Raw genomic sequence first — 72,089 nt, 5'->3', positions numbered from 1 at the left:
AAGCCACCATTACCAATTTCTTAGGCCTCTACCTAAAGGATGTCGCTACACCCTAAATTTGCAAGCCACCACTTGCTTGGAAGGACACTACTCACCACACTAAAGGCCCCAACCTTCAAGTTCCTTTGTGGACCACTTTCCACAATATTTCATACTAGATCCATGATCTATGAAATTAAATAATTGTCAGACTCATTTCATCCATTTTCATACCAAACTCACAACATCCTCTATATTCATCAACTAAATGCAATCTACGACATAAAAACTAATTTTCATACAAAATTGTGTAACATAATCTTAGAAACAAACAATCTCTGTAAAACAATGTCAACTAATACATCATCCCAACATCATCTACAGATGATAATAATAACATACAATATCTCCATGATAGCATACAAAAATCTCTGCAACACTAATCACAAGCAACAATATGATCTCTTACCTATAATCTCTACAACAATAGCTACAACAAAACTCAATCTCCATATCAACACCAACTGGAAACCAAAAAATCAGGAGCACAAGTATGTTAGACATATAGATATACTATAGCTCCATAATCTTATAACATGTGCTCCAAGTTTGAGCTCTGATATGCACTCTAGCTTTCCAAAAATATAGATCACACTCTCATACACTCTCACTCCATCTATCTATTTTTACTTCGCACTCTAGCATTTTATCATTGATGGAATATGAAATCAATACACAACACTAAAACTCTTCCTCTTGACTTTATCACCTTATATAATGTTGATTAACTCAAGTTGACTCTATCCACCAAAAACCATGTGCAAATACCTTGGATACTGCCTCTGGAATTCACTAGAATGCACATAGAATATGGAAAAATCACTATAGAAGGGATAACATAGGTTGTCCCTTTAGGAAGTGCATTATAACACACCTAATACACTATGTACTTGTGTTATAACACTTTTTTTGCACTGTAGACTTTCTTTACGCTAATTTCAACCCAAAAACTCGATCAACTTGCTCCAACTCTTACTAAAATTGATCATCTACTTCTCTAAGCATATGCCAAGTCTATATATCCTCTGCAAGCTCATGTTAATCCTCTAAAAATATCGTCAAAGCCTCCAAAATTATTCAAATGGTCATCATGTGAAAGCCTCCAACCTTGTTGAAATCAATTATAATTCCCTCCCCACATTTACCCAAGCTAATAGGTCCACTAGGTAAACATGTGACGAATAGTTACTATTATGTGATTCAACTCCCCATGTATAGTTAAGGAAGTAGAATCAACCAAAAAAAACCTTAGTGACCTTCCTCGGGTGCTCTAGGATCCCCAAGGTCTAAGCCACCCTTCCACGTGTCCAAACCCTGAGTTAACTTATATTTTCACTGATTTGGACTCCCATTCACATGTAAAAGCCTGCATCCATGCAACTGTGGGCCTTTGATTGTATGCATAAACATTGCAAGGGTGCGATTGTAACATTTTTCATCTAGTTTTGTGCTTGAGACCACAAAATCTATGCCAAATTTGTAGGGCTATACTTCAAGTCACTGCCCTGAACTTGATGAGACTTTCCAAGACAAAAATGACAACAAGAAAAGGCCTATAACACAAAACTTGATTAAGGGCTTGACTTGAGAAGGCCTAGCCATGATAGACATTCTGTCAAACACTTCATGAACATGCAATCTACATGTCATATAAACACATCTGAACATAGGGACTTCATACTTATCTAATATTCTTCAAGAAGGTATGATGCCCTCTCACAATAGCTGCATTATCATCTATTAGGTCATACATTGATTATTCATTCACTTTCCAATCATAACATGATGAGAGCTATGACTAAGATTTGTCATAAAACCATGCTTATAACCAACATAATAATAATGATAGAACAACCATTAAAACCACATATTAACATACACATTTACACATAATACACAAGAGGAAAAGATCTCTTATTAACATATGCAAAAGCCAACCAAGCAAGGGACTTCCACGTACCACTTAACCATAGATTGGGCTGAACCAATTCTTTCTTTCAACCAGTCATCTCTGTGCCATATTTCGAGCATGAATGTGGGACTTACTACAAAAACAACTAGGGCTTCCTCAGGCTTTACCATATATCCCACCAATGGATTCCTAGACCTAAGCCCTCATCTATAAAGTCAAGCTTTATTGCAATCCCTCCAAGGGATTCCTAGGTCCAAATAAGAAACATACACTTCTAGGCTTTACTGTAATCCCACCATATACCAGTCCTGGGATCACTAGGACTATACAAGCATGCATACCTTTGGCTCTCTCCACCTAAATTGTGAGGAGTTCATCCATCTCCACCTCTAGGATTTACTGTATATCCTGCCATTCTCTAGTTGAGGATTCCTAGGACCAACGAGGCTCCACCCTCTAAGATTTACCGTATATCCTACCATTCACTGGTCGAGGATTCCTAGGCCTAAAGAGGGAATACGTAATCAGGATTTACCGCAATCCCACCTTCACTGGTCCAAGGATTTCTAAGCCTTGTGTTTCTCCCTTAAGACCACCCCACAATTTTGAAACCATATGGAAATCCAGCTCAACCAAATAAGAGAAACCCCAATACACCATGGCTATCTGGAAATGGAAATGCAAGGCTGAAAAACACTATTGCACCTGGAAAAACCCATGCTAATGACAACAAGAGAACCAAATACACGCATGCATATACCATGCATGTTAAAACTAGAAAGGAAATCATGCATGCAACTTGATACCTACAAGTAATCATGTTGTAGCTGCTAGATCCAACTCTTCCTTGCTTGATCTTTCCTTTCCCTTGCCTTATTTTTCCTTCCTTTTCTTTCCTTGCTCCAATTCTAGAGTGATCCAAAAAAACTCCATGTGTCCAAGAGTATGAGAGAGAGAATAAATAGAGAGCTCCAAAACTGAAATGACAAAAGCCATGAATTGATCCTTAGAAGCCTTTTTATCATTGAGGTCTCTATTTTCTTCATTTTTCATTATTTTTATTCAATTTCCTTGTCACATGCAACCTATGACCTTATTATTTTCATAGATAAGTGCCAATTATTGCCTCTTTCCTTTTCAAATTATTTTCCATTGCATTTGCTAATTTCCCTTAGCCATAATAAACAAAATGAACACCCGTTAGGATATTTTTCCCAAAATTCATCTTGGAATATGTGTCCCATGACCTTGGTCTTATTTTTCCTTTATTAACTTTATTACATGGATTTTTAACCAGGGCTGTTACAAAACCCTCCCTCTTGGGGGAACGCCATCCTCGATGTTTAACGACACCTACAACAAGCAAAAATTCTAAAAAACAAAACAAACTACCCATAGAGCTTTATAACACAACTCGTTGCAGCATTTACAATGACATCTTCCTAAAAACATGAAAATCATACCATTTACTAGAGCTTTATAAAACAACTCATTATGGTATTTATAATAAAAACCACATATAATTATGCACATTTTATTCAACCAATAAATAACCATACCTTTTAGGGAGCTTTATAAATCCATCTTGATACAATATTTACAATAATATACACATATACACATATGCACATTTAATAAACAAACAAATAAAAGGATACGGTGCCTACATCCACAACAAGGGAATCTAGTGGCTCACACCTCCACCCTCAAATGTAGTATCAAGATTCACCTCGTTCCAGGAAGTCCAGAATCCTCTACCAAATTCCAACTTACATCTAATTCCCAGTGCTACAATCATGTGCCACTTGCCCTCTCAGTGAACATTTATTGGTTCATTGTTCCAAGGAACACTCTCAATGTGCATTTGATTTCATCTGGCAATGCTAATGACCAAAACAAATCCATCCCCAACCTTCCCTTCTTTACTACACAGTCCCTTGGGAAATTAGGTCACACCCTTCTGTGGAGTCACTCACCTTCCAAGTTCCCCAACAACCCCTTTCCTGGGCAATCCATCCCTTGGCAAGGTTTCTTCGCATCGGAAGATACAAAAACCAAGGAATATTCTTGCCTCAAAACCATCATACCAGTCATAGCATGCTCATGACAATTAATGGACACTATTGGGTACCAGTGTCCCACAATGGCCCTGCTCCTCAAGGGTTTTACCAACATACTACTGGATGTTCCAATTCCTTTCATTATTTCTACTAACATTCTCTAGCAACCAATTCCAACGACCCAAATTGGGGATTTTCCATGCTTTCCTATACCAAGCACATAATTTCCATTAGATTCAAAATAAATTGAAATAAATCCAAATCATACCACATTGGTGGCCTGTCAATAAGGTACACTTGCACTTATTTTATCTTCCTATTACAACAAGCCAAACCAACTCTTGATCAAATCATCATGTCTAAACATATCACATCTGGTTAGATCAAACTGCACCCATTATATACCAAAATAATATATCACATGTAACCACCATAAACCAGAATATAGATCACATGTAATCATCATAAACCAGAATCATTGATCACATGCATAATTAGAACTAAAATAAAATAATGACACTTATCCTTTAATTGATCCTTAGCTTCCACCTATCATTTATCCTTCCTGTACACACACTGGATCAGTTGCAACACTCCACAAACACCCAGTTCCTTCTCTTCAACCACGTACACATACACATAGTGTCCATCACACACATACAACACACATGACATACAACATGATGAGCCCCAGAAATGGGTAATTATATGGGCTCATTTTACCTCTTAATTCGACTTAATCCACCATTCTCATTAGTTTATTGCATGTTTTTTATCATATTTATGCTAATAGAGTGAATTGGGTTAGTCATTATGCCAAAAAGTCTAATGTGTGCTTTATGTAGATTTTTGGTCAATTTTGAGACAAAATCAAAGGTTTAATGAGCATTTGGCAGCCAAATTCATGGAAGAACAAGGGAGAGGATTTGTAGGAGGGTGTCCCCTTCATTTATGAGCCCTTACCTTGAATTCTCCATCAAAAACTTGGAGCACAAAGCCAAGGGGCAGCCAAGCAAGTCAAGTAGGACTGTTGTTATCTTCAGTTCCAGGAAGCCGAGTTCCTTGATTTTAGGAGGACTGTTGGAGGTCCCCATTTGTATAAATAAGAAGGCTTAGGGCCTCAGTTTTTTTATTCAGATTTTAGTTAGATTTTAGCCATTTGATAGTCTATTTTTGCACTTTAGTGCAGCCTTGTAATCAGCTCATTTTCGAGCTTCTTCTTGCAAACAGTTTTGTGATGTAACTATTATTTTTTTTATCAATGAAGATGAATCCAGCTTTGAACCAGTTTTGATCTTTCCTAGGGGGCTGTAGCTCTTGGGGTTGGGCCCAACCCAAGTGCCCAATACCTCTTTGTGTACTTTTATGTGTTTTTACTGCATTCATAGAATACTTTATGTTATTTAGGTTAAATCTTGCTTTGTAACTTAGCTTGTTTTTTGCTGATTAAGATAGTTGTTCTTGCTTCAAGTTGATTTGATAGTTTGGTAATAGAAAAGATCCACAAAAAGGCTACCAAGCAGTCCTTGATCTCTTTTCTCCCTCCTTGGGACCATGAATTGAGAACAAGGCACACTTGCTACCACAAAAACATTGTTTTTGCCTTCCAATGCAATTGCTAGTGTTAGAGTTTGAGTTGGAAAAGTTGATATCAGTTTTGTTTTCATGCTTAGATCTGTTCTTGCTTAGTTTCCATAGCTTTCTTGCATAACCTCCTATTTATAAAGTTCTATCCATCATGTTTCTGGTTTTTAGGTCAGATTAGGTCAAAAATAGATAAATCTTTGTTTTCTTAGTCTTTGCTTGGGTCAATTTTGGAAAGTGGTGCGCTAAACACCTGTAAGACACTCTAACCTATCCTTCCTCCATCATACAACCTGCTCCAGCCTCTCTCTCAAGATTTACTTCACCCATTCGCCATACTCTTCCAACTTGCCCTAATTTCTACATTTTTGTGCAACATTGCTTTCTTCATCTTTGAACAAATCCAACCATCTTCATCACTCCTGAGCTTCATTTACCAGGTCCTAGACCCTTGACATCTCTATCCATCCTTCAGTTCCACTTTCCCACCATTTTTCCACCTTCAACCCTCTAAAAACCACTTTTGGCCTATTCCTATAGAACTTGTTGTAGAATTTCCTGTAGATCCCCTATAGCCTCCTATAGGAGTTCATGCAAGCGATTTTTCGAAGTCTAATCATGGTGGAAATCTCCAGAAGGGTGCTAGGGACTCCTTAGTTCCTCTCCACACCTTCCCAACCTCCTGCAAACACCCACTCCATTTCCTTTCACCAATAAACCTCTGCACAATCACAAATAGCTAAAACACATGCATAATAATTCTGCATAAAATTGCTAAAAAATACAAAAAGATTATTTTTCCATATTTTCCTTTAGAAGTAGCTTAAACACATGCATTTTACCTTTTCAAGAGTCAATGGCACCCAGTTCATTATTTTACATCTCTTTTCTTGCACAAATAGGGTTAGGCGGTAAAACTAGGGTTCGCTAGGGTTTGCATTTCCTTTCAACTTTCATCTTCTTTCTGCAAGTAGACTAGCCTCTTTTGAGTTAGCTTCCTTCCATCACAGTTAAAAGCTTCTTCTAAGAACTCACAGAAGTTGGCTTGAGCTCCTAGCGAACTTGTGCTAGCTGATCAAGTGACAGCCTACAGTAAGAGCTAGTACTTGTGCATATAGCACCGTCACTTCCAAGTTTGTTACGGACTACCAAGTTGATAAAAGTAAAGTAGGGAGTCCCAGGAGTTGTAGCATCATTGCTGCAATACTAGAGCTCACCATCTTTTTGGCGCCGTTTCCGGGGAAGCGTCAGAGTATTTTGTGATTACTGCTTTTCTTTTATTTTCTACTGCAACCTTCTGCTAAGTAGTTTATTTTAGCAAGAGTAGAGTAGTTGTTTCATTTCAAATCTGTAATTTCAATTCTACATTTCAATTCTGCAAAAGTAGATTAGACCATTTCCTGCTTTCATTTCAATTCCACAATTTCATTTCAGCAAACGTAGATTAGCATTTCCTGCTTTCATTTCAATTCCACAATTTCATTTTAGCAAGCGTAGATTAGCATTTCCTACTTTCATTTCAATTCTGCAATTTCATTGCAACAAAATAGATTAGTTCTTTCCTGCTTTCATTTCAATTTTGTAATTTCATTTCAACAAAATAGATTAGTCCTTTCCTGCTTTCATTTCAATTCTGCATTTTCATTTCAACAAGATAGATTTTAGTTAGTTGCAGTTTGTTGTTCAATCTATTTTAGTTTTTGCAGGTACAAGCAGAAAAAAGAAACAAAAATCACCCAACCAAAAATATTTCCTTTCATGCCTCATAGGAGTAGAGATAATTCTGAAATTTTTTTCCCAACACCCCCATTGCTTCACATAGCCAACCTTTTCTCTTTTTCGACAGTTGTGATCAAGAAGAACCCTTAGGTGGATAGCAAGACATATTTGAAGAACCTATAGGGGAGAAGAAGAAGAAAACATTCCTCTGGAGCCCATGGCTAAAAACAGAAATGTTGGGAGTTGTACCTTTTCTTCCAACTCATCCATTGAAGGTGAAATTGGAAACATGTGGGAAGATTTCAAGAGCAAGATGAGGCAGATGCTTGCCATGCATATCAAAGATATTGAGTGGAAGCAGAGAGGGCTTTGGCCATCTTTTTTCCTAGGTGAACTAGAAAGCATCCTAGGAACGAATGTCCATTGCATTCTATAGAAGTGTTTTGTCTGTGAAGAAGACCATCCTACAAACCAGTGGCCTTCCTTACCTGGATTTAAAGCTATGTGGCAAGGGGCCAAAGGAGCCACTGAACCACTCTATTTCATGAACCAAATGAGGCCACATGGACCCAGATCTTACCAGTAGGTAATGCAAGGGACATCCCAGACTTATTACAACCCCTATCAAGCCACTTCCATGCCTTCTTGGGGTCCCCCTACTCATCCTTCCTGGTCCACACAGCCTCCTTGGTCATATCCATCTCAATATCATGCTCAACTAGCTACTCATCCACTTCACCCCTATGCTGAGCCACATCCTCAATGGAATGCACCTCATTAGGGGTGGAGGCCCCAGTGCAACTCTCCTCCCACTCCTTTGCCTCCACACCACCTGCTCAACTGCAACCATCGCCTCCTGCTCCACAAAGGCAGCCCCAAGTGCCTGCTCAACCGAACCCGAACCCAAATAATAGGAAATCTCAGCAAGTATATAGTGGGAACCACCATTTCCAAACCCACACATTGGAGTAGCTCAACCCAATTGCAAAGTTGAGGTACAACACTTCCAAACAACTCCTCTTGAGCTCAATGATATTCACCATAGCTCAGGAAGAGTATTGCAAAAAACAGATTATATTGATAGCATTGAAGGACCACATCCAGCAAAAGAAGACTCAAAAGAGGAGATCAAAGGACCATGGGCTACACTTGATGAAGAGAAGACATCAAAATCAGAGATCGAGAGAGCTCCCTCATGGTTACCATTAAATCCTCCATGTATTCAAGAGAAAAATCAATAAAAAGAGGAAGATGTGAAGGTCATGATATAAGAAGACATGAAGAATGATACAAATTAGCAAAAGGACCAAGATCATCACAGGTATATTGAGATATGGTTCCAGACAGTCACTAAGTTGCAGCAGTACTCTCTTCCTCAACTATGCTTGATCCCTTCAAAGTCAAATCATTTGGTCTCTAAAATCTGGATACCTGTCAAAGCATGCATTCCAAGCCTCCACATCATTTTTTCTCTCATCTCGATGTGCACATGGCTCCATTGGAAGTATTCTTATACTTGAAAATGATTTTATTCTTCAAGTAGGGTAGGGTAGAAAAAAGAAAAAAGAAAAAGGGAAAAAATGAAAAGTAAGAGAAAAAAAAAATCTAAGGTGAAAACCTCCTTGGAGGCGCCTCAGATTGGCTCATTGATTGAAAGCCTCCATGAGGTGGTCAATGGGTTGAAAATAAGAGAAAAGAAAAATAGAATAAGATCCTTGGGTGAAAACCTCCCTTGGAGGCGCCCAGGGCAGGCAATTAGGGTGAAAACCTCCTTGAGGCACTCTAGTTGTTTTCAAAAAAAAAGAGAAAAAAATAAAAAAAAATGAATTTCCAGTTGTATTGCAGGTTTTCAAGAGAACTTCAGGAAGCAGCAGCAGGTGCCAAGAAAGATTTGAAACCAATAACAACACCTATCCTACCTTCCCTCACCCTTCTCCATCATTCTTGACATTCCTTCGACCTCACTGTGCTTCTTTTTTGAAAACTGTGTTTTCTACAGGAGGCTCCTGTAGAAAATACATAGAGCTAGAAATGGACTTCAAAAGCAGTTTAGGGAACAAGAAAGTTTCATAAAGGGTTTATAAATCCCCCTGCAATCTTCAAACCTCTCTCCCATCAATTCCAAGTCTACATTACAGCCCAAGATCATTTTTTCTTACTGTGCAAAAACTATAAAATGCTTTGATACAAAAATACATAGAGCAGAAATTTGTTTTTTCCCTAACTCAAAAACTGTGCATCCATTTAAAAAACCGTTTCATGGGGAGTTCTATAGGGATGATGGAAACATGCCCAAGCAATTTCGGACAATTCCAATGCATGGTTTCCAAGAAATTAGCCTCCATCACCTTCAGCCATTTTTGTATTTTCTTCATATCCGTGCATCCATTTAAAAACCTGTTTCATGGGAAGATGCATATGGGTGATAGTAACCTACCCAAGAAATTTCAGCTAATTCCAGTGCATGGTCTCCAAGAAATTGACCTTTGTCACCTTCATCCATTTTCAGTTTTTCTCGAAATCTGTGCATCCATTGATCACAATTTTGCTCTGGGAGGTGCATAATGATGATAGAAACATGCTAAAAAAGTTTCAGGTCAATACAATCTACCGTTTGGGAGCTATGGACAAAACAAATCATTGTCCTGCAAAAGTCTAGCTTCAGCAGCATAAGGGTGCAAATCTGAAGGTTGACGCAGACTCCTATAGCTTAGATCCATCCAGAGGATACCTACACAAGAAAGGCAGGGTATCTGCATGTAACCTTGTATAATCCTGACCACTGGATATTGATGTAAACCTGTTGATCCTCTAAGTCTTCCTTGAATTCCTCTCAAAAGTATACTTGATTTCCTGCCATGTCAACTTCATGCCCTTCTCAATGAACAACTGAGTGTCTACATAAACTGGCAACTTAACTGACACCTACACAACTTCTTCCCGGGTACTACTCTCGACAGTATCCTTTGATGTAGCTCCCTTGGAGGCCATGTTAACTATAATTTCTAAAGATATTCTCAACAACTTTTGTACCTGGAGATAGAGAGGACACTCGTGGCATGAAAATGTTAGCTTAAAACCAAAAGCAACTTCAAAACCAGACTAAGAAACAAATCGGGTTAATGCTCAGAAGGATTGCATAAACCTAGTTCACAGAGGTGACTGGCTACCTACTAGAACTACTCATTTCACAGTCCCAGTAGTCAATGAGGAGGCTTGCTGGTTGGAACTACGCAATGCATAGTTTAGTATGGGGACATGCCGAGAGAGACTGCACATTATGCAGTCTCAATGGCCAAGGCTTAGAGGTTGGCTCCTAGAAATGTGCAGTGCACAGTTGGAGCTAGGCCAATGCAGCCTCTGCACAATTCCAGAAGCCAAGGAAGAGGCCTTGAGCTCCCAGGATGCACAGTGCTTGCAAGGGAAAGCGAGATCCGGGAAAGGGAAGCCTAGATCTTCCCAAGGGGAGTGTCAAATCGAGAAGATCTGAAGGATGGTGTGATTTTGAGTGAAAATATCACTGATTGGTGATGCATGCAAGTGAAACAAGTGCAAGAATCAATTAAAATTAAGGAAAGTGAAGTATGTGGAGAGAGTGGCCGCAACGGTGATCATTAGTACAAAAACGCGATAATGCATGCGACACTTGGGAAAGGCAATGCAAAACTTAAAACATCATTTCTACAAGATAAAACAAGTTAAAACACCAGAATTCATTCAAAGAAACAATTCAAACAACACTCTCACAAGCAAAAGAAATAGAAAAAGTGGTAAAGGCTAGAAAATTAAAACTTACCCAGAAAAGTAACAGAAAAAGCGGTAAAAGGATAGAAAAGTAAAACTTATCCAGAAAAGTGATGATGATTACACTGAAGGTTCCTTGATCTCCTCAAGGGTGCTAGAGCTCCAAGATCGAATCTGTAGATGATATTTGGAAGCGACTATTAAATAGATTTGGTCGATTTAGGGTTTATGACGCAAAGGCCAAAAATCAAGGAAAAAGCAACACTTGGCAGTAGTTTCCAAAATAAATCAAGTGCCTCCTTCGGACTACTAAAAATATATTCCTATATTCTAGGGATTATTTTTCGCTTTTTTCTTTTTTTTTGTTTTTCAGGAAAAGTTTCCATGCATTGCCCGGAGAGTGTGCAATTATGGGCAGGATTGGAAACTCACTAACTCATGCATTGAGCAGCTTATGAGCAAGAAGCTTCTGTGCAATTTTTGGGTTGAGTGGCTCTAGGCTGCCTCTCATGCTCTGCACAATTTCCCAGCTGAAGGTTGGTTGTCAATTAGCTTTGTGCAGTTTTGGAGGTGAAGGCTCACTGTCAGCTTAGACTGAGCAATTCACGAGAGCAAGGTTGGTTGACCTCAAGGATTGCACAATTCACTAAGGCAAGCCTTGAACAGGATGAAACCCAAGTCAAGAGATCATCTTGTGGGTTAGACAATAAATCAAGTAAGAAAAACACGTCATAATGTAAAGAATGAATCTCAATCAAGGCACCAATACCTGGGGCAGTACGAGATGAGCTATTGTGATTTAGGAGGGAGGCTCTAAAACGAAGTGTAGGCAAAATCTCGGAGGGTGGTTGTAATCGCTACAACATGATGTCAACCTTGAAGGTTGTGGAAGGCTAGCAGTAACAACACTTCCATATTTATAGTTTTGAGTAGTAGACTTCCTTGTTTCCATAATTTTACTTTCGACTTTTCATGCCACCCTGAATGCCTTCTCCAATGAATCAAGTTCAAAAAGGAGAACCTCATATTGGATGTTATCCTTTAAATTCCCTATGAATACATCAATCCTATGCTCCACTAGAATATCAGTTACACTGATATTCCATTTTTGGAAGTCCTCAATGTGCTCCACCATTGATCCCTTTTGTTTGAGATTTATCAATAGGCTAAAGAAGGTGTTGCACTTTGTATCGTCATAATGTGCTAACATTTCCTCCATAAAAATTGACCAAGTGACAATTGGTTTATGATAAAAAAGCCATTGATACCATACAAACTGATTGGTTTCTAAATATAAAGATGTAATGTGTACCTTTTGTGTGTGTTGCACATCACGGGGATCAAAATATTGCTCCATCTATAGTATCCATGTTACTGGGTCCTTGCCATCAAACTTCCTCATATCGATGTTTGGAATGTGTTGGTTCTTAAACCCAACATTGGAGTCTCTAAAATCATAATTCATATCCCTTTTTTCCTCATCATGATTTTCATGGATTATCTTTTCACCATTAGGAAGCCTTTCTTCTAGCAACTTTGTCAAACCTTCCTCCAACCCTTCTATCTTAACATTCATCATTGCTTCTGTGTCTTCTTTTAAGCCATCATTCAAAAATCCCATGTCCATTTTTATACCATCTATCTTAACATTCATCATGGATTCTAATTCATTTTTTGTTACTTTTTGTGAGAGTGAAATTTGTTGAAAGTGGTCTCGTAATTTGATGTATCATGTTGCATTTCTTCCTCTTCTTCATGCGTCATAAAAGAGCTTTCTATTTTCTTACTAGGTGTGTCGAATTTTTTTGTTTCAAGGAATTTCAGAATCAAACAATGATATATATGCTTCACTAAGCCCTTTGAATCACTTCAAACTAAATTTTCAAACAAAAGTTATGCAAAATTTTAAAAAAATACACACCTTTTCTTGCTTTTTAGGAGCTTTAAATTGAAACTATTGTATCTCTGTAATTTCAGATCTCCAAGGTCTGAAATTTCATTTTGTAGTAACCCTCTAGGTCTTATTTCCAACCCCAAAATTCAGAACAAGATTTTATTCTTAAAGTATGCCAAATATCCCACCGGTTCGTGAAATTTCAATCACTTTTTATGTGATTCAAATATGATGCTCAGAGAGAAAGCTATGCATTTGAGATTGAATTTTGGAGCCTAAAAAACCCCTAACTTATTCAGACCATATCTCAGAAAATATAGCAAACCAATATCTGGAATTTTTACAAAAATTTCACCAAGATTTCAGCTCTACGTGGTCGAAATTTCAGCTTCTAAAGCCTCATAGAAAAAAGGTTATAGCAAAAAATACAAGATGGCCTTCTTGAAGAAGTGAAACCCGAGAATCTAAATCTCTGAAACCAAATGTTATGAAACTAGCTCGGAAAAAAAAAAAGAATATATATATCAATGACTTAAAAATTTTCCTCTTCAAGGGGGAAACCTCCTTTACATTACATAAATGAACAATTCTTGGATGATACAAATGATACGACTTCCTTGGTAAATATAGGAGTCTAAGGGGTCACAATATAATCAGAGCCTACATAACAATAATAATGTAAGGGAACAACAATAACAATAGTGGGATTCTATGGGGCACAACAATAAAAATAAGGGGTTATACTAACAATAACAATAAGGGGGATACACTAGTATTATAGGGACTTAACAAACTTCAATACTTCAACTATATTAATACCTTAGAGTTCTAGTTATGAAAATATATACATATAACCCCAAGTCCTTGGATATGATTCATCCCACATATTATTTGAGACTCTATGTTTATACATATATCCTATGCTTATGTAATTCATTAAACAATGTGGGAGATGAATTAAATGGGTTCAGGTTGGGTCATACTTGGCATTATGGTTATGCACCACATTCAACCCTTCATGTTCTCTTCACATGACCTTTTGGGAATAACTACCCCATGGATGGATATGATTCATTTCCCTTGATCCAATGGTAGACCTTTATTAGGGTTTCATCCAAAACTCTTACCTCCCAATATCAAAACTCATTTTTCTCTTTAACCTTGGCCAAGCACTACTCAGCATGGTTGCAAGCTATCTTCTCTCTCTGTACTCTATAGGTGGTTTCCATCTGAAGAATGCCATTGACCATCTTATCAAGAGGGTTTTTGTGGGGTTTTGCCCATCACTTACAATGCAAAGGTATTATTTCCCATTATGGCATTATTTGAGTATTTTTTGTAATTTACCATACATCTCTTCTAAAAATGTGACTTCCATCTTCCTATGACTCATAATTATTGTGTTTGCATTTTTTTTATTTATTCAGATATAATTATGGAGCATCTAGAGAATTTGTTATACCTTTCGAAGTGGTGTCTTATGGATTTTTCCATCCCCCTGTCATTTTAGGGACAATTAATGACAAAGTTACCCTAATTTTTCCTTTAATTATTGATGACACTTTCATTTCTAAATAAAACCCTAACTCATTATCATTCTAGGTCACAGAGAAAATCTATGGTTTTTCTCCCTACCCCATGCACTATGCAGCTCAACGAAAAGGTAATTAAATTTTTAAGCTCCCTCTCGTATTATCTCAGAAAGAAAAACTTGGGCTTCTGTCACAATTTTAGTTCTCGGTTCAGTCCCTTCCCATATGAAGCTTGGGATAATTAATTTGATTTTCCAAAAGTTTTCTTCTAGTTTTTCTATGCGCAAGGTATAATAACCATAGAATTTTTATTTATCAATTGATGGTTTTCGAACATCGGGATAATTTGGGTTCTATTATTTGCTCCAATTCGTTATATCATCACAATATCGTCATGCCTCTATTTATTTTATTGTGGATCTATCGTTATTGTTACACAGTAATTTGTCACTCTCCTGTCACTCCCCATTCCTGATCCCGAAGAACCCTAGTAGTGACTATTGTGTTATACTTTCACCATGAAACCTATGATCTTGCATCCCTTGAAGTTTGAAGAAAGTAGTCCCCACTCCCTTAAGAACATTTCCAGAGAATCCTTCTTAAAACCCATGTTTTAAGATCAGTTCTCTTTCCCAGTTTCTCACCTATGATGATTTGCAGATTTTAACATTGTGACCCACACCGATCATTGCTACTATTAGCCCAATACCCACGTCGGTCTACTTTTGGAAAGTTTTTATAAAAGGAAGCGGAGTTTCATGTCTAGAAACTTCTAGTGGCGATGTGATGGATGTTCGTTTGGTTGGATAAGGGCCAAGAACTCCATATAAGGTTCTTTCCCCCTTAAAAGTGGACCTTCCCAAGGAGATAAGACCTTCTTCCCCCTTGAGTGGATCTCATTCTTATCCTCCTCTCCCTATATAAACCACTTCTTGTTACCCTTTTTGGTTACACTTAATACAACACATGGTGAAGCTGCAAAATTCTGAAATCTTTAGCTTTTGATAAAAGAATATTAGTCTTAGATGACAAAAAACTAGTCTTTGGTAGCTAAAGTATGAGGAAAGAGAGTTAGAGCTTGGAAGTCATTTCATGTCAAGCTAGGGGAGAAAAGAGTGTTGAAAAGGCATGTAGCAGGACTTGGATACCGCAAAGAATATCTCCAATGTCAAGGCTTCGGTTGTATTTCTCTTTGAAGTTTATTTTAATACAACTGATGGTTTATTTCCTATATCGAGTGTAATATTACATTTGATAGCTTAGAACTCCTTTTAAGTAGATTGGATTCGATTTTATGCTATCATGTTTGATGTTGTTTCTTGCATATTTGTTTCAGGTACTTGAACAAAAGGAAGATAGAGCAAGGAAGCAAGATCACCATCAAGTGGATTAGCGTTATAAGAGGTAGGCCCTCTTATTCGATTCTAATCTAAGGAAATTTACATTAGGTTGTCTTTTTTGTGGCTAGACCTACTCTCTTAGGCTAGAGGGATCATCTCTGTCTGTAGAGAGGATACTCCTAATCCAAAAATTGGTGACCATACTGGGGATCCATCCTTGTTTTTGGATTATTTTTAATTTCATGATTTGTGACAACTTTTCTTGTTTCACTCTTTATCTTTGGTAATATGTACTTCAATTCAATTCTTGCTTTGATTCTTGAATTTAGAGTGATAGTTCTAGTTCTGGCAAGTGAAAATTTTTATTTTTTCTAAGAATTCCTTGAGCGGCGTTGTTTATTTTCTGATAGTCACATCGACCTGCGCGAGTTCCCTTTGAACAGTCATGCCACGGCCCCTTCTAGCACTTGTTTCTAGTTAGGCAGTCACATCGATGCCTATAGGTTTAAATCAGGGTTTCCCCTAAATCATTTCCAGTGTGTCTTGTCCTCATAAATTCTGTTTCTTGGCTTGTTTTCTTGTATTCTCCCTAGCTAAAATTCTTTTTTAGCTTGATTTGTTTACTTGATTGGTTTGAGATTTCCTTACTTGATTTTTTGAGTTTTTGGATGGTTTGTATCCCTAGGGAATCTTGGTCATTGTCCATTCATTTGTTTGCCTCCTCATCAAGTTGAGTTGTTAGTTTTCTGCTGCATGCATTTTGTTTTTGGTCCTTGCATCTATCTTGATTTGGTTTCAATTGAACAAGTGAAAAGTTTTGTTTTCCCTTCTCTTGTTGAACGTCTCTTTTCCAAACATAGATCACATTTCTCGGTTTGTTTCAGTTGAATATTTTCATTTGATTTGAAAGAAGCTCTTCTTGTCGTGTTTTACATTTGATTGATGTTTTGGATGTTTGGAAATATTCATTGAAATGTGTATGTGAAAGATTCATTTTAGCACTCCATTGAAGAAAATACATCATTCTAGATTGATTAATTGATATGTTGCATTGATTGGCATCATCGAAAGCTAGAATTGCATCATCATGAGCATCTGAAAACTAATGAACTTCTTTTATCCTTAAAAGGACTAGTTGAAGTGAATTTGATAGGAAGAGTAGGAAGTGGAAAGAATTCTCATTATTTTGTTTTGAAAAGTGAAGTAGTGAAGAGTCATCTTATTTTCGATTGCTTGTTTGCTACATTGATTGTTTTCTCTTCTCTCAATTAGTGTAAGCATTCATCAAATTGAAAGGGTTTTGTCTCATATAGTTGCACTTAAGAGTTTTTCTTGTGACATCAATAGGGCCTAAAAACTGAGACTTAATTTCAAGATAAACTTCTAAAATATATTCAATTAAACTAAGGTGCATTTGAAACTAAACGATCACATTTAGAGTTCTAGGCTAGAGACGTGTTCCGGTGTCTTTAAACCTAGTATTTGTCATTCGCTTCGGTATTAGACAGCGCTAGTACGGACTTGTGCTCCCTATATTGTCGTGTATATAAAGGGATACCCCACTAGGCTTGTAATCCTTTATCCATAGGAATTCGAGTCTGTCGCCTTGTAAACGTGATACACAACACATCATTCAGGGAGATTGCGTACTCGTACTTTTCGGTTCGTCGGGAGGTATTTTGCAATTCACTGTTACCTGGTAATCCTTTTTGCCTAGATTATCCTGAGCAGTCATTTTGGTCTTTTTGACTCTTTAAATTTAAAATATCATCGAACACTTGTCCTTTTGAGCTTTTCAAACTGAAAGTGACTAGAGTCACCTTTCGTCCTTTTATCGACTCTTAAAATATGAAAAGGCAAAGTTTTGTTTCGGTGTCTTAAAATTGATTGCCCGCGAAATATTCTTAGTTAATGTTACCTTCCTTAGTGATTCTTTAGGGTTGATTCCAATGGAAACATTTCCAGATTCTACCAATCAAGGATTCCCCTCATATGGGAATTCTTGTCCTTTTCCTTCTTTTGGAAACGTTGGTGCTCCTTATAGAGCAATGTTGTCCCTCCCTGGGTTAACCATTGGTTTACCTATCTGGTTATTTTTGACCTCGGTGGTCCCGAGTGTCCTAACTCCTACCCAGCCATCTCCTTCATTTGGAACACATCACATTGATTCTAAGGTTAACATCTCACCTTCTTCCCATATTTCTTCACCTTCCTCTTCTACTTCGTCTGGTAAAAGTTTGAAATCCAATAACCAGGAGGCTAAGAAGAAGAAGAAGTTAGATAAGAGAGAGGCCAACCATGCAGTTGTTACTCCAAATGCACCTCCTGTAGAAAAACCTTACGATCCTCCACGAAAGGTCAGATTCCCTTGCAAGCTGCGTAAGGGTGACCATCTCCTTCGAGATTGTCCTGACATTCCCAAAGTCTTAGAGGTATGGTCTCAATACTTGAATTGACCGTCCCCATTGATCTCTGGAGATCATTTCGATGCTACACCTTCAGTTAATGATGGTAAGAAGAAGGGAAAGATTAGATTCCCTTGTAGGTTATGTGAAGGAGAACATCGTCTTCACCTTTTTCCTCTTATGGATAAAGTTTCCAAAGTTTTGGAAAAACTTACAGCTCCTCAACCCCAACTCCCTATTGGTTACCAAAGGCTTTCTTCTAACCCTCTCCTAGTTGGTAAAGAGATTGACTTGGATTCAACTCTTGCCCATCCTGCTCTTCCTGAGCATGACTTTGTTGTGTCTGTTCCCGACTAGCCATTGGTCAAAAAGAGTGTCAACTTGGATCTGCCTTCAGTTGTTCACTTTGTTCCCGAAGAGAGTAGTAATCATATTGCTCATGTTCTTCTCGTCTCCCCGGATTCTCATGAATCGAAGAGTGGCCCTCCCATCCTAGTTGTTCAGGAGAGTGCTTCTTCTATTCCTGTAAAGCATGGGGGAAATCCTATGATACCCCCACCAAGTAGTTATGTTGTTTCTTTTGATTGGATTTAATTGACTGCATTCCACCTTCCATCTTATGTGCCTTTCCAGCTCATAGTACAAGCCTCTAATATGGTAGTACATGGCACTGCATTAGATGAAGATGCGTCTATTAGCATCATGTCTTCTACTACTTGGCAAGCTTTGTGTTCCCCACAACTTGTGCCTGTCACTGGGAATATGTTGGCTTTCAACGAAGGAACCAGTCAACCCTTAGGGATTATTTTGAAGTTCCCTATTACTTTGGGGAAAAATACCATCTATATAGATGTAATGGTAGTCCAAGGTCCCTTAAATTTCAATCTTCTCCTTGGACTCGACTATGTTTATGTCATGGGAGCTCTTGTTTCTTCGCTTTCCATGTGGTTTGTTTTCCACGCGAAGGGAGAATAGTGACCATTGATCAATTGTCATTCATTGGTCACCAGGTGTCCCCTATGCAACCATCATTCCCTATTGGTTCTTGTTTTCAAGTAGTACCCTCACCACCACAGGTCAATTATGTGGCTACCCATTCCATCTCCACATCTGTCAATGATCACGCAGATGGCATGGTACATTATGTATTGGGGGCATTGGAACCTGATCTGTCATTTGTACCACTTGAAATGTGTTCCTCCCAAAGCGTAGTTATCTTGTCCAATGAGAACCTCTTGGGGGCCATGTTCTCGTATGGTCCATGATCATTTGTTACGAGGATAGTTCTTTTTCTGTGTCAACCTCGTTAAAAATGAAACATCGTTTGAGGATATTTTGTTCTTGTATCAACCTCGATAAAAAATGAAACATATTTTGAGGATAGTTCCTTGCCTTGTGTCAATCTCGTTAAAAAATGAAACAAGGGGTCAGAGCATGTGTTACAAGGAAAAGTGTCTATTTAGAACTGCTCTATCCCACTAAGGTGTGACAGCTACCTTAGAAACAAACAGAGAAAAATTACTTTTGTATTTCCTTTATGAATTATAGATAGAGAGGAATAGAAAGAACCAACCTGTGTCTTGCGCTAATCCTTTGATTTGATCCCTCTCTTCTTTGATAGTCTCCAGCTACCTGCTCACTAGCATGCCCAGCTTCACAAAGTACCTGTAAGATCACAGAAGCATAGCACTATACAAAGACATGGATCTATATTCATAAACAACTTAGGATCAGATTTAAGTTAACCATACAAATGTAACAAGCATCAATGATACAAAAGCATGGAGGAGAACTCAAATAGCTTTTATTGATAAACAAGAAAAGATCCAGGAGGAGTTACAACCAGTGGTTCCGATCCAGCATCAACCTCCCAGCAAAGAAGCCCCTCTTCACCTCAAACAAAGCATAGATCACCCAACAATCTGATGTTTGTCTCTAGAAACCAACAACAATTCCTTACAATATGCAAAATTCCAGCCTCCGGATCTCTGGGATGAGGGATCCATATATAGATATCTGTAAGGAGGATGAGTCAGCTTGTGATTTGATTAGTGTCTTCTCTCTGTCAGTTCTTGCTTCCACTTGGAGACTGAGGGCCTCTTACTCATCCTTGGTCGAATTCAGTGAGGCAAGTGTCACAGGAAAAGATTCTGGAAGCTTCCATTGCCTCTCCACCTCGCGGAATGACACTGCCATTTGTCATTTCTCGCCCATCGCACCCCACAGAAGGGAGTTTTGAAATGCAATGCACCCTCACAGTGCATTTGGGTGAGATGCAACACACCTAGCCAGTGGAGCAGCTGCAATGATCCTGTTTTGACCAATTTTGAGTAGTTTTTCATGGAGAACTTCTGGGAGAAGCTGTAATTTGTTGACCTTGTTCCTTTAGGGGTTAGAACAACACTTTTAGGGACTTAGGAGCCCTTGGTTTATGGACATTTCATGCTTGGAGTTGTAGGGCACAAAAATGTCTATAACAATTGCCCCCTAAAGTATGAGGCCGTTAACCTTTTGGTGTCGGGTGAAATGCTTTATTATGAGGATCTGAAGTTCTTTCAATGTTGGGAGGAGACTTGTAATAAGATACAATACAATACATTGTCTTCATAATATTTTCATGATCTAGCTGAGGCGGGCATTTCCATGCTCAGCTTTATAAATTCATTTTCATGTACATAGGACAGACAACCGTCTGAGTGTAGACTGATGATTCTGATAGAGCCATCATCCTTTTGGCAGGATGATTATCTGTGCTACAATGTTGTACATTTAATGTCTTTATTTCCCTAAATATATATCGCAGCCCGAATGGATGAAACTAGATCCGGGGTCTTCAATCTCGTCCAATCTTCACTCAAAGTACAAGTCGATCCATGTGAGAAATGTTCTGAAGTCGAACATGGAAAGACGTTGCTTGATTACCAGTCAATGATGTAAACTGTTAAAAGCGCGAGAGGAATCACCGATAATGATAATGACCCTCAAGGTACTGCAGTACAATTCACGTGGTGTGAATAAAGGACTTGGCGTCGAACACCAAGCAAAATCTTTCGGTCGAAGGCCATTGATGTAAACCTGTTGCCGAAAGTGAGAAACTTGCCATTGAGGCATGCAAGCTTCAAAGTACTGAATGGGGTGTTCCTAGATCAACTTCTTGGATAATGAGCTGATGTCGACAAGAAGTGATCCGTCACAGGAGGGCCTTAATGAATCCCACATCAATGACACGGAATGGAGCAAATGATTTTGATGGAGGTGAAAACAATCTGGTGATATAAGGTTCAGGGTGGCGGTCATGAAATAATGGAGTATATTGTATGGTAGTGGGTGAGACACAGGTGACTTCTCTGGATGACTTCTCTTGAACATATCGGCGACACTGATGTGATGGATTGGTAGCATTAACCCCAAATGTGGATGGTATGGCATGACCATAGTGATGTGACCGGTAAATGAAACAACCCAACCCGACTCGGACACGGAGTGGAAGTGTCATGTTCAAGAGCGACTTGCTACCAACAAAGTTTCTTTGAGTTTTCTTCCCAATTTTGCCCCAGTCATTGCTAACCAGTACCTCTTTATTTTTGTCAAGCTTGAGGAGGATAACATATGCTTGTTCTATAATTTGCCCTTCGGGCAAACCCATCGCTATGTTTTAACGAGCCTAGCGATAGTAAAACTCGTTCTCATCTAAAGACAAGTTTGTCGCTATTAATCTTTTTAACGAGTTTAACGACAAAGATAACTCGGTCCTTTTCAATTTTAGAGAGTCTGAAAAGGAACGTAAAGGTAACTCCAAAATTCCTTTTTCGTCATCTAATCCCTTAAGTCCGAAAAAGTATAAAACAATACAGAAGGGATGAATTTTCAATAGTTTTAACGAGCCGAACAAAACAAGCACTCGATCTTTTTGTGTAATAATCCCTCAGGTTCAAAAAGATTAAAATCTAGAGGAGGGATAGCACTTCCTGTCCCTTTAACGAGCTGGAAAGGCCAATGTCTCTGCAATCTTTTCATATTTTACGAGTCAGTTGAAAAGAGCTTAAAGGAGACTCGTCTTTTGAGGAACGAGTGATAAAACGGGTAGCAGCTGATTCCAGGTAAGGTTTGGAATTTTCCAATCACGGCAGTGTCACAAGGATGGCTAGTGAAACCACTCTTCGTAGTTGTTCCTCAAAATGGGTAAACAATCAAATGGAGGTGAATGATCAGCCAATGAAAAGTGGAGGTGACGGTGCAAACACGACCAAGGCTTTAATGGCTAAAGTACTACATTCACGATGGTTATTTACCGGGGAATAGTTCATTTTTTAATGAGCTTAAATGCGGGTGGAAACATTTTCTCATGTCTTATGTTTATTTTTTAACGAGCTTGAACTATGTGCTAAAACAGCTCGATTAATCCAGTCTTGTGATAAGAACGTCTCATATAAAAATGGAAACTTTTAGAAATTTGCCCCACATCCTTTCTTTATGCAAGTTAGGAAACGACCAATCCTATGAGTTTATAGGGTTAGAGGTCCTAAAAATTTAAAAAATAAATAGTCGCTCTTCGCCTGCATTCCAAAAGGTTTGCATGCCCCCAGGTATAAAACAGAGTTTCAAGGTTACCCCTTCTTTAGTCCGTTAAAACATTTGTTTTACCGAGAGAGGCCTACCTCTTACAGGTTACCCAAAGATTGCTCTATTCACGGCGTAAACAAAAAACTTCTCTAGCGATGTCTACCGAAATAAACAAAGGTGAACAGCGATTCCCGCCAACTCACATAACTTTGACAAGAGAATCTTGTTCTAGAATAAACCCTCTTCCAATCACGGACGAGGGTACAGACTAGTCATATTCTCCCGCGGAAACCTACCCTATACCCGAAGTTTTCCTGCCAAAGCAGACCAGGGTGCATGCCCCCTGGGTTTCAGTCATATCCCTCCGAATCACTCGCGCTCATCGGGAGGACAGACTGGAGATTGAGACATTTCTTGCGTGAAAAGACCATTCAGGGATGGTATATGACTATTTGCTCTGTATGATCTGGGAAATGAAAGCTGGTCCACGAGCTTGACCACTCTTCCTTCGTGTGGAAAACACATTTCTCTAAAGAGTGAGGAGACAATTGCTCCCATGCAATAAATATAGTCTCGTCCAAGGAGTAGATTGTAATCCAGGGGTCCTTGAACTACCATTACATTCATGTGAACGGTTTTCCCTCTCAATGTTATGGGCACATCGGGAAGGATCCCTAACGGTCGACTGGTTCCTTTATCAAAGCCTGTCAGATTTCTCATCTCAGGCAAAAGCGATGGCGAGCCAAGCGCTTTCCAAGAAGTTAAGGAAAGGATACTCACAGAAGCCCTCTCATCTATGATGGTACCAGCGATAACCATTCTATATATTTGAACAATAATTCGGAATGGTACACTAGCTGGTAAACGGGGTCTGCCTAGTTGATTCCAGTTGAAAGAGACAACTAGGTTGCTTGGAGGTGGGACCGAATAGACGGCCGGGTACGACTCTGACGAACTTCTTTCCTGCGGTAAAGGAATGGGTAAATTGTCCCCATGTTCGTTGGAGTCTGTGCTTATGAAAAGAATTTGGACGGTGTCATCCTTGTTCTCTTCAGTGATTGTATCATCTGAAGATGGAACCTCTGAAGGCAAGACCGGGTCAACTGCCGCCTCAACCTTTTTACTTTCATCTGGTATGGATTCAGATGGTTCATCTTCAATGACAGATGCTTCGGCCGACCACCTGAGCGGGTCAGCCGGATTTTCAACTAGTGACGGACTCGGCAAGAGTTTTTTATATCCAGGAGGAAGTCGTAACGGTGAAACCGGACGATCATCCAAAACTATTTTAGCTTCATCTAAGAAGGGACAACGGTGGACGGCATGATCGCCTTCGCACAGTTTACAAGGAAATCTATATTTTCCTTTTTGTCCTGGGGCTTCACTTTCACTAGTTGACGGTGTGTTTTCAACATGATCATCAGAGGTTGACGACACCGGGTTGTGCAAACGAGGAGACCAGTCCCTTAAGATCCGAGGGATGCAAGGACAATCTCTGTGAAATTGGTCTCCTTTGCAAATGACACATGGCGATTTAGGCCTGGTCGGTGCAGTGTGTGGATTTTCGTTAGACGACACTTGTTTGCCCCCATTCGCTTTCGGCTCCTTCTTCTTCTTTTCCTTCTTCTCCTTAGGAACTTGACTTTTGGCTTTACCAGCCCCATCAAGCGAAGAGGAAGGAGGAGAGGAAGAATTAGAGGAAGTAGAAGGTTGGTGGGTAACTCTGGACTCGTCTAATTGCTGATTCGATTGTTCAGGAATAGTGGTGTTCTGAACGACAGAGGTTGAGAAGAGCCATACAGGCAAACCAATTGTCAGTCCTGGAAGCGACAATGTGGCCATATGGGGTGCACCAACATCTCCCCAAGAGGAGAAGGGACTAGGATTTCCTCCAAGGGGAATTCCTTGGTTGGTGTACTCCATTTTCTCAACCCAAGATCAACGTAGGAAATGGGTAACGAATATTCCGTTTAAAATAAATTTTTAGACGCTTTGACACAACTTGTCTTTTCAATTTTTAAGAGTCAAGAAAAAACAAAAGATGACTCTAGTCTCCTTCGATTTTTAATGAGCCTGAAGTGACAAGTGCTCAGATGGACCTTTTCCGTTAAGGAGTCTAAAAAGGAATGAAAGGGACTACTCTGGAAGTCTAGGTAGAGGGAGTACCAAACCAATCGCAAAACTGCAGAATACTTTTTACGGTACGGCAGTCAATCTTCCCGAATGCTGTGTTCAGTGCATTGCGATCGATATGGAGGCAGACACGGATTCCTATGGATAAAGGATTTAAGCCTATAAGGGTCTCCCAAAATATACTCGACAGTACGTGGGAGCACAAGTCCGTACTGCCACTTATCGTCTCAAAGTGGAGGAATCACCCAACCATCAGTGAGGACAACAGTTACCAAGCTTTACGACGCCGGAATACGTCTCTAGCCTAGACCTCTAAATGTTGTGCGTTAAGTTCCAAAGCGTTGTTAGATTCATTGAATTTATTTTAAGTTGATCTTGTTTATGAAGTTTGTCTTTCGGGTTCACCGCGAGATGTAGATGTAATTCCTAAAATGCAATCTAAAGATGATAAACAAAATTTTTATCTCTTTTGTGCAATGAAAATCCTAGCTACTAGGGAAAAGAAAGACAGAATCTTTTCGCAAAGAGCAAAGAGCACACTGTAAATGCACTTTCCTAAATCAAGCCAAACAGACTGTCTGTATGCAAATGCACATGCATGTATTTGTTTTCGACTTTCTTAGTATTGATGCTAAAAATAAAGTTGATGTACAAATCTGAATTTCTTTTCAAGCGACAAATATAAACAAGCTCTTTTTCGAAATCAAAAATAGAGATGATTACGAAACCTTACGATTTTGAAATGAACACTCGTTCTTGACACTAGAAAATTACAAATTCAGACCAAAGGCAATAGTAACAGGATAATCGACCATCAACAGTAATCAAACTTTCTCCTATGATCGAAATCAACACTTGCGACATATTCAAATCAAAGGACGACAGTACGACTATGTTACTTTTGCAAAGGAAAACTATAAACGACTCAACAAACACACAAAAACCTACAGTTCTTTTGTACAAAGGAGGCGGAATAACAGCAAGGAAAAGGGGTTTCAAACAGACATATACTGATCATAGGCAGCAAAATTCAGGGATAGAACTGGAAAGAATGAAGCACAGGAACCACAGCTGCACAGAGCTAGTCTGATCAGCGCACCTGTAACACAGAGAATCTGAAATGCAGCGCAGGTTGTCCCTTCGGTAAGTGCGTTGAAATTCAGAATCTCTGAACAGTACCTGCGCTGGGCCAGAAACGAGACTCTGTCCGGGTTCCGGGTCACAGTTTGCAGTTCAGTCCTTGGTTTTTGGCCGAGTAAAAAGAAATCAATAATGCAACAACCAGGGGTAGATCTAAGGAGCATCTAAGAGCTATCACAAGGGAAATCAGATAGTTTGTGAATCAGCTGTTTAAATCATAAATAGATCCAGTGAATGGATTGAAGCAGCAATTATCTACTTTGCATTTGTTATGGCAAATGCAGTTCGAATGCTACTTATAAGTTTATGAAACAAACGACAAAGAATGATAAACAAACAAACTAATTATGTCCCCAGCGGAGTCGCCAATTTGTTACAGGGAAAAGTGTCTATTTAGAACTGCTCTATCCCACTAAGGTGTGACAACTACCTTAGAAAAAAACAGAGAAAAGCTACTTTTGTATTTCCTTTATGAATTATAGATAGAGAAGAATAGAAAGAACCAACCTGTGTCTTGCGCTAATCCTTTGATTCGATCCCTCTCTTCTTTGATAGTCTCCAGCTACCTGCTCACTAGCACGCCCAACTTCACAAAGTACCTGTAAGATCACAGAAGCATAGCACTATAAAAAGACATGGATCTATATTCATAAACAACTTAGGATCAGATTTAAGTTAACCATACAAATGTAACAAGCATCAATGATACAAAAGCATGGAGGAGAACTCAAATAGCTTTTATTGATAAACAAGAAAAGATCCAGGAGGAGTTACAACCAGTGGTTCCGACCCAGCATCAACCTCCCAGCAAAGAAGCCCCTCTTCACCTCAAACAAAGCATAGATCACCCAACAATCTGATGTTTGTCTCTAGAAACCAACAGAAATTCCTTACAATATGCAAAATTCCAGCCTCCGGATCTCTGGGATGAGGGATCCATATATAGATATCTGTAAGGAGGATGAGTCAACTTGTGATTTGATTAGTGTCTTCTCTCTGTCATTTCTTGCTTCCACTTGGAGACTGAGGGCCTCTTACTCATCCTTGGTCGAATTCAGTGAGGCAAGTGTCACAGGAGAAGATTATGGAAGCTTCCATTGCCTCTCCACCTCGCGGAATGACACTGCCATTTGTCATTTCTCGCCCATCGCACCCCATAGAAGGGAGTTTTGAAATGCAACGCACCCTCACAGTGCATTTGGGTGAGATGCAATGCACCTAGCCAGTGGAGCAGCTGCAATGATCCTGTTTTGACCAATTTTGAGTAGTTTTTCATGGAGAACTTCTGGGAGAAGTTGTAATCTGTTGACCTTGTTCCTTTAAGGGTTAGAACAACACTTTTAGGGACTTAGGATCCCTTGTTTTATGGACATTTCATGCTTGGAGTTGTAGGGTACAAAAATGTCTATAACAGCATGGTTCCTGGTCTTGTGTCAAGCTCCTTAAAAAATGAAATAAGGAGTGTTGAGGATAGTTCTTTTACTGTGTCAACCTCGTTAAAAAATGAAACAACTCCCTTTTCCAAATCGAGTATTCGATTAAGATCTCGTAAAATCACAGTCGAGTCTTTCCTAGATCTTGAAAGTGAACCTTCATTCCATCCACCTAGCTGAATGCAATGAAGCTTGGGGGGTATGTACCTCGAATTGAGTCATTATGTTGGGGGCATGCAAACTTAACTCAAGCATAGTTTGTCTTTGTTTCAAGCTTGTGTAAAAATGAAACCAAACTCAAGCATAGTTTTTCGTTTCAAGCTTGTGTAAACATGAAACCGAATTCAAGCATAGTTCCCCGTGGTTCAGGCTTGTATAAAAATCAACCCATCTCCATTTTAACCCTCTTGATTGCCATTTTTATTAGCCTCTCCTGTAAGATAAGCCTTGGTTGTTTCATTCTATCGCCACCATCTCTTTGGCCGATCATATGCTTTCACTTGGTTGTTTTTCCTTTCCTAAGGAACCGCAGGGATGAGTGGTTTTGTTAGCCAACCTATTGACCATTGCATGTTTTGAGCAGTTCCATCATTATCGGAAACAATTGCTACCCTTTATACCACTCGTTCCTCCAGGATGAGTCACCTTTAAGCTCTCTTCTGACTTGTAAAAAATGAAAATATTGTCGAGTATGTTTCCCTTTTAGACTTGTTAAAGCAAATAAAAGTAGGGAGCCTGCTTTAATCTCTTTTCCAAATCTCAAAACATGAAAAGATTGTTGATCTCTTATCGTTTTGACCTCGTAAACGGTTCCGAAACATCATTTACCCAGTATGCGTTTACCCCTTTTTCGGGTTGGGATAAAACTATTTACGAGAAAGGTACACCTTATTCGAACATGGCTAGGAGGTTCTCTCAAGTATTGTTTTCTAGCTTTTCGAGCTCGAGGGACAGCTTTACAAAAAGGGACCTTTTGGAGTTTTCTTTTCCGTGCCTTTTCAAACTCTCTATAAAATAAAAAAGATGTCAAGTTTCACCTTTGTCGGGCTCATTAAAAGATTAAACGACATAGGACTTGTCATTATGATGAGAACGAGCTTCTCCTTCGTAGGGCTTGTTAATATTACTAGGTTGGATCTATCCGAAGGATGGACTTACATTACAAGCATATGCTATCCCCTTCAAGCTTGTGATAAAAAATAATTGGGGTACCTGCCAGAAATGGTGGGGGAAAATGGGAAATTTTTACCAATTGTGTCAAAAGCTTGTCACTCTTGAACATGACACTTTTATGCTTCATGTCAAGTTCGGATATCCCTGCTTCATCATTGACCTTCCTAGGTTTGGGCTGCTATTTTTTGCCTTTCCATTTGATCTCTTCTGCATCATCATGACCTTCGATCTTATGGATCCAAAAGCTGCCAAACTTTGGAGTCGTGTCACCGATATCTTCAAGAGTTCATCCTTCTGCGGTTTACACTCATTCCTAATTCTTTGTACCATTCATAATCATTGCATCCCTTGTATCATGTCGATGATGTGGGATACATCATGGCCCTCCTTCGACAAGGTCACTTCCTATCGACTTCAGCTCATTATCCAAGAAGTTGGCCAAGAGACTCCCTTCTAGTACCTTAGAGATTGCATGCCCTAATGGCAAGTTCTTCGCACTCAACGACAAGTTCTCATCATTGGATTTCGATCGAGTGACTTCAAGGGTGTTTGACTTCAGTTCCTTGTTCACACTCCATGAATTGTGTTGTTGGTACCTTGAGAGCCATTGTCATTACTGGTGGTTTCTCACGCACTTGTTAACTGTTCACATCATTAACTGGTAATCAAGCAATTTTCTAGCATGTTCGACGTCAACACGCCTATTCACATGGTAGAATTTGTACTTTGATCAGGTTGTGTTGGAGCACAATACCCTGGTCTTAGATCACAAAAGTCCAGGTTACGAGGAGTGATGAGTCATTCATGATTATATACATGATTCTTTAGACAGATGGTTGTGACCATGTCGTGGGTATCCTTTTGATCCTGCTCAATTGAATGGCAACGACCATAGCGTGGGTCTTTTCATTTTAATCCTCTAAAGAATGATGGTTGTGCCCATGTCGTGGATCTATTTCATATGATCCTTTCAGTCGGATGGTTGCGTCCATGCCGAGGATCCATGCACATGATCCTTTTCTTGATGGATAGTTGTGCCTATACCATGGATTCATGTATTGTTATATGCCTCTCATGTTTATCAGGCATGACTATCAGATTTCATATATATACATGCATGTTTGAGTTGCAGGTCTTTTGATGCTAGTATTCCAAGTCCTTGATCTGTCTTAAAGAATTTCAGCCATTGCTCTCAGCTCTGACTTCATGCTTTAGGGGGCATCTGTTACATAGTAATTTGTCACTCTCCTGTCACTCCCCATTTCTAATCTCGGAGAACCCTAGTAGTGAATATTGTGTTATAATTTCACCATGAAACCTATGCTCTTGCATCCCTTGAAGTTTGAAGAAAGTAGTCCCCACTCCCTTCAAAACATTTCCAGAGAATCCTTCTTAAAACCCAGGTTTTAAGATCAGCGCTCTTTCCCAATGTCTCACCCGTGCCAATTTGCAAAGTTTAACACTGTGACCCGTGTCAATCGGCACTACTGTTAGCCCAATACCCACACCAGTCTACTTTTGGAAAGTTTTTATAAAAGGAAATGGAGTTTCACGTCTAGAAACTTCTAGTGGCAATGTGCTAGATGTTCATTTGGTTGGATAAGGGCCGAGAACTCCATATAAGGTTATTTCCCCCTTAAAAGTGGAGCTTACCAAGGATATAATACCTTCTTCTCCCTTGAGTGGATCTCATTCTTATCCTCCTCCCCCTATATAAACCACTTCCGTTTACCCTTTTTGGTTACACACAATACAACACATAGTGAAGCTGCAAAATTCTGAAATCTTTAGCTTTTGATAGAAGAAGATTAGTCTTAGATGACAAAAGACTAGTATTTGGTAGCTAAAGTATGAGGAAAGAGAGTTAGAGCTTGGAAGCCATTTCATGTCAAGCTAGGGGAGGAAAAGAGTGTTGAAAAGGCGTGTGGTAGGACTTGGATATTGCAAAGGAGATCTCCAATGTCAAGGTTTCGATTGTATTTCTCTTTGAAGTTTATTTTAATACAACTAATGGTTTATTTCCTCTATCGAGTGTAATATTACATTTGATAGCTTAGAACTCCTTAACCTTTTAAGTAGATTGGATTCAATTTTATGTTATCACATTTGTTGTTGTTTCTTGCATGTTTGTTTCAAGTACAGGAACGAAAGGAAGATGGAGCAAGGAAGCAAGATCACCATCAAGTGGATTAGCGTTATAAGAGGTAGGCCCTCTTATTCGATTATAATCTAAGGAAATTTACATTAGATTTTCTTGTTTGTGGCTAGACCCACTCTCTTAGGCTAGAGTGATCATCTCTATCCATAGAGAGGATATTCCTACACCACAGTTATATATTGTTAACCTTTAAAATTCCATTACTAATTTATATACTATTGTTGGAAATAGGCTACCCTGGAGAAGACCATCCTGCTCTTCTTAGGTATGTTTTGTTTGAGACAACACTTACCTTTGGTTTTAATAGTATTCATACATAATTCAACAGTTCTCATGCATTGTAGTAATTCAAAATTATTTAATAATGAAATAATTGATTTGTGGATGGTGCAGAGTTCAAGTAGTTGTGTGGCCTATGCCCTAATAGGTAAAAAAGAATTTATTACAATTCTCTTCTCTTTCTTTATACTTCATTGTTCGAAATATTTCCCAAGTTTTTAACCCTAACTTGTGTCGTATGTTTCTAGATAACACTCATGGTGTTTTGGTAGAGGAACAAAAGTTTTCCTTAGTTAAAGTTCTTAATATTTTCAACACTTTGATTTCGACATCAATTCCTATAGGTCAGACTTCTATTACACCTACCTATGTTAGATGGCTATGTTGAACCCATAATTCATGAAAGTCGACAAGGGTTATCAGAACATTCTTTTAAAGTTTCTTTAATTTATTCTTGAAATATGGAAACAAGAATATTCCAATTTAATTTGTCCTTGAATTAAATTGTGAATTAAAATCGAATTTAGTCTTAAAAACTACTTGGAAATAATTAATTAATTTATTTCAAGTTAATTAGTTGGAGAAATTCAAGTTAGAAGTCTTTCTGAATTCAGGCAAGAGTTATCCCTTAAATTAAGGAGATAAGATTGAGTTATATTTGAGTTGTAATTAGTTAACTCAGTTTACTGAGTTAAGTCCAGTTAAATTAGTTCCAAACTATTTGAGGAACTAATAGTGAGTTAACAGTTAGTTGATGCATGCATGTACTCAACTAGTGCTACTCCAGTTAACTGAAGATTCCCTCATCAGAAACTCATGCATGTTTATTCTGAGAAAGACCCAGTTGAGATTAAAGTCAAGGACAGTGTACTATTAGTTGCATGTGTTTTCTCATGGAGAAAACTCATGCATGTTGTCAAGGATTTAACCTTGAAGATTGCACAATTTTGAAGCATGATCATCCACTTGGTAGAGAGGTTTTCCACTTGGTTGAAGGCGAATCATCCACAAGGAATAGCGCAAGGAAATAGGAGCTTGGAGAGAAGAGAAGAAGGCTGGAGAGAAGCCAAGATTTCCTGTGAGCATCTGTGAGGATTGTACTCAGAGCTGGCTAGCTGTGAGAGCTAAGGCTTTGTATAATTCCTATGTTACTATTTCCACTATGTACGATAATACAATAGTGTGGGGTTTTTAGCTGAGGCTTTCCCCAAAGTATTTTCATGTGTATTATGCCATTGATTCTTCTTCTTCTGGTTATATTGTTCAGCTCTATCTTTAAGCTTCTGCAAATTGATAGTAGAAGTAGGTTATAGTATTCTACTTTGATTTATATTGCATTATTGGGTTAACCTACCATCAGATTTTCTACATGGTATCAGAGCTTGATTTGTAGAAAATTTCTACATGGTATCGAAGCTATAAACAGTATACTGAGAAGAGAAGAGAATTTTGAAGTTCGAGGTTGCAGGTGCAAATAAAAATCATATCATACTTCGAGGTTGGCCAATGGCATCCTATGGCTTGAGACTCGAGTATGCCTTGGAAGGTAGCTCAAATTACATAGCATGCAAAGATAGAATGGAGGTTGTATTAGAAGACAATGGCTTGAAGGAATTCATTGATCAAGAAATCCCAAAGCCAGCTTCAACTAATGCACAAGAGTTGGCTGAGTGGAAGAATTGTGTGGAAAAGGTGGGACGGATCATCCTTGAGGGAGTTTGAGACCATATTGTCTTGAGTCTCCATGGGAATGATACTCCATGTTCAATGTGGAAGACATTGAAGGACCTATACCAGAACAGTAGCGACCAGAGGAAATTGGCACTCAAGGATAAGATTCAAAAATCAAGATGGAGAAGGGTGATACTATTTCCAGATATCTGAACAAGCTCATGACAAGTAGAGATGAGATTGGGAGTGTGGGAATAACTATTGTCGGTGATGATATGGTGAACCTCTCTCTCCTTGGCCTTCCAAAGAGTTGGAATAGCTACCAGGACTCTGTGAATGGAAGGAAGAAACTGTCGGATTGGGAATGACTGTGGTCGGATCTTATGCAGGAGGAGATCAGGAGAAGCAAACGAGATGGCTCTTCATCCAAGAATGATGATGAAGAAAATATGGCCTTAGCAAGTAAAGCAAGGAAAGTGAAGGGGAAGGCTTCCCGTTTCAAATCGAATTCTTCTCATGGAGGGAAGAAGGGTGACATGTCTAAAGTAAGATGCTTTAATTTTCACAAGATGGACATTGTGCGACTAATTTCCCATCGAAGAAGTCCAAGAAGGGATCCTTGGAAGGATCGAAAGGTGAGGCATTAGCCTTTCAGTTTGAAATGGAATTTACCCTCATTGCATGCATGGTGTCATCGATGATGGGTTGTGTCAGTATCTTGATTGTGGAGCCTCATTCCACATGACCGGTGATAAAAATTTATTCAGTTCCTTGGAGGATAAAAACCTCAAGATGCACATAGAGATGGGTGATGATGAAAGGTATAGTGTTACAGGAGTGGGCATGGTTGCTTTTCAGAGGGAGCATGGAGCTCCTCTCACCTTAACAGATGTGATGTATGTGCTTGGACTGAAGAAGAACTTGGTATCGGTTGCGATGTTGGAGGATAAATTCTATGATGTTGTCTTCAGTAAAGGAAAGGCATTCCTAAGACACATACCCATGGGTCAAACCAAGAGGATAGGGATTCGAGTGAAAAATCTCTATAAACTAGAGGTAGATGATTGTGTAGCATTGAGTAGGAAAGAAGAATTGGTGCAAAGCCAAGACATTGGTGAGTTGTGGCACAGGAAGTTGGGCCATTTACATCATGGGGTTTTGAAGATAATGCAGCAGATATATACAGGACTTCCCAAAGGTAAACTTGAGCAAGTTGACACATGCAAAGGTTGTACCTTGGGAAAGTACACCAAGTCTTCCTTTCATGATCGAGACATTCGAGCAGAGGCTATCTTAGAGCGAGTTCATATTGATTTGTGTGGACCATTCTCAATGGAATCCACAGTGAAGCAAAGGTATTATTTGATTTTCATTGATGACTATTCTCATAAATGTTGGATTTATTTCATGCAGAAGAAGGACCAAAATTTCACAAATATTTATGAGTTCAAAGCTTTGGTTGAGAAAGAGTCAGGGAAGAAGATCAAGGCCTTAAGAAGTGACAATGGTGGAGAATATGTCTCTCAAGAGTTTAAGGACTTCTGTGCAAGGGAAGGAAATAAGCAAGAGTTGACGGCACCTCATAACCCACAACAGAATGGGGTGGCCAAGAGGAAGAACAGAACTATTGTAGGGGTAGCACAGCCAATGCTGCATGACCAAGGCCTACCACTTCACTTGTGGTCTGAGGCATGCAACACGGCGGTATATTTGTAGAATAGAAGCCCGCATCACATACTTGGGATGAAGACACCAGAGGAAGCTTTCTTCGGTAAGAGACCAAATGTGGGTCACTTCAGGATCTTTGGCTCATCGGTATATTGCCATGTGACAAAGGATGCATGGAAGAAGCTTGAGCCAATAGTAGAGTTAGGGATATTTGTGGGGTACAGTGATACACCTCACAACTATCGGGTGTACTTGCCTACCAGTCAGAGGACAGTGGTTCGCAGAGATCTCAAGTTTGCTGAGCAGAAGGCCATGCAAGTTTCCGTAGAGAGGGAGCTCCAACTATAGGCTATGGAGGAACTGTTGGTTCCTAAGGAGGAGGAGCCTTAGACTGATGTGAAGCAGCCATATGCAGAGGTTCCAGGAGTGGAGACATCCACTCAAGTAGAGTCCTCCAAATATGGATGGAAGCGCACAAGAGAAGCTAACAGATTGTTGGAGGATGCGAGAGAGAATGTGGGAGCACCATCTTCTCAGCGCAAACAGAGGAGGTCACCTGAGAGGTACACTGGATATATGGCCCTTGCTGGGGAATATGTTGAGATTGAGCCATCTTCCTTTGAGGAAGCAGTGCAGCAGCCGATTTGGGTTGATGCTATGGTGGAGGAGTATGACTCCATAGTTCGTAACAGTGTTTGGGACGTGGTTCCGAGACCAGAGAACAAGTCAGTTGTGAGTTCCTGTTGGCTTTACAAGGTAAAGCAAGCTGCTGATGGTAGTGTGGAGAAGCATAAGGCAATATTTGTTGCCTGTGGCTTTTCACAGGTCGAGGGGATTGACTATGATGAGAATTTTGCTCCTGTCGCAAGGTACTCATCTATCAAATCTATGTTGGCACTATCAGCACAGATGGGTTGGAAGATCCGTCAAATGGATGTGAATACTGCATTCCTCAATGGCCAGATTGAGGAAGAGGTGTACATAGAGCAGCCAGAAGGTTTTGAGACATTTAATCATGAGTCGCATGTGTGCCGACTCAAGAGAGCATTGTATGGGTTGAAGCAAGCACCTCATTCTTGATACACCAGGATAGACAACTACTTCATCGGGTTGGGCTTCATAAAGAGTGAAGCGAATGCGAACCTATACCACATCATGGTGAAAGGTAAGTTGTTGATCATCATACTTTATGTTGATGATCTCATATTGATTGGTGATGATCAGTTGATCGTGTCTTGCAAGGAGTACCTTGCAAGAGAATTCGAGATGAAAGACATGGGTCTCATGCATTACTTCCTTAGCATGGAAGTGTGGCAGAAGGATGGGAAGTTGTTTGTGTCTCAGGGCAAGTATACCAACGAGATACTCAAGAGATTCCACATGGAGAAGTGCAATCCCATGCAGACTACTCTAGCAGGTAACTAGGGGAAGGAGGTTGCTACTTCAAAGGCAACTTGTGGGTTCACTGATGTACTTAGTGAACACATGACCATATTTGTGCTATGTGGTGAACCAATTGAGTCAAGCGATGGTTCAGCCTACCAAGATGTTTTGGAAGGTGGAAAAGCATGTATTAAGATACCTCAGAGGCACATCTCAGTATGGATTATGGTATAGATGGATAGAGGGATTGAAGCTATAGGGCTTCACTGATGCAGATTGGGTAAGGAGTCCATCAGATTAGAAGAGCACATCAAGAGGGATTTTCAACCTTGGGTCAGTGGCAATTTCTTGGTACAGTATAAAACAGAGGTCGGTTGCACTCAGCTCGGCAGAGGCAGAATACACGGCTACAAGTCAGGCAGCATGTAAGGCCATCTAGATGCGGAAAATCCTAATTGGTTTGTTTGATCAGAGGATGGATCCAACTATGATCTATTGTGATAATCAGAGTTGTATCAAACTCTCTGAGAATCAAGTATTTCATGATAGGTCTAAGCAGATCGACATCCGGTATCATCATCTCAGAGACTGTGTAGCGAGGAGGATCATGTTGCTACAGTATATTTCGAAAGAGGAGCAAGATGCTGACATTTTGACAAAGGCATAGTCAAAGTGTAAATTTGAGTTCCATAGAGACATGATCGAGGTGGAAGATAATCCCTTTCTTGTTGAGAGGAAGTGTTGAAATATGGCAACAATAATATTCCAATTTAATTTGTCCTTGAATTAAAATCGAATTTAGTCTTAACAACTACTTGGAAATAATTAATTTATTTATTTCAAGTTAATTAGTTGGAGAAATTCAAGTTAGAAGTCTTTCTGAAGTCATGCAAGAGTTATCCCTTAAATTAAGGAGATAAGCTTGAGTTATATTTGAGTTGTAATTAGTTAACTCAGTTTACTAAGTTAAATCCAGTTAAATTAGTTCCAAACTATTTGAGGAACTAATAGTGAGTTAACAGTCAGTTGATGCATGCATGCACTCAACTAGTGCTACTCCAGTTAACTGAAGATTCCCTCATCAGAAACACATGCATGTCTATTCTGAGAAATACCCAGTTGAGATTAAAGTCAAGGATAGTGTACTATCAGTTGCATGTGTTTTCTCATGGAGAAAACTCATGCATGCAGTCAAGGATTTAACCTTGAAGATTGCGTAGTCTTGAAGCATGATCATCCACTTGGTAGAGAGGTTTTCCACTTGGTTGAAGGTGAATCATCCACAAGGAACAGTGCAAGGAAATAGGAGCTTGGAAGGCAGAGAGGAAGGCTAGAGATAAGCCAAGATTGCCTGTGAGCATCTGTGAGGATTGTACTCAGAGCTGGCTAGCAATGAGAGCTAAAGCTTTGTATAATTCCTATGTATTTCCACCATGTATGATAATACAATAGTGTGGGGTTTTTAGTTGAGGCTTTCCCCAAAGTATTTTCATGTGTATTATGCCATTGATTCTTCTTCTTCTGGTTATATTTTTCAACTCAATCTTTAAACTTCCGAAAATTAATAGTAGAAGCAGGTTATAGTATTCTGCTTTGATTTATATTGCATTATCGGGTTAACCTACCATCAGATTTTCTACATTTATCTCTTTTTCTTAAATTCGATCCCATCAGGGTTTGACTCAATGTTATCTTAGAACGATTGTGAATGAGCATCTTGTCCTAGGCCTTAGATGTTATTAATCTTTTTATTCAATTTAATTACATATGGCATTTGTCATATTTCTAGCAATGCTACTTTTTTAATAAATCGAAACGTATCTATGTGTTTTATATACAACTTCCTATATATGTTTCTCTTATTATGAAAACAACAAGGTCTATGTAATTATATGCATATTAGTCATTATACGATTGACATTTTATATAAGAACTAGTTTTGGTCTATGTCGACCTTTATTATAATATTCTTTGACTATGTCATTATTATGTATACATCTATTTATACATTCTTATGCACTTTGGATTCGTGTATGATCTAAATTGGTTCTTCTGCTCTGACATATAAATTTAATAGTTCATATATATATATATATGAATTAATGTATAGTTTTCTTTCTATAATCCCTTTCTTCTTAGCCAAAGTCAAGAGCTATCCATTCTTTGATGGTAGATTCAACTTACCATCCTTAATTTTTTATAATAATAGATTAAAGTCGTTGTTTTGACTTGAACTATTTCCTTTTATTTTAATCACTAGTTGTCAAAGATTCGAAACATCCTATACAATTGCTTTTAACAAGATTTTGTACAATGTAAGATTACTAGAATCTTTACTGTGTATACTCAATAAAAATTTAAAAGAATTATATTTGTATGTATAAGTACATGTAAATAAAAAATGTTGTCTTTTATTTACTTTTCATCTAGACTTAGAAAAATAAATGTATCATACATTAATAGATAAGAATTATTGTTTTAATCTCCAAATTTATTTTATAGAAGGGAAATAGTTCCACCCTATATACACATAATTCATTCCTTTATCTTGAGTATAAGTTTGACATATTTTAAGTCAATGATATAATTTCTCTCTTACTATATCTCTTTTCCTTTTCTGAACTATTCATATTTTCCAATAATCAATTCATCAAAATTTTCATGGGATAACAATTCAGTAGAACTTATAAAACCCATAAACCCCCCTTGGATAACTAGGAGATACTTTTCAACTTATATCATTAGGGTCACAACAAATTTCCTAAGGTACCTCTAGATAATTATGTTTAGTATTAAATAAATCCAATCTTGTCAAATCCAATCTATTTGTGCATCCTTAAATATTTAGGCTTGGATCAAGGCTTAGTTTTAGATTTCTCTTATCGCTAACAATTCCTTTCAATTTGTTTCTATTGCGTGCATGCATATAAAAATAGTAAACAGAGGAAAATAATATATAAAAGAATAAATAATACTACATGTAAACCTTATAATATGAGATATGAACACAAGTATGCATCATTTCTATTGTTTTTTCAACACATATCATTAAACTATTCAACTTTAAAATAGTATTAAACAAAGTTTCATCTAACTCTTACTTCTTGGGTAATATTCAAAAATAGAGCATGTTCCACTCAACCATATATTGCCTCCAATAGTTCCCACTAAGCTAAGATCTTCTTGTCTTCAGGAATCAAAAATCTCTTTGGTCCCTTGGCTGTTTATTTTATAGATTCTTCCCAACAAATTTTTAGAAGCATCTTACTTTAAGGCTTGTCTTCCTTTTGTCTAGGAATTTTTGTTTTATTTGTTTTCAGGAAAAAACAAAACAAAACAAAACAAAACAAAACAAAAAAAACAAACAAAAAAACAAAAACAAAAACCAAAAAACAAAAAACAAAAACAAAAACAAAACAAGAACAAAACAAAATAAAACAAAAAACAAAAACAAAAACAAAAACTTTTTCTTTTCTTTAAAGCATGTATTTCTTTCTTGTTGCACTTTATTTCACTTTTTACCCCACTTAGCATTTTTCTCCAACTAAGTGATTAAGATAATATTTCTCTCCCATTATGTTAATATTTTTAGTAGCTTTCTCCTAGGGATTTTTATGATACTTTTAGGGAAGGTTCAACATGTCGACTTTAACCACTAATCATCTTTTCATAAGCTAGCAAGAATTTTTATAATACTCTAGTGCTTTTTCTTGAATATTTCCAAACAATTTATTTATTAACTCAATAATAAAAATAAATTACATCATCACACATAGTTCACATTCAGGATAGTATAGCCATTAAATCCAAAAACAGTTTGAGAGTCTAAAAATAGCCAATGTCTAAAAAAGAAAAGTGTATGGGTGTTACATCTTCCCCCTCTAAAAAAATAAACACGATCCTCAGTGTTTTCTTTCAATCCCTTCCTCTTGGAAAGTTGTTGTAAACGCCTCACACATTTGTTCATCCATCTCCTCGGTAGCCTCCTTTGGGGTAAAGTGCTTCCATTACACTTTAACCTAGGTGATGGCTCGATTCCGAAGCATGGATTCTCTTTGATCTAATATTTGTAGTGGTTCTACCTAGAAATATCCTTTTCAATCCACCTATACCACATTCCAATCAATCATGTGAGAACTATCATGGACATATTTTTCAGTCAAGAGACATGAAAAAAGATTATGCACTTTTATATGACTAGGCAATGCTAGTTGCTAGGCCATTGGGCCAACTCTAGATAGTATCTCAAAAGGATCACAAAACCTTTGTACTATTTTAGCACAAGTTCCTAATATTAAAGTGCTCTTCCTTGGTTTTACTTTGATATACACTTGCTCTCCCATTTTGAATTCATTTTTCATTCTCTTTTGGCCTGCATAGATTTTTTGTCAATCTTGTGCAGTTTTCAAATTTTGTCTTATTTTCTTTACTACCTGTTCTATTTCTTGAAGAACATCCAGGCCTAAAATCAACCTGTCTTCTGGAGGAATCCAACTTTAAGGAGTGTGGCATTTCCTTCCATACATAGCCTCAAATGGGTTCATTTTTATGATTCATGCAACCGAAGAAGCCCTTGCCTCTATACCTGTTGCTCTCATGGATGGCGATGATTCAAGATAAACTACTACTGGGTCGGTTGAATCCATACCAGGAGGATCTGGTACTAGCGGATTTAAAATTCACTCACTATTCATATGGTGAGGGATTTATCGCTCGACCATAAGGTCCGGCAGGGGCTCGACTGGCAAAGATACATATAGTATAGTGTCTAGTCTCAACCTTCCTTCGTCCAGTTCCAGTCCGGGATTCCTTTTATTGAATGGACCCGGAGCCTGTTTACTCGGAACCACCAATAGCGAAGGCCATAAGGTCCGGAGGTGCTCGACCATAGGGAGAGGATGCAGAGGCAGGCTCGACTGTTAAGGAGAGGACCGGATTGTTGTTATTGTATGAAAATCCTACTAAGTGTGAGAAATTTTTCCACTAAGTGGGTATGTCCATAACATACATCCTTAGCATGTCTTCTAAAATATGGTTTTTCCTCTCTATTTTACCATCTATTTGGGGATGGTAGGCGGTACTAAAGTTGATTTGTGTACATGTTCTTCCCAACAGTGCCTTCTAAAAGTTAAAAGTGAATTTAGTGTCTCTATCTAATATTACCACTTTCAGTATGCCATGTAACCGAAATATTTCCTTCATGAATATGTCTACAATATATGTTGTTCAAAATTTTGAGTGTACAAGAATGAAATGCGATTCTTTAATTAATTCTTCTACAACGACCATAATAGAGTCATGTTTCCCTCGGATTTTTGGAAGACTTGTGATGAAATCTAAAGAAATAACTTCCCACTTCCATTCGAGAATGGGTAATTAGTAGTCCAGTTGGGTGTTGGTGCTCTACCTTCACCTGTTGGCACTCTAAACATTTGGCCAAATACTCATCCACTTTATTTTCATGTTTGGTGAATAAAAAAAATTTCTCAAGGTTGAAATCATTTTTTGACGTCTCAGGTGTCCTGCAAAAGGTATTTGATGATGTTCATCCAAAACAAGTTCTTTTGGCACCTTCATTAGGAACATAAACTCTATTTCGAAAAAGTTAGCCATTTTTCTTGGTTCTGCATAACCAGGTATAGTTATTTATTTTATTTTATGTTATAATTTTAGGTAAACATCATATTTCTAAGCTAAAATTCTGATTTGTTCTAAAAAAATTGTCTCGGAACTACTAACAGAAATTTCCATTAGCTGATTTACATTTCAACTTAAGGCATTTGCTGCTTTATTCTCTTTGACTTTAATATGCTTTATGTCAAATTCAAATTCACTTAAAAATGCATCCACCTATCATGTCTAGCATTTAAATCTGATTGAATAAAAAAGTACTTTAGGCTAATGTGGTCAGTAACAAGTATAAACATTTTACCTAATAAGTAGTTCCTTCACATCTTTAAAGCATGTATAAAAACCACTAACTCTAAGTCATAAACAACATAGTTCTTTTCATGCAATTTGAATTTTCTTGATTCATACACAACCACTTAGTTTTCCTACATTAGCACACCACCCAGCCCCTCAACACAAGCATCAATACATACCACAAGATCTTTTTTTGGATTTGCAATCTTCAAAATAGGTGCTACTATTAACAAATGGTTTAATTTGTCAAAACTCTCTTAACACTTGGTTGTCCACTCAAATTTCACTCCTTTCTTTTATAAATAAGTGATGGGATAAGCAAATTTGGAAAAACCTTCATTGAGTCATCTGTAATATGAAGTAATCCCCTTGAAGGATCTAATATTTAATGCATCCTTAGGTATTGGATAATTTATAATGGCCTTAGCCTTTTCAGGATCAACAGATATGCCCTCCTTTGAAATAAAATGACCCAAGTACTTAATTCTGTCGTTATAGAAATAATATTTAGCTGCAACACTATTTTTAAATGTTCTTCGTGTTCCTTTTGATTCTTTCAATACACCAAAATTTCATCTATGAAGACCAATACGAACTTATCTAGGTATTTACTAAACATGTTGTTCATTAAACACAGAAAGGTTTGTAGGTGCATTAATAAACCAAAAGGTAGTACTTCAAATTTGAAGTGTCCATACCTTGTTCTAAATGTTTTTTTTGTGTATGTCTTTGACTTTTATTCTTAATTAGTGATATCTTGATCTCAAATAAATCTTTGAAAATAATGTTACCCATATAACTTGATCAAATAGATCATCAATGTGGGGTGACGGGTATTTGAACTTGATGGTCAGCTTGTTCAATTATCGGTGATCTATGCACATCCTGAATGTGCCATCCTTATTTTTAACAAACATCATCGAGGCTCCCGAGGGGGAAGCGCTTGGTATGATATAACATTTATCTAGCAATTCCTGTAATAGTGCATTTTCAGTTTTATTTATTCAGGAATGCTCATTTTATAAGGTGCCTTTGATACTAGGGTGGCTCCTAGTACCAAATCAATTGAAAATTTTATATCCCTTTTTGGTGGTAATCTTGGAAGTTCTTCGGGGAATACATCTTTGAATTCTCTTATTACGACTAACTCATATATACTTGGAATTTCTATTTTCTGACTGGTTTCTTCATTTTGGACAACAAAGGGTTTACAACCTTTCTGAGCACTTCTTTTCAACTGTAAGACTAAAATTTTTTTGATAGAAATAGGCCTGGGTATGCCTTTTATCAACTTCTTAGCCCCCTCATCATTTACGCAAGTTATAGTTTTTTCTAAACAATATATCACATATATTTTTCTCTCTAACTAGTTTATGCCTATCAATAGGTCATATGAACCTAGAGGAAGTATGTTTAAATTTAATTTGGTTTTGCATCCATTTAAGTGTATTGGGCACTATTTTAGCCAACTAGTTACTTTCCTCTTTGTAGTTGTAGCTAGTTGTACTAACCATGCATTCTTAAAATTTTCAGCTTTTAACTTGCAATTTTTCACCACTTTCAGACTAATATGGCTAAGACTAGCTCCTGGATCTACTAGTATAGATACAAATTGGTTCAAAATTTTACCTTCAATTTCAATCATGGTTGACTCGTGTTCCACTTTCCTGTCTTCTAGTGCAGCATTGATATTTTGAATGTTTCTTGCAATATCATTTATTGTAGTTGCTTCATGGACAACTTGTACATTTTGAACATATTTGGTGTTGTGTGGGCAATTTCTCAGCAGGTGGGGTTCTCCACATCCCCAACATTTTAGAGGTTCTCTTTCTCTTTCACCAATTATCCCCTTATTATTCAACTCAATTTGTTAAGAACCAGTTTGTGATTATGTAGGTTGTGGCTAGTTATTCCTACTGAAAATTTGTCATCGATGATATCTCCCAAATTTCTTCATGATAGAGGATTATGGTTTCTTTACTCCACCTATAAATTTATTTGTCTTTATTTGACCCAAATTTTGAACATTCATTTTTGTTTTTAAACTATTGGTAACAAAGTCTTGATTTTCTTACTACTTCGTCTATGGTCTTAGGATTGTCAAATTCAATCTTCTCTTTATATGAGAGTGGAATATAGTTTAAAAATTGTTGTACCTTCACTTTTTCCTCCTTAATGTATGGCACATATCATAAAATGTTGGTAACATTTTCCACAAATTCGTCAATACTAGTTGTCCCAACTTTAACTCATGAAATTATTTTGCATGATCATCATAGTACCTTTCAGTTAAATACTTGCCTTTGAATTGTTTCTCAAATTCCTCCCACAAAATCGTTTTCTCATCAAGATTGTGCATTGTTTTCAATTGTTTCCACCATAATGAATTTTTTCCTTATAGCTTGTAAATTGCTAACATGACCTTAAGATTAATGTCATATTCATATACCTAGAAATATTTAGTAATGTTTAGCAACTAGGCTTTGGCATCTTTCCTCCTTCTAACCATCGAAGGTATGTGGTCTTATCTTTTTTAACTCTCCCTATAGTTCGATTTTCTTCTTCTTTCTAGATTTACTTTATTTTGGAGAATTTTTCTCATAATCATTTTCACTTTCTAATTTATCAGTTTCATGATCAACAACTTTCCTTTTCAAGGGATATTTCTTGTCCCCTTCTAGCTTTGCATCAAGAGATTTATGACTTGACTTTTCAATCAAATTAATATCAACTTCTCTTCTTCCTTTCTTGCTTTAAACAAGATTTCATGACCAGCTCTAATGTTGACCAATTCTTGTTGTAAATCTCTTACTATGTCCAAGAATTCATTTATTGGAAGTGTATCTTCTCCTCCAAAGACCACATAAATATCTTCTCCTTCAGCAAGGGGTTGATTTGAAGCTTACGCCATTTTTCACCTTTTAGTTTCATTTCGGATTACTTAAGTACCTTATTACATAAAACATCACATCATCTTCTGCAACATAAAATAATTTCTACATTTTTCTTTCTTGTTGTGGTTTTCCCTTAGGCCTGGTTTTTAAACCTATAGCTCTGATACCATATGTAACATACCTCAATACAAAACAAACAAACAAACAAAAAATCCTTACAAGATTGCTATATTTGTACTCGCACTTTATTATGATTTTACTTGTATCTAAACTATTATATTCCTTTCTGACCCTTCTATATTTAGAGTACAGTGTACTATCATCATAGTTCTATAATTACTTCTCTTCTATGAGATCATTATGATATGTAATGTTCCCTATAATTTTTTGTTCCATTTTGACTACAATAGTTACTACATATATATATATATATATATATATATATATATATATATACATATACATACATATACATACATGAGCTTTCTCCAAAAAAATTAATTTTATTAATTGTATGGGACACATCATATAATCGCTTTTGGAATCATGATATGTTATGATTAAAGTTATCAAGGGGTTTGTATGGTTTCAAGTTATTGTAACCCCTTTCATATTAGAAAAATTATTTTTTCATCCTTTAGAATATAATGTTTTCCTCATACATGTCTCAACCTTTGTATTTACTACCTATTATACATATCATTGAATTGGAACACGTCATATAATCGCTTTTGGAATCATGATATGTTATGATTAAAGTTATCAAGGGGTTTGTATGGTTGCAAGTTATTGTCCCTGGAAATTAATTTTATTAATTGTATGGGACACATCATATAATCGCTTTTGGAATCATGATATGTTATGATTAAAGTTATAAAGGGGTTTGTATGGTTTCAAGTTATCGTATTAGGAAAATTATTTTTTCATCCTTTAGAATATAAAGTTTTCCTCATACATGTCTCTACCTTCGTATTTACTATTTTATTAATTGTATGGGACACATCATATAATCGCTTTTGGAATCATGATATGTTATGATTAAAGTTATCAAGGGGTTTGTATGGTTTCAAGTTATCGTATTAGGAAAATTATTTTTTCATCCTTTAGAATATAAAGTTTTCCTCATACACGTTTCTACCCTCGTATTTACTATTTTATTAATTGTATGGGACACATCATATAATCGCTTTTGGAATCATGATATGTTATGATTAAAGTTATCAAGGGGTTTGTATGGTTTCAAGTCATCGTATTAGGAAAATTATTTTTTCATCCTTTAGAATATAAAGTTTTCCTCATACACGTCTCTACCTTCGTATTTACTATTTTATTAATTGTATGGGACACATCATATAATCGCTTTTGGAATCATGATATGTTATGATTAAAGTTATCAAGGGGTTTGTATGGTTTCAAGTTATCGTATTAGGAAATTTATTTTTTCATCCTTTAGAATATAAAGTTTTCCTCATACACGTCTCTACCTTCGTATTTACTACCTATTATACATTTCATTGAATTGGAACATTTTACCATTTGTACCCTTATTTCATAACATTCATTATGGAGCTTAAGTTTTCCTCATACACGTCTCTACCTTCGTATTTACTACCTATTATACATTTCATTGAATTGGAACATTTTACCATTTGTACCCTTATTTCATAACATTCATTATGGAGCTTAATACTCCAAGTATATTAATACCTCAGAGTTCTAGTTATGAACATAACTACATATAATTCCAAGTCCTTGGATATGAGTCATAGCACATATTAATTGGGACTCTATTTCTATACATATATTCTATGCCTATGTAATTTGTTTAACAATGTGGGAGATGAATTAAATGGTTTCAAGTTGGGCCATACTTGGAATTATGGCTACGCACCACATTTAACCCTTCATGTTCTCTTCAAATGGCCTTTTCGGAATAACTTCCCCATGGATGGCTATGATTCACTTCCCTCAATAGGCCTTTGAAAAACCATTTCCTCACAATATCCAAACTCATTTGGTTCTTTCACCTTGGCCAAGTTTCACTCTACATGGTTGTAAGGTGTCTCGTCTATTTCTAATCTATAAGCGGATTTGGTCTGATGATTTCCATTAACCGTCTTAGTAAGAGAGTTTTTGTGGAGTTTCACCCATCACTTACAGTGCAAAGGTATTATCTCCCATTGTGGTGTTATTTGACTATTTTCTGTAATTTATATGCGACTCCTTTGAAAATGCGACTTCCATTGTCTTGTGACTTAAACTTGTTGTGGGTTTTTTTTTTATTTGCAAATAATTATGAAGTGTCCGCAGCATTCGGTATACCTTTTGGAATGGTGTCTTATGATTTTTTCCACCCCCTTGTTATTTGAGGGATAGGTGATGACAAAGTTACAATGATTTTTCCTTTAATTATTGATGACAAATTCATTTCTAAATAAAACCCTAACTCATTATTGTTCTAGGACGCAGAAAAAATCTAGGGTTTTTCTCCATACCTCGTGTGCTATGCACCTCAATGACAAGGAAAAAAAAATTAAACCCCCTCTCGTATTATATCACAAAGAAAGACTTGAGCTTCTGTCATAATTTTGTTTCTAGGTTCAATCCCTTGCCATACGAAGCTTGGGATAGTTAATTTGATTTCCCAACAATTTTCATTTATTTTTTCTGTGCACAAGATATAATAACCATAGAATTATTATTTATCAATTGAGGGTTGTTGAACCATAGGATAATTTGGGTTTTATTATCAGATCCAATTCATTATCACAGTCTCATCACACCTCTATTTATTTTATTGTGGAGTTGTTTTTATATGTTGTTAGCCTTTGAAATTCCATTACTAATTTATATACTATTGTTGGCAACATATCACCCTATAGAAGAGTGTCCTTCTCTTCTCATGTATGTTTTGTCTGAGACAACACTTACCATTAGTTTCAATAGTATGCATATGACATTCAAAAATTTCCATGCATTGTACTAATTTGAAATTATTTTCTAATGAAATCATCGGTTTGTTGACACCATAGGGTTCGAGTAGTTATTTGACCTAGGCCTTAACAGGCAGAAAGGAATTTATTACAATTCTACTCTCTTTATTTATACTTCATTGTTAAAAATATTTCTCAAAGTTCTAACCCTAACTCGCATCGTATGGTTCTAGGTAACACTCATGGTGTTTTGGTAGAGGAATAAAATTTTGCCCTGGTTAAAATTCCTATTCTTTTCAACAGTTTGATTCCAACATCAATTCCTATAGGTTGTACTTTTATTGCACTTACCTATCTTGGGTGACTATGTTGAATTCAAAATATATGGAAGTTGACAAAGGTTAAGAGGACCATCTTTTTAAAGTTTATTTGATTTCTCTCTTTTGTTTAAATTTGAACCTATCATGGTTTGACTCAATGTTAACTCAAAACAATTATGAATGAATTTCATTTTTTTATTTTTCAACTTTTTATTGAATTTAATTATAATGGTATTTGTCATATTTGTAGCATTGATACTTGTTTAATAAATCTGAAGGTCTCTATGTGTTTTATATATAACTTCTTGTATATGCTTCTCTTATTATGACAACAACAAGGTCTATGTAATTATGTGCATATTGGTGATTATATGATTAAGGACATTTTATATAAGAACTAGTTTTGGTCTAGGTTGACCTTAATGATAATATTCTGCGACTATATCATTATTATGTATACATATATTTATACATTCTTCTACACTTTGGATTCATGTATGACCTACATTAGCTCTTATGCTCTGACATATTAATTTAATAGTTCATATGTATATGTATATGTATATGTATATGTATATGTATATGTATATGTATATGTATATGTATATGTATATGTATATGTGTGTGTGAGAGAGAGAGATATAGAATAAATGTATAGTTTTCTCTATATAGTCCCTTTTTTCTTAGCCAAAGTCAAGAGTTATATGCTCTTTGATGGTAGATTTAACTTACCATCCTTAATTTGTTATACTAATAGATTAAAGTAGTTGTTATGGCTGGAAATATTTCCTTTTATTTTAATCACTAGTTGTTAATGATTCAAGACATCCTATACAATTACCTTTAGCATACTTTTGTAGAATTTAAGATTACTATAATCTTTACTGTGTATACTCAATAAAATTTTAAAAGAATTATAGTTTCATGTATAAGTACATGTACATAAAAGTATTATGTCTTTTATTTACTTTTCAAATAGACTTACAAACAAAAATGTATCATACATTAAGAGATAAGAATTGTCGTGGTAATCTCCATATTTATTTTCTAGAAAGGAAATAGTTCCACCCTGTATGCATATAATCTATTCTTTTATCTTGAGTATTAGACTAAAATAGTCTAATTTAATGAAACAAATTCTCTCTTACTATATATCTTTTCTTTTTCTAAACTATTCATATTTTCCAATAATCAATTCATAAAAATTTTCATGGGATAAGGGTTCAGTAGAACTTATAATACCAATAAACCCCCCTTGGATAACTAGGAGATACTTTTCGACTTATATCATTAGGTTCACAACAAATTTCCTAAGGTACCTTTATATATTTATTTTTAGTATTAGATAACTCCAATCGTGTCAAATTCAATCTATTCGTGCATCCTTAAATCTTTACACTTAGATTAAGACTTAGTTTCAGATTTCTCTTATCGCTAATAATTCATTTCAATATGTTTCTTCCATATGCATGCATATAAAAATAGTAAATAGAGGACAATAATATATAAATGAACAATTAATCCTACATGTAAATCTTATAATATGAAATCTAAATACAATTATGCATTCTTTTGGTTGTTCTTAAAACACATAGCATTAAACAATTCAACATTAAAATAAGAATTAAATATAGTTCCATTTAACCATTACTTTTTTTGGGAATATTTGGGAACAGAGCATGTTCCAACCAAACCTAAACTGTCTCCAATAGTTCCCCCCAATCTAAGATATTCTTGCCTTCAAGAATCAACAACCTCTTTAGTTCTTTATTGGTTTATTTTATAAATTCTTCCCCACAGATTTTTAGCAGCATCCTACTTCAAGGTCTGGCCAACTTTTGCCTAGGACTTTTTGTTTTTTTATTTTCAAAAAAAATATTTTTTTTTCTTTAAAGCATGTCTTTCTCTCTAGTTGTGATTTATTTCGCTTTTACCGAACTTAGCATTTCTCTCCATCTAAGTGATTAACATAATATTTCTCTCCCAATATGTTAATATTTTTAATAGCTTTCTCCTAGGGAATTTTAGATACTTTTAGGGAAGGTCAAACATGTGGACTTTAACCACTAATCAGCTTTTCAAAAGATGGAAAGAAGTCTTCTAATACTCTAGTGCTATTTCCTGAATATTTCCAAACAATTTATTTATTAACTCAACAATAAAAATTAATTACGTCATCACACATAGTTGTCATTCAAGCTTCCATATCTATTAAATCCAAAAATAGTTTAAGACTAAAAAAATAGCCAATGAGTCTGAAAAAGAAAAACATAGGGGTGTTACAAAGAGTCAATCTCCTTGTCACCCTTGTGGTTATACACTCCTAATAAGCTAGTGATATGTGATCCCTTTGGGTGGATCTGCCCAAATATTTCCTCAAGAAAAAAGGCCCAAGGATTAGCTCAAATGGTTGAGGTCTTGTTGCTAGAGCACCTCACCATTGGGAGGTCACGGGGTCAATTCTCCACAACATCCTCGAGGTTAGGATTTGATTGGTTTGCTTGGTGGAATGCCATCCCTTTGGGTTGATCTACTCAAATTTTCTTTGAAAAAAAAATTACAAACTATTATAGATGTACATTTGAATAATATTACAAAAAAAATTAAAAATAAAACATTTAAATTCATTGTAAACAAAATCGCTATAATCACAAAAATAAATTCCATGAAATGGCTCCTAAAGATAGCTCCACAACTCCACTTTTTCGCAATTGCGGAAACTATATAAAACCTCCACCCAATGTGTTTCATCTTCTTCAAAATTTGGTAAAATTTATAAAAAATAAAATTGGTTACAAATATTTCCATTTCTCTCCGATAAGGAAAAAATTGTTTTAAAAAGGGCTACACATATCTCCATTTTTTTTTATTTTTTTTAAACCTATATAAGTACATGGAAATTATCTCCACTTATTTAAAATTTCACAAAAATGTTAGAAATGAATAAATAAAGTGTTAAAAGTATATCCATTTCTTCAAAATTTCGTGAGAGTCTCTCTCTATTTTATCACTTTATCTAAAACTAAAGCCTTCTTTATCATCACGAGCTCTTCTTCTTTTGAGGGTTTATCACCATGATTACTAAATGGATGTGCATTTTTTTCCATGAAAGAGGAATGAAATCTCATGGGTTTGCACCTTGAATGAAAATTGCATGCCTCTCTGCACGCGCAAGAAAAAAGAAAAAATGGTCTCGGAGTTACAATACCTGGAGAAACATGAATAGATTAAAAATGTTACTTGCATTTCATCCAATGTTTCTTCTTAGTCCTTCTAGGAAGTGTATTGTTATAATCAGGATAAGCATATCCCATGTTTACGGATAAAGAATACGATTGTAAAAACCATGGGTTATGAAAATATTGAGTCTGATAATGTTTAATTATTAATTTTATTTTATGTAAGTTGACCAAGTCAAAATATTTATAGGATAAGACATTATTGCATCTCTTCCATACTGGGCTAGAGAGCGCCTCTACGCACGATTAAAAAAAAAAAGTCAAAATTTGTTGGTGTTAAACTAGAAGTTCCATTCATTATTTTAAAAAAAAGTTTCATTCATTTGCCTCTAAATATTCATCATATCACAAAACAAGTGTTATCACAGATACCATATTTTGAGAGATAAGCTTTATAAGAGTTCATTTTAGTAGGAAATAGCTTGGGAGATAACAAGCTTTGGTTAAAAAGAAGTAGAGCTATATTTGTTTCTCCTACAACCCAATTTTTGGTTTGTTACTGAAATTTCAACTTATTTATTGATTTACCCTCATTCAGTAGCCTAAGCATATTAGCTATGATATCATAAGGAACATGTCAATCTCATTGTAAATGTTTGGTAAAATGGCATAAGCTTCGAAGAAATGACTTATTTGTATCATGGTTGAAGGCCATTCAAGCTTCCTCTTTAATCCAACCTATGTTCCCAATTATATTCAAGTATTAAAAATACTAGCTCAAGAGTTTATTACAACTTAATTATCTTTTGAATTTTCTAAATTTATCAACCTAGGTGAAACTTTTGTATTGACTTCACCATAGTATAAAATACAATGGAGCTTACCAATATATATACTTACCATATTTATAATAATATTTAAACTCTTTCTCTTGACTCAATATATATTTGATCATGTATTCCAAAATATTTAATTACCAATGAACAAATGTCATTATCCAATTCCAAACAGATTGAATGGTGTATTACCTCCTAGCATATTTCAATTTGATGCATATCCTTATCTTCTATTACATCCATCTCGTTCATGTCTAATGTTTCAATAGTTGTTGATCAACAATCAACACTGAATGCCACATTTATTGGAAATTCGGGTCATAATTAACTTGCTTATACTTTCACATCTAATTCCAAATCTATATCATTGATGTGGGTCCATCAACATTTGTTAGAGTTTTTAGGTGCACACATTATATTAAACCACCTCATACTTCATTACAAAATATGAAGATAGACTCTTAGATTGATTATGATATAGCACTTGAAGACAAGTTGGCCTTCTTATCACTTTTTACTTCTCCATCAGATTTCGATTATTAGCTAACATAGTCATTAAAACTTGTACTTCATTTTAAAGTATATAACTCCTATTGTCTTATGAGTGTTGTTAGGTCCCTATACTACTAGTGCAACCCCTTACTATATTATTGTTCCCATGTAGTCCCCATATTTTTATTATTGTGCCCCATAGAAGCTCACTATTGTTATTACTGTGCAGTTACATTATTATTGTTATGTCGGCTCTGATTGTATTATGAACCCTTAGACTCCTATATATAGAAAGGAGACCTTGTCATTTGTATCATCCAAGAATTGTTCATTTGTGTAATGTAAAGGAGGTTTCCCCCTCAAAGAGGCTGAATTCTAAGGCGTTTATCTCTCTTTTCTATCTTTTTGTGAGCTAGTTTCATAACATTTGGTATCAGAGCTATGGATTCTAGGGTTTCACTGCTCCAAACAGGTCATCGTGGAATTTTCGATATAACCTTTTTTCTGCAACGTTTCCGAAGCTAAAAAAAAAACCCATTTGAGAAAAAATCTCACTGAATCTTGGGTCTGAACTTCAGATCTTATCTCGCTATATTATCGGAGATCTAATCTAAGGAAATTAGGGTTTTTGCAAGCTCCGTAACTCCATCTCAAACAGGCCATCGTGGCATTTTCGCTATAATTGTTTTTCTACAAAGTTTCAGACTCTGAAATTAAAATCCATTGGATCTAAAAACTTGGTGAAGCCTGGGCCCAAATTTCATATCTTTTTTTTCTATATTTTCGGAGATACAGTCCAAGACATTTAGGGTTTCTGCAAGCTCCCGAATTAAATCCTAAACAAGTGACCTTGGGAAAATCGTCATAACTTTCTCTTTGAGCATCAAATTGAAATTTCATAAGAAGTTACAAAAAGAGGATGGCCTTTAGTTTTATGTGTATCAGATTCAGGTCCTAAGATTGACACAGTGACACATGGCACTTTGTACAAGTTCAATCTACTGAACCATTCTATAATCAGATCATCATGGGAGATTTTACATAACTCTTCCTTGCAGAATCCAATCTTGATCAGACTTATGGGGTTAGAAACAAGACTCAGAGGGATACTGCAAGTCGTAATTTCAGACCTTGGAGATATGAAATTTCAGAGATACAACATATTCAAGATCAAGTTGATAAAAGCAAGAAAAAGAATGACTCGAATCAAGAAAACAGAAACACCTAGTAAGCAAAAATGGATGGATGATTTGAAGAATGTGATCGAAACTAAGATAAATATTTTTATCTATGCCATGGAAGTTGATGTCGATGGTATGAAAGCATATTGGAAGAAAGGCATGAAAGATTTGAAGAAAGACATGGAAGTTTTGAAGGAAGGTGGGACAAAGCTACTACAAGGAAAGCCTCCTAATGGCGAAAAGGTAGTAGAGAAAATTCATGATGAGAAAAAAAGTAATGTTAATCATGATTTCATAGAATATAACGTTGGATTGAAGACCTGGCATATTCCCAAGATAGATATGAGGAAGTTTGATGGCAAGGATCCAGTAACATGGATACTACATATGGAGAAATGTTTTGATCTACATAATGCACAAAACACACAAAAGGTACGTATTGCATCTTTATATTTAGAACCGAATCAATTTTTATTGTATGAAGGGCTTTTTTCTCGTAAACCACTTGTCACGTGGTTAATTTTCACGGAGGAAATGATAGCACATTATGAGGATAGAAAGAGCAACACCTTGTTTAGCCAATTGATAAATCTCAAATAAAAGGGTTCAATGGTAGAGCACATTAAGCACTTCCAAAAATTGAATATAAGGGTAAATGGTATTACAGAGAAGTGTAGGATTGAAGTCTTCATAGGGACTTCAAATGATAACATCCAACATGAGGTTCACCTTTGGGAACCTAATTCATTGTATACGACATACAGGTTTGCAAGAAAAATTGAAAGCAAAAGTATGGCAACAAGGAATCCTACCACTCATAACTATAAAGATGGAACTGTTGTTGCTCCTAACCTTTCACCACCTACAAGGTTGACACCAAAACAATTGGAAGAAAAAAGAGCAAAAGGGCTTTGTTACAATTGTGATAGAAAATACACTAAAGGTCATAAGTGTGCTAAGCAAAAATTAATTTACATAGATGGGGAAGAGGAGCAAGAAAAGGAACAAGAAACGTCAAAAGAAGAACATATACACCAGGAACAAACCCTGGAGAAAGAAGAAATGAATTCAACCATATCTTGTAGTGCATTGGATGGAATCACAACTCCTCAAACTATCAAGAAAGAAGGACATATCAAGAAGAAAAAGGTAATAGTGTTGATTGACTTGGGCAGTACCCATAATTTTATTCATTGTAAAATAGCCAAAGAATTGAATTGCTTCCTATATCCAGCTTCAAAGTGTCAAGTGATGGTTGGAGGTGGAGGAACCATAAATTGCTCTGGAAAGTGCCATAATATCAAGCTATCCATGGGAGAATATGTATTGAATAACCCAATTATTTCCATTTCAATGGGTGGTGTTGATGTTGTACTAGGAGTCTAATGGCTACAATCCTTGGGTACAATATCTTTTAATTTTCAAGAACTTTTCATGAAATTTTCTTTGGAAGGAAAGGAAGTTGAATTAAGGGGTATCACAAGGAAACTAGGAAACATAATCAACTGTAAGGGAATGACAAAGCTGCTAAAGAAAGAACAATGAGGTGTAATTGCACAATTATGTTCTCTAGAGGTTCCCAAATCGAAATCATCTATTTATGCAAATCTCCAAAAAGCCTTGGAAAATCATTCTAATGTATTTGAAACTCCCAAAGGCCTCCCACCTATTCGTGATCATGATCATGCTATTCATTTGATTCCAAAACGTGTTCCTCCAAACATCAGGCCTTACAAATATCCATATGCCCAAAAGAGTGAAATTGAACATATGGTTGTAAAAATGCTAGAGGTTGGTGTAATTATCCAACCAAATTCGATAAATGAAGCAAGGGATGAATGGAATAATGAAGAAATAGGGTGGGAACTCATTCAAAAGTTGCAGAAGATCCCAGTTCAAACAATATTGCCAAAACTTGACAAGGAAAGAAAAATCATATTGGAACCTGAAGCAGTCACAAAAATGAGGAATCAACAGCTACGAAATCGATCAATTTCAAAGTATGTCATCAAGTGGAAGAACTTACCCGCTTGAGATTCCACATGGAAGGATGATAATTTTATACAGAAGCATCCATAACTACTCAAGCGTTGAGGACAACACTTTTTGAAGGAGAGGGGCATGTTAGGTCCCTATACTACTATTGTAACCCCTTTTTTTTATTAGTGCAAACCCCTTATTATATTGTTTTGTCCATGTAGTACCAATATTGTTATTATTGTACCCCATAGAAGCCCACTATTGTTATTGTTGTGCCCTTACATTATTATTGTTATGTCGGCTTTGATTATATTATGACCCCCTTAGACTCCTATATATAGAAAGGAGGTCTTGTCATTTGTATCATCCAAGAATTTTTCATTTGTGTAATGTAAAGTAGGTTGCCCCCTCGAAGAGGCTGAATTCTAAGGCGTTTATCTCTCTTTTCTATCTTTTTGTGAGCTGGTTTCATAACAAGTGTCCTCATAATTCGTAACACTCTCCTCCCACATTTACCTAAGTTAACTGGTTTGTTGGGGTAAACATGTGACAAGAGGCTACTATGATCTTATTCAAATCCCCATGTAATTAAGGAAGTGGAACTGGCAAAACACAACCAATCTAACCTTCTACACATGTTATAAAACCTACAAGAGCCAGCGAACCCTTCCAGGTGACCAACCCCTGAGGTAACTTGAAATTTTATGACCTAGAGCCTCAATAGCTCCCATGAAATGGGCATGCATGAAACTGGGACCCTCCAGTCACTCCCACAGCAAGGGCATGCCAACAACTAGGGACTTTTTCAACTAGTTCTGAGCTTGCGAACCCGGATTTTGTGCCACTTTTTTAGGGCCAGGACTCAAGCCACTGCCCAAAGCTTCATGAAACTTCCAGAAATGAAAAATAACATCGAATTTATGATACTTATGCAAATATTTGAATAAATAATTGATCTTATCCCTACTAACCATGACATGAATTTCATCAAACATGTCACAAGTATGCAATCTACAGGCCATATCAATAGATCCGAGCATAGGGGTCTCATACTTATCTGAGAATCGCTAATAAGTAGTGATGCCCTATCATAATAGTTGCATTATCATCTATTAGGTCATATAATCATTGTGCATTAATTTACTAATCAAAACATGATGAGAGCCATACATCATCACTGTCATAAAACATACTCATAACCAACATATAAACAACAGAGATAACAAAGATATAACATCCATAAAAACCACATATGAACAAGTATATTTACCCATCAAAGACAATAGGAAAGAATCTCTTATTAAGATATGAAAAATTCAACCAAGTCTGGGACTTCCACGCACCACCCGACCTTATACTAGGCTAAACCAAGTCTCTCATTTAGTCAGTCAAACCCATGCCATATTCCAAGCATGAATGTGGGATCTCATAGAACACATCCAACAAAACCAAACCAAGGCTTCCGGAGGCCAAACCACCTCAACCCTCAACCAGTGATTCCATCTCACAGTTGGACATCACTAACCATCACCAAATTCGTCATTACCCAAGTTTTCTAGGGCTCCAGAGTGTTTGTTCCAACCAGGGAATCCAGTACTAGTAACTCATCCCACAGTTGTTGTCAATATGCCAAAGTTTTTTTCCAACCATAGCTTCCAGGACTAGTAACCCAACCCACCAGGGGCTTCCAGAGCAGTTTTCCAACCTAGGCTTCCAAGAATAGTAACTCAACCCAAGATGTTATGGGGATTCCAGAGCATTTGTCCAACCAAGGCTTCCAGGAACTAATAACTCAACCCACAACCACAAATAACATAAGAACCAACCAGGAAAACAAAAGGAAATACACCCACAACACCACGATTATCCAAGAAATGGCAAGGTTAGGAAAATCCACTGTCAATCGAGGCAATCCTCCATGCCAATGATAAATCATAACCAAGAAACCACATGTATGTTCCATGCATGCCAAAACTAGCAAGGAAATTATACATGTAACTCGGTACCTACAAGAAAAACTTGTTGTAGTGCTTTCATGCTCTTAATTTACCTTCTTGCTCCAAAAATCCAAGTATGCCACACTCCTCTAAGAGTGCTCCAAGAAAACTCTAAGTGTCCAAGAGTATTAGAGAGAGAGAGTGTGTAAAAAATGGGAGCTCCAAAATTGAACTGAAAAAAGCTACCACCTAATCCTCAAAATCCTTTTTATTAATTAGGCCTCTATTTTCTTCAATTTTCCATTATTTTCCTTCATTTTCCTCCTCACATGCAACCTACGACCTTTCACCTTCCTTCTCTCCTAATTTCCATTATTTTCATTAATAAAATGCCAATAAATGCTACTTTTCCTTTCCAAAGCCTTTTCCATTGCCTTTGAAATTTTCATAGCCATTAATTAATCACAAGTGATCCCCACCACTATGTGTTTTCCCAACATTCATCTTGGAATACGTGTCCCATAACCATGGTCATTATTTTTCCTTTATTAACTTTATTACATGGATTTTTTACCAGGGTTCTTACAGAACCCTCCCCCTTGGGGAACATCATCCTCGATGTTCAATGACACCTACAACTAGCAAGACTGTTGAAAAGAAAAACATACTACCCATGGATATTTATACCTTAGCTTTTTGCAGTATTTACAATGATCATCCTGTTGAGAAGCAATCCAAAATGATAAACATAACAATATGACAACCATAACAACATGACACCCATACCACTTATTGGAGCTTTATAACACATCTCATGATGGTTTTTACATCCATATACATATATACATATACCAAACATCACACGAAAACATATGCCAAAAACATTCTCTCAACCAACGAATAAAGAAGGATACATAGCCTGCATTTGATTTGTCATCTCCCATGTAGCTTCATCGAGCCCAAAGTGCTTCGACTACACTTTAACCTTCTTGATTGCTCAGTTCCGGAGCATGAGCATCTTTCTCTACAAAATGCACTAAGGTTCCGACTGGAATTCTCATTTTGATTCCACCTACAATATAGACTATTCAATCACATGATCAACAACTTTAACATAATTCTTAAGCAATGACGCATGGAAAACATCATGGACTTCCACTGTCGGAGGCAGTGTAATTCGATAGGATATTGGTCCAATCCTTTTAAGAATCCTGAAGGGTTCGCAAAATCAAGGTGTTAGCTTGGCACATGATCTAATCCTCAAGGAGATCTTCTTGGGCTTGTTGCGCAAGTACACATGTTCCCCAACCTGAAACTCCTTAAACATCATGTTCAAATTTGCATAACTCTTTTTTCTATATTGCGTTGTCTTCATATTCTTCTTGATTACCTGTATTTCTTGTTCCTTCTCTACCAACATGTTTGGTACAATCAACACCCTATTCACTAGATCACTCCAACTGATGGGAGTATTACAACTCTACCCATATAGTGCCTTAAACATACTCATCCTCAAATATTACTGGTACCCATTGTTGTAAGAAAACTCAACCAATGGAAGATACTCTTCCCACCTCCACTATTGATGCATCAGATGCATCCTCAACATTTCCACTAATATCATGTTGACCCTCTCTGTCTGTCCATCTGTTTGTGGATGATAAGCTATGTTGAAGGCCAACATTTTACCCAAACCTGCAAATAACTCTTTCCATATTCTAGAAGTGAACTTGACATCCATGTCTCACACAATTTTCTTTGGTAAACCATGCAACCTCACTACATATTTGATGAATACATGTGCTACATCATTAGTTGAATATGTAGACTTCATTAGAATGAAATACGCTACCTTTGTCAACCTATCAACCACAACCATAATAAAATCATGTTATCTAGATGTCCTCAACAAACTTGTAATGAAGTCCATGGAAATGACCTTCCATTTCCACTCTGGAATCGAAATCGATTGTAATAGACCACCTGGATGCTTACACTCTTCTTTTATCTATTAACAATCCAAACATCTAGCCACAAACTCTGCCACTTCCTTCTTGATATTCGACCAATAATAAAACTTTTTCACCATTTTCATTGTCTTTTGGTATCCTGGGTAACTTGAATATGGCTTAGCATGAAATTCCCTCAAGATAAACTTCTTGAGCTCATTGTTATCTGGCACATATATCTTGTCCCTAAATCTGTCCAATCCATCTTCTGTGAGATCATAGTCCACATCCTTATCACTTGTATCCTTTTGTAACCTATGCATAAGCTCCATGTACTTGTCATTATGCTAACCTTCCTGCAAGATCTGTTCCTGTAAATTTGTCCCATAAGAGCTCATATTTGTTGTATGATTCACCTACATCCTCCTGCTAAGAGCAAATGTAACTTTGTTCTCTTTACCTTTAATGTACCTGATCTCAAAATCGAACTCATTGATCATGGCCAACCATCTATATTTCCTAGCATTTAGATTCAGTCGGTCAAATAGATACCTCAATCCACCATGATCACTCATCAAGATGAACAGCCTTTCAAGAAGATAGTTCCTCCACATCTTCAAAGCATGGATGATCGCTGCCAACTCAAGATCATGTGTTGAATAATTATGCTTTTGCTCATTCAGTTTCCTTGATTCATAGCATACCACATGTCCTTCTTGCATCAAGACTCCACCAAGTCCTCTTTTGCAAGAATTTGTACACACTACAAACTCTTTATCCGGATCTTCAATCTTTAGAACTGGAGCATTTTTCAACAACTGCTTAAATTGGCCAAATTTTTTTGCTCATCCACATTTCTAGGAGTTTCCCCTCCATGATATCCCTTATCTTTTCTAGATCTACTATTATGCCTTCCTTAGAAACAACATGTCCCAATTAATGTACCTATGTCTAAAAGAAACCTCATTTGTTAAGCTTAGCATACAACTGATGCTCTCTCAGCAATCTCAATACTGCTACTAAATGTTCAACATGTTCTTCCTCATTCTTAGAATATACCAATATATCATCAATGAATACAATAACAAACTTGTCCAGATAAGGATGCAATACACTATTCATCAAGCACATAAAATTAGCTGGAGCATTAGTCAAACCAAATGGAACTACAACAAACTCATAATGCCCACACCTAGTCCAGAAAGTTTTCTTGTAAATGTCCTCTTCTTTAATGCATACCCGATGATAACCTAATCTCGGATCAATCTTCAAGAATATTTCTTCTCCCTTAAACTAATCAAACAAGTCTTCAATCCTCAGCAATCGATACCTATTCTTGATGGTCACTTTGATCAACTTCTTGTAATCAATGCATAACCTGAGAGTACAGTGCTTCTTCTTCAAAAACAACACTGGTGCACCCCAAGACGATACACTTTCCCTAATGTATCCCTTGTCAAGAATTTCCTTCAACTGTAAATTCAGCTCTACCAACTTTGGTTTGCCCATCCTGTAAGGTTCCTTAGATGTTGGTGTTGCCCCTAGTACCAACTCAATAGAAAATTCTACTTCCCTATGAGGTAATAACTCTGAAATATCTTCCTAAAACACATCTTGAAACTACTGTAGAACTGGGTACCTGCTCAAGACATGTGCATCCTCAACTTCCTTACCTTTGTCATTGGAAATATGCATCACAAATAACACACACCCTTTCCTACGAATACACTTTTCCTGCATAGTTGTAACCATTATGACTGATGTTGCCTTCTTCTTACCCTATAAGACTCTTTGTTCTCCATTTTCATCCAAGCACTCAATAGCCTTGTCATAAAAATCCACCTTGGTCCTATGAAGATACAACAAGTCTATGCCCAACAACATAATATATGATCCCAACGGCAATACATTCAAATTTGTTGATGTAGGCATATCATTCAACTCAAATGCACAAGCTTTTACATAGTGATGAACTCTCTTCTTTGTACCTGTATCCAACTTCACTAACCAAGATTATGGATGCACTTCTTTATTCAAACAACACTTATCCACGAGGTTAGGACTAAAATAACTATAATTAGATATAGGGTTAATCAAAGTAGAAACAACTTGATCACAAATCCTACCATCCATCTCAATAATAGATGCCTAGTGATCTACTTGCATGTTCTCCAATGTTGCATAGATCCGTGGAATACTTTGTCCAACATCTCCCACTGTATGTGCCTCTTGAGCACTGTAGATTTGTTGTCTACCACCTTGATATTGTGGACAATCTATCCTATGATTCTCTCCTCCACAAGTCCAACAATGTAAGGTCATCCAACCATCACCCTTGTTCTACTCCTTAGACCAAAATCCTTGTCCTCTATCACATGCATTGACCTTCTTATGTGGATTTGCATTCTCTTTGTTACTTGTATCCTGAGGTCTTCTTCGTTTATTGTCCCATTTTCTTTTATTCTTTGCATTACCTTTCCAGTCTGGCTTAATCTCAGATATGAGATTTTATTGCTCATAACAAGTCTTTAGCTTCCATATGGCCTCTTCCAATGATCTAGGCTCATTGAACTCAATCTTGTCCTTGAACGCTACCAGCAACCCACTAATGAATAGCTAGATGTTGGCCTTCTCCTCCTTGAGGTAAGGCACATATCTCAATAACTCCAAGAATCTTCTAGTGTACTCTTCATCGGTCATAGACCCCATGTTTAGCTCATAAAATTCCTTTGCTCTGTCATCATAGTATCTCTATGATATATACTTATTCCTTGTCAACTCTTCTTCATAAATACCTTTGAAATCCTTTACATCTTCCCACCAGATATCTGCTTTACCTTTAAGACTAAAAGTAATTATTCTGATCTTCATGTTTTTTGAGTAATCATGCAACCTGAAGAACTTATTCATACAAGAAACCATGCTTCTTCATCCAGCGACTTCTTCATTTACCCATTGAATATAGGTGGCTTTTCTTTCTTGAACTAATCTAGAAAATATCCCCTATCACTCCTCCTATAAGGATGACAACGATGATAATCACTATACATGTCAGAACCAGAACTAGAGTAGAATCTATGTCCATCACCTCTCTTATCTGGAGTGTCCAAAAACCTACCATCTCTAGTCATGTCATCTTTACATGGCCTATGCCCACTATGAGATCTACTACCATATGATCCATTTGTCCTATCCTCCTATCCATGATTGATTCTAAACAGTCCTTGTTTATGCAAGTCTGACAAACTCTGAAGAATTGCTGCATTGACCTCTGCTTGTTTCTCCTATTCCCTAGCAAGTCTCTCATGTCATTGAATGATTCGACCATTATCTTCTTTGAAACTCCTTATTTTTTCCTTCAAACTTCTGAGAGTGTCTGTTATTTCAGGAGAATACCCCTCACCATGTTTCTCATATGATCTATAGGGAAAATCTCATGAACTGTAGTCTACCATTATGTTGGTCATCTTGGATCTTCTCTTCCTCCAAGGTATATCATGTCAGCTAAACCAAATCATAAACAACCAACGTACATCAGTGTAGTTCAAAGGGGGATCAACAAGATTAGTGAAATACATATATAAACATAACCATATCAACATTTAATCAGCATTCCAATCGTTGTCCAGTCATCAATGCATGACCATACCAACCACATACCATGACCTCATGTACAACAACTACAACCATATCAATGTATGCATAACAATATATAAACACTAACATGCATAACCGACATACACTCATGACGACCACATCTAACAACACACCATACACTTCCACATCGAGATACCATTGCAACTATTACCACCACCATGCATATTAAACAAGCGCATAAACCACAATCATAAGGAACACATATATGCAGTCGACATGAATGCATGACCAACAATCAACCATCAAGTCCAAGGGGTGAACCATGCTTTGATACCACTCTCTAACACATTCCTCCCATATTTACCCAAGTTAACTGGTCTGTTGGGGTAAACATGTGACAAGAGCCTATTATGATATGATTCAACTCCCCATGTATATTTAAGGAAATGGAACCAAAAAAAACACAACCAATTTGACCTTCTACACATGTTACAGAACCTTCAGGATCCAACCAACCCTTCCAGGTGACCAACCCCTGAGGTAACTTGACATTTTACTAACCTAGAGCCTTAGCCATGACATGGAATTGCATGTGAATGGCACTCTCTAGTCACTCCCACAACAAGGGCGTGCCAGCGGCTCAGGACCTTTTCAAGTAGTTCTGAGCCTACGACCTTGGATTTTGTGCCACTTTTTCAAGGCCAGGACTCCATCCACTGCCTAGAACTTCATGAAACTTCCATAAATGAAAAATAACATCGAAATAATGATACTTATGCAAATACTTGAACAAAGACTTCATATGACCCCTAATAGCCATGACAGGAATTTCATCAAACATGTCACAAATATGCAATCTACAGGTCATATCAACATATATGAGCATATGGGTCACATACTTATCTGAGAATCACTAAGAAGCATGGATGCCCTATCATACTAGCTGCATTATCATATATTAGGTCATACAATCAATTTACATTCATTTACAAATCAAAACATGCTGAGATCCATACATCATCACTGTCAGAAAAAATCTCATAACCAACATATAAACAACAAAAATAACAAAGATATAATAGCCATAAAACCCACATATGATAAAGTATATTTATCCATCAAATACATGAGGAAAGAATCTCTTATTAACATATTCAAAATTCAACCAAGTATGGGACTTCCATGAACCACCCAAAGATAGACTAGGCTGAACCAAATCTCTCTTTTAGCCAGTCACCCCTGTGCCATATTCCAAGCATGAATGTGGGATCTCATGGAACACATCCAACAAAACCAAAACGGGACTTCTAGAGGCCAAACCACCTCAACCCTAAACTTGTGATTCCACCTCATGGTCGAACATCACTAACCATCACTGGGTTGGTCTCTACCCAAGTTGTCTAGGGATCCAGAAAATTTGTTCCAACTAGGGCTTCTAGGACTAGTAACTCAACCCACAACTGTTGTTGGGATTTAAAAGCGTTTGCCCAACCAGGGCTTCCAGGACTACTAACTCAACCCACCAAGGGCTTCCAGAGTGTTTGTCCAACCAAAGTTTCCAGGACTAGTAACTCAACCGAAGTTGTTACAGGGATTCCAGAGATTTTTCCCAACCAAGGCTTCCAAGAACTAGTAACTCAACCCACAACCATAAGAAACATGAGAACCAACTAGGAAAACAAAAGGAAAGACACCCGCAACACCATTGTTATCTAGGAAATGGCAAGGCTAGGCAAGTCCACCATCAATCCCAGCAATCCTCCATGCAAATGATAGATCATAACCAAGAAACCACAAGCATGTTCCATGCATTCCAAAACAAGCAAGGAAATCAAAAATGCAACTTGGTACCTGCAAGAAAAAATTGTCGTAGTGTTTGATCACGATGTCCTCTTGCACTTTATTTCTCTTCTTTTTCCTTATTTCTCCAAAACTCCAAGTATGCCACACTCCTCCAAGAGTGCTCCAAGAAAACTCTAAGCATCCAAGAGTATGAGAGAGAGAGTGTATAGAAAATGAGAGCTCCAAAAATTAACTGAAAATTTTGAACTAACAAAAGCTACCAAATTATCCTCAGAAGCCTTTTTATTAACGAAGCCTCAATTTTCTTCAATTTTCCATTATTTTCCTTCATTTTCCTCCTCACGTGAAATTTGTGACCTTTCACCTTCCTTCTCTCCTAATTTCCCTTATTTTCGTAAATAAAATAGCAATAAATGTCATTTTTCCTTTCGAAAGACGTTTCCATTGCCTTTGTAAATTTCCATGGCCATTAATTAATCACAAGTGATCCCCATTTGATTCAGATCTCTTCAGTTACTGGAATTATCCAAGATATTTTAATTCTGTGATGTTAACGGAATTACATATGAAAGAGTATGAAAAGCCACATGTGCATATTGTAAAAAACATGAAACATAATGATGACCATTAAATCAAGAACAGAAAACACATTTATAACAGAGTTCACCCAGTGTGGGTTACATCTCTGGGCACTAGGGTCAAGAGTGGGTAGGCTGCTTCATTAAATGTTTCAATATTATGATGAGTGCATAGTACGTAATTTGTCATTACAAGGATAAATTCCCTCAACTAGAGTGACATGTCTCTCCACGAGACGTTCTCAGGAAATCTCTTTCATATTGGAAATTTCCCTCAATAAGAGTGGCATGTATCTCCACGAGACATCCTCCTATAGGAACTCTCACTCAAATGGGCCCTCCTTCAGCATGAAAAGCTAATAAATTCTCACATGATGTGGCATACAAGTATCCATCAACATAATGGTAATCAGGGATCTCAACAACAAAAACATCATCTCAGCAAATCAGAAGAAAGACATGGCATAACTGCATCATATACCTCCACTTTCGGGAATGGGCGAAAAATGAAAATCTTATTTGATGAAATGGCCTACACCATTGAATTCGCGGCACGAAATTGTGTCAAACGACTATAAAATTTTCCCCTTTCTCACTTCGTCAAATTATAAACCCTCGGGAATCTCAAAGATTCCCCCAAAGATTATTTCCTGAAGATGACTGAAAAATCCATTGCTCGGATGAAGATTCTAAGCACATCGATGCGCTCCCCGGAAATGCTGGGAAAATTACTATAAAATCGGCATCATTCTGCCTCGGTCAAAAATCAGCCTCCAAGGGAATCTAAAGATTCCTCAAGGTTCTATAAAGATTCCTCATTGTTGACTGCCTGAAATTATGTCGTTAAAATGAGGAAATAGATCACACGGTTGGAATCCTGGCGAGAAAATGTGCAAAAATGATTATCAACTTCTCAAATTCTAACACTAGCACCTCTAGCCCTCAATAGAATCTTTTTAGCATCCAAGAGATTCCCTAGCTCGGGGTTACGACCCTCCTTGCCGCTCAAGGTTCCGCTCCTATCCCTACCGCTCGCTCTTGTCGAATGGTCGAATGAGTGTTTAAATATACTTGTTGGGCGGGGTTATCAAACCAAGGGTCGTTGGTTCGTTGGTGAGTGCCGATGAATTTGGTGGGGGCGGACAGTGTTTAAAACCTGCCCACCCCATGCATAGTATATTATTGTTTTATCACAACATGCCTTTCTATTTAACATCAGCGGTAAGTTGTCACATAATATTTTGGAATTGCAGTTATACAATACACGTCACATTTAATGGTATGTTCTATTAGCGGAGTTGTTAAAACTAGAAAATGGTTATATTTTATGCAGGACCTCCCATTAGTGGGCCAACCCACATGGGTTGTGTTGGGTTGTGTTATATTCTTTCCACAACTAGATCCCCTAGTTAAATCGTGGGGTTAGAGGGGGGGTGGAGCCCCCCCTTGATTACGACGACTGCACAACAAGGGGGTCACAGGGGGGTTTGAGGGGGGCAATTAGCCCCTCTCTACAAGGTTCGGGTCAGTGCCCCGAGGAAAAAAAAAATTGGACCCTATATTAGGTGGGCGGACCTACCTATGGTTTTGTGCATGGTTTTCGCACATGGTTTTGGACGCGATGGTTTTCGGTCCATGGTATTGGATACTTCGGCATGTATATATATATATATATATATATATATCAAAATATTGTAACATTGAAAGGAACATAATTAAAAATCAAGCTCGTAGTCCTGGTTTTGGGATCCAGTGGAAAATCTCTGTGTATATCTGCTTTATGTGTTATGTTCTCGCATTGTTTATTTTCTGTGTTTTAGAATTTGTATGCAGGGAATTTCTGTACAGGCTTAAAACCTACATTTGGTATCAAAGTTGTTTTGGCTTCAAGGGGACGCCTTTGTTGCTGAGGGGTTTCTCTTGAGCCTGTAGTAGACCCTCTTCAATGGGAGATTTGTGGGATCGATTCTGGTGGTGAAAGAAGATGGCAAGCAGTGGAAAGATAGAGATCGAGAAATTTAATGGTCAGACTTTTGAGTTGTGGAAACTCAAGGCGGAGGATCTGTTGGTGGATAAAGATCAGTGGATCGTGGTAGATCTGGGTACTAAACCAACAGGAGTGTCTAATGAAGAATGGAAGAAGTTGGATCGAAAGGCAAAGAGCACAATATGATTGTGTGTTTCAGATTCAGTCTTGCTGAATGTATCAGGGGAAGCTATGGCGAAGGCTTTTTGGGACAAGTTAGGGAATTTTTACCAATCTAAGTCTCTGGTGAATAAACTGTTCCTACAGAAAAAGTTGTATAACCTGAGGATGAAAGATGGAGACTCGGTGACAGAGCATCTGAACACATTTAATATTGTGTTAAGTCAGTTATTATCTGTTGATATTAAAATTTCAGATGAAGATAAGTCCATCAGTTTGTTGTGTTCTCTACAAGATTCGTGGGATATTCTGGTTATTGCAATTGGTAGCAACATAACTACCTTGCAATTTGATGAGATAGTCTCATCCTTGCTGACAGAGGAGATGAGATGGAAAAAAGTGCATCTTTATTGGGTATAAGGATGGTTTAAAGGGTTATAAACTTTGGAACCCAATAACAAGGAAGGTTGTTGTTATAGACATATTTGGGCACTGCAACCCCAAACTCATATGTCCATAAACCAAGGGCTCTTTAGTCCCTAAAAGTGTTGTTTCATACCCTAAAGGATCATGGTCAACTGATTACATCATTTCCCAGAAGTTCTACCTGAGAAACTACTCAGAACTGGCCAAAACTGGACCATACTGACTGCTCCATGGTCAAGGTGCGATGCATACTGGCTGCTACACTAGCCAAGTGTGATGCATATTGAAATAGCCTTCTGTGGGGTGCAATGAGTGAGAATAGACAAATGGTAGAGACAGTTTTCTAAGTGGATGATCATGGAATCTTCCAGAAACTTCGCCTGTGACACTTGCCTCTCTGAATTTGCCCAGGGATAAGTAAGAGATCAATTAAATCTCCACGTGGAACGAAGAATTATCAGTGGAATGACACTAATCAAAAACCCAGAGCTAAATCACACCCTTGCAAGACATCTATAAATGGATCCCTCATCTGAGAGGTCTAGAGGCTGGAATTTTGTAATTTGTAAGGAAGTGTTGTTGGTTTATCTATGAGAAGAGACATTGTATTGTTGGGTGATCTTGCTTTTCATGAGGTGAAGAGGGATTCTATGCTGGGAGGATGATGTTGGATCAGACAACTGGGTTGTAATCCTCTCTTCTACTATTAATAAAGTTCTTTGAGTTTTCCTCCATATAATCATGTGTTTGTGAATCTTATTGTTTATGAATGCAATTGTATGGTCAATGTGTTTCTGATTCTGCATTGTTTATGATGTTTTGGATAGAGATGCTTTGATGGTTTTCTGTTACTTTGACTCTACAGGTACTCTTTAAAGCGGGACAATAGGAGAGGAGTGGCAAATTCTATCAAGGGAAAGAGAAATCGAGCAAGGATCAAAGCAGAAGATCCAGGTTGGTCCTCTTTTCTTCCCTCCTATCCATTACACCTAAAGGAAATCTCGAATTGCTTTGATTGTTTGTTTCTAAGATAGCTACCCATCTTAGTGGGACTAGCAGTTCGAATCAACACTAGTTTTCCCATAAACAAAATGGTGACTCCACTGGGGATCGAATAGTTTGCTTGTTTTTTACTGTTGTTTGCTTTATAAACTACAAACGAAGCCTGAAGTTAGCCAGCTAGCCTTCGAACCGCCTTTGCTATGCAATTGCGAAGTAGATGAACGTTGCTTCAATCAATCTCCGGGTTGGTTTATGAACTAAACATCTGACTTACAAGCATCCTAAGCACCCTCGTGGTAGCTCAATAACCTCATAAGATCATACCCCTATACTTTGTTTGTACTGTCCATCATAACTCAGCCTAAATCATTGAACTTAGCTGCAAATTTTGAGCAAAAACCCAACTCAGTTTCGTTCCCTGGACCATCGCACTATCTATGAAAGGAAACCTGTATGCATCACACCTCCCATGTGTTGCAGGTGAGATGCATCCCTGTTTCCCTTAAGGACAGGTGTGACGATTGAGTGATATTGTTTCTCTCTTTGAAAGTTGGTTTTTCCTCTTGATTTTTAGCTTTATTCAGTAGTTTTTTTGGTAATGATCAGTATCTCATTGCTGAATCCTATTTCCTTCACATATTTCAGCCTCCATTGATTAGGATTTGTAAATGTTTTTATGTATTTTTCAATCATTTACTGTCCTCCTTTGTCAAAAGTAGCTTAATTGAACTGTCGTTTTTTATGCAAAAAGTGTCGTAACTGTCATTTTGAGTCAAAAAGAAGAGTGTCGTAAATTCTTCCTCCTCTAGATAGTTGATTATACTTTTGCCATTGTATTTGATTTGGATTGTTAATATTTGAAGTGTCGAAAGTAATTTTCCATTCAAAATTGAAAAATGTCATTTTAGTCTTCCTTTCATTTTTTGAAAAGAAATTATCGAAATGTCGCTTTGAAGAAAATAGTTCAGATCTGTACTTAGTTTTCTTTTTTAGCATTCTCTCATTAAGGAAATGAAAACAAATATATGCATTTGCATTTGCATTTAGACTATGTGCGAAAGATGATTTAGGAAAAAGTGCATTTAGTGTGTGCTCTTTGCTCTATGTTGAAAGAATTTTATTCTTCTTTCCTTAGTAGCTAGGATTTTCATTACTAAAACGAAATAAATGACTGTTTATCATTTTAGATTGCATATTTATGAATTTTACATCTACATCACGCGGTGAACCTTGAAAGACAAACTTCTAAGCAAGATCAACTCTAAAATAAATCTCAATGAACATAAAAACGCTTCGGAACCTAACGCAACACATCTAGAAGTCTAGGCTAGAGACGTGTTCTGACGTCGTAAAACCTGGTAACTATCATTTTCATCGAAGGTTGGGTGATTCCTCCTCTTTGATATGACAATTTCCAGTACAGACTTTTTCTCCCCGTACCGTCGAGTATAAATTGGGAGACCACAATAGGCTGATATCCTTTATCCTTAGGAAGCCATGTCTGTCGCCCTATCGATCGCAATGCACTGAACACAGCATTCGGGAAGATTGACTGTCATATGTAAAGTCCTTGGTAATTTCTCTTTAATTTACCACTAAGATGTATATTGCAGTTTTTTGACTGGTTTGGTAATCCCTCTGTCTAGATTTCCAGAGTAGTCACTTTTGTTCCTTTTCGACTCCTTAAAAGAAAAGGTCCACCTGAGCACTTGTCACTTCCGGCTCATTAAAAATCGAAGGCAACTAGAGTCACCTTTAGCTTTTTCTCAACTCTTAAAAATTTAAAAAGTAAAGTTGCGTCAAAGTGTCTTAAAATTTATTTAAATCGAAATAACATCCCTGTTCCTTCGTTGATCTTAGGTTGAGATAATGGAGTCCAATCAAGGGACCCCTCTTGTGGGGAATCCTAGTCCTTTCTCCTCTTGGGGAGATATTGGTGCTCCATACATGGCTACATTGTCCCTTCCGAGAATCACAATCGGCCTGCCAGTATGGCTATTCTTGACCTTTGTCGTTCAAAACACAGTAATTCCTCAGCAATCAAATCAGCAACCAGATGATACTGAAGTTGTCCCTTCACCTTCTACTTTGCTTGTTTCTCCCTCCCCTTCTTCCTCTTCGCTTGGTGAAACTAGTGACACTAAAAACCAAGTAGCTGAGAAGAAGAAGAAAGGGAAGGAGAAAAAGAAGAAGAAACCAATTAAGCAAGGGGGCAACAATGAATCATCTGGTGAAAATCCACACATTAAATCTCCTAGATATCCTTGTCTAATTTGCAAAGAAAACCATTTTCATCGAGATTTTCCTTGCATTCCGCGGATATTGAGAGAGTGGTCTCCCCATTCACACCATCCGGTGTCATCAACCTCTGGCAATCAGATTGATAGCACACTGTCAACTAGTGAAAATGAAATTCCTGGACAGAAAATAAAGGTCAAACCTCCATGTCTGGTATGTGAGGGAGGCCATCACCTTCCCCATTTTCCTTTTCTAGATAAGGCTAAGAGAATCCTACATAATCGTCCTGCTTCACCACAACAGCTTCTGCCTGGATACAAGAAACTCTTACCAAGTCCATCGATAGTAGAAAACCCGATTGACACAACTCAGTTGTCAATCAAAATGCCTGTTGTTGAAAGTGAACCTTCTAAGTCCATACCGGACCAAAGTCAACAGGTCGAGATGGAAATCGACCCACTTTTGCCTTCAGAAGGACCACCCTCGGATGATACAATTTCCAAAGAGAATGAGAACGACACCGTTCAAATTCTTTTTGTCAATACAGGGTCTGGTGAATTTGGGAGCAATCCACCCGTTCCTTTACAACGGGAGGAAAACCCCCCAGTTCATGAGGTTTATCTGGCCATTTATCTGATACCTCCTTTGAGCAGTCTAGTTGTTTTCTTTGACTGGAATCAACTAGCAAGACCCTGCCTTCCATCTAGCATACCATTCCAGATCATAGTACAAGTTTACAAAATGATCATGTCTGGAACTATCATAGATGAAGGGGCTTCAATGAGTATCCTTTCCTCAACTACTTGGAAAGCTCTTGGTTCGCCATCGCTTCTGCCTGAAACA

Source organism: Pinus tabuliformis, chromosome 5_2, assembly GCF_031772625.1.
Source record: "Pinus tabuliformis cultivar Carrire ecotype Pingquan chromosome 5_2, CPIR1, whole genome shotgun sequence".
Taxonomy (NCBI): domain Eukaryota; kingdom Viridiplantae; phylum Streptophyta; class Pinopsida; order Pinales; family Pinaceae; genus Pinus; species Pinus tabuliformis.
The sequence above is the reverse complement of the archived record's forward strand: the minus strand, read 5'-3'. Positions refer to the sequence as shown.